At 41.3% G+C, this 60,948-nt stretch overlaps 2 protein-coding genes across 5 annotated transcripts in view; both read right to left on the reverse strand.

The window, feature by feature from the left end:
* The window catches only part of LOC116052925 (thyroid hormone receptor alpha), a 106,818-nt gene extending 105,883 nt beyond the window's left edge, over positions 1-935 (reverse strand). The window contains exon 1 of one of the 2 annotated variants that reach the window (XM_031303767.2): positions 622-933. The gene's annotated coding sequence lies outside the window, so the exon portion shown is untranslated. Of the gene's footprint in view, positions 1-499 lie in introns of both variants that reach the window. The other variant, XM_031303768.2, reaches the window with a different exon arrangement.
* A 4,915-nt stretch (positions 936-5,850) lies between these two features.
* On the reverse strand, positions 5,851-60,617 carry LOC116052933 (vesicle-fusing ATPase). Of its 3 annotated transcripts, XM_031303789.2 has the most exons (22): positions 60,375-60,611; positions 40,299-40,316; positions 30,031-30,116; positions 26,470-26,569; positions 26,340-26,379; positions 24,282-24,448; positions 24,050-24,157; positions 21,726-21,801; positions 20,234-20,389; positions 19,371-19,570; positions 19,112-19,277; positions 17,029-17,103; positions 15,400-15,587; positions 14,350-14,445; positions 13,266-13,422; positions 12,111-12,244; positions 11,788-11,934; positions 10,909-11,043; positions 10,501-10,614; positions 9,874-9,929; positions 9,473-9,530; positions 5,851-6,426 (listed from the first exon to the last, which is right to left on the reverse strand). In XM_031303789.2, exons 1-21 carry the CDS (start codon positions 60,384-60,386, stop codon positions 9,500-9,502), a joined length of 2,262 nt encoding a protein of 753 aa, XP_031159649.1. In that variant the 5' UTR covers positions 60,387-60,611; the 3' UTR covers positions 5,851-6,426; positions 9,473-9,499. The 3 variants fall into 3 exon arrangements, with proteins under 3 accessions (XP_031159649.1, XP_031159650.1, XP_035849907.1); XM_031303790.2 differs by lacking the exon at positions 9,473-9,530 and having other exon boundaries at positions 60,375-60,610; XM_035994014.1 differs by lacking the exons at positions 5,851-6,426; positions 40,299-40,316 and having other exon boundaries at positions 9,500-9,530; positions 60,375-60,617.
* Positions 60,618-60,948: the final 331 nt, after the last annotated feature.

Raw genomic sequence — 60,948 nt, forward strand, 5'->3', positions numbered from 1 at the left:
GAAGCCTATATAGTGCCTATATCTTGGCACAAAATCCTTTCTCGGTTCCTTCACGATTCCTCTTGAATAACATATCTCACGCGAGCAGACTGCACCGTCACATAGGGCAGAGTGAACAGGTTTCTTGTTGCAGTGATCACATAGTCCCAACCTTAAGCGTACACTTTGGAGTCCTGACGTTACCTGACCCAGGTACATCAATATAAAGACGGTAAAAGGAAGCACATGCCATGGCACTTATGCAGGTCAACCTGCAGCGATACTTTCTCAAAAGGCACACAGAAAGCTAACATTACAGGACAGTGACCGGGCTTCTTTAGTTTAACTTTGTAGCTAAAGCAGTAACGTTACTGTTAAGTACAGTACAGTACAGTACACGCAGCCAGCGTAGCGCCCAGGTTGACATGAGGGCAGCATTTACGTTGCACCGCCGCAACCTTAAAGAAGCCGTCCCTGTTTGTTTGTTTTTAGCTGTAGTCTAATAAATTGACACACTCACCAATGCTCGACTTGTGATAGGAACCCGCCTCCACCGTTAACATGAAGCCAGTGAACACGGGACAGTAGGAAAAAGCAGAACAAATACGTAGAAATACAAGCGAGTCCAGCTAGTTAACTTACCCGTCTCAAACGGCGTAACGTTAAGGTTAGCTAGCGTTAATGCTTCTCTGCCGGTGTTAGCCTGCTTTCAGTCCGCTATCAGGTGTGGGGGGACGGGAGCGCCGTGTCTGTCAGGGACTGCCAAAGCCATGGCCACGGTCTGCAAGGGAACTCTACAGCGTTCATTAGCTTTCTGTGGACGGTCTTCCTCCTCCCCCACCCCCCCTCTCCCTGCCTGTACAGTACGGGTGAATGCGGGTCAGGAGAAGCGGAGCTCCCGGCAGAGAGGTGATTTATTACCAGGCTCCACACCGCCCTCTACCGGCCCATGAGGAGTACTGCAGCGGGGGATTGCATAATCCCGAGAGCCTGGAGAATTAAAGGGGAATGTCAGCAAAGCAGAGGAAGAATTTCACTCGTTTCCACAGCAACATTCAAAGGCGAAATATAAGTGGTTGTCAGTGGTGGGAGAAAAAAAAACATTCATATTGACATACAGTTTAGTATGCAACTGTACTTAAAGTGGCCATCTTTAAGATATCAGTCCTGGTTGATATAGAATTTGTATTTCTGTGCTGAGAGTTTGGTTTTGGGGCTTGTTGTTGATACATGAGCGTCACCTTTTCAGTAGTGTGTGCTTAGTTTCATTACAAAGTAGAAACATTTTCTAATTTTCCAGGAAATGTCAGGCAGACACCCAGTTCATAATACTGCAAATATATAAATATTGCAATACTTTCATCAGGGGCTCAATCACCATTGTGTCACCTCCTTCAGTGATAGTGACTTAACAGATATTTATTTAAATGAAAACCTTCAAGATTACAGTGCATGAGTATCAAAGTATCAAAAAGTACTTATTAGTATCATTACTGTTGGATTATATTAAGTATTGTACTATTGTAGTTGGTCAAAGTGAAGCTGATTTTAATTTGAACAATTTCAATTAAATGAAATGTCATGTACGTGTTTTAAGCTGATCCTTTTGTGTGTAAAAACTTCAACAGGTCTACTATAACTAGTTGGCTGTAAACTGAATGTAAGTGAAATGGTACACAATTTGCCTCTGAAAAGTAGTGCAGTAGAGCAACGGAAATGGAAATAGGAAGTGCTTGAATAGATGTGCTACTGGGGACTTCTGTGTAACTGCCTTAGGTAACAATGAGATAAAAAGAAAAGGAACTTTGGTTGACATTTCTTTGTGAGAAACAGGAAAAGCAAGTTACAGAAAGTAACTTGACAGGAATGAAGCAAGCAAAGTAAAGTGGAGGTCAGTGGGTGTAGTCTACGTGATACCCACTAAGAAAGCTCCAGGATTTCCATATACCCACTTAAAAATGTGCAATGACACGTAACAACATACTTTCCATTATATTTTTGATATATTTTGAATTGCCATCTGTGTTTTCCTTCGCATAGGCTAAATAAAGGTATTTCCACCGTAAATTGGTGCATTAAAGTGTATCAGAATGCAGGAAATAAAGTCTTTCCCTGGGGGAGGACACCCAGACACCCCACTTTGATATGTCCATTATGGTCCATATATTTATATAGTACAGTATACCCGCTAAAATACATTAGACGACACCACTGGTGGAGGTCACACACTCTGAGTGTTGTGCAGACCATAACCCTCGGCTGTCTTCAAGTAAGTAAGTAAGGAATGTCATCTCACAGCTTTTTGTAAGTCCTGGATAAATCAGAACTAGCCCTGAGCGTTTTGTTGGAGTGTTAGCTAGGGATCGACCGATACTGGTTTTTCAAGGCCGATACCGATTATTAGTAGTTAATGAAGCCGACAACCGATATTTGGAACCCGATATGCATTTACAGTGAAAATGAAAATCTTGAAGTCAAAATTAAGATTTTGGAATGTTACAAACACCAACACAAAACTTTGTTTTAAATGCTTTAAGAAATCATTTAATAAATTAGAAACGTTCAACATAATCCACAGTAAAAGATAGGCAGAGAGTGTTGTGTGCGGGACATTAAGTCAGACTCAGTGGTGAGGGACAGACACAGAGCTGTAGCCGACCCAAAGTAGACCATTTTTTAAATCATTAACTTTTTCGGTTGTCAGGGAAATAAAACGCTGATACAGATAATCTGCAAACTGCCGAAAAACGGGCCGATAATCGGTCTGTCACTGTGTTAGCCCAGGGCTGAGATGCACATGTGGCAACCATTGGGGGCCCTCTGAGAGGAAGAAACTGAATTGAATTTAAACCCTTGGATCTGGGACCTTGTCAGTTTCTGTGTCAAAGGATGTTTCTGGACATTTTCTTCGTCTTGGCTCCTGACCATAAGCCACAGTTAAGATAATAGGTGTCATGCTTGTTTTTGCATCATAACCACGTTAACAAGGGCCGTGCCCTTTGCTGGTTTCTGCTCCTCCCTGGGCTGTGAGGGCCTGTGTTACTTAATCTTCCCTTCGACCATGCAACTTGATGTCCTCCTGGGTTAACCCTTTTTTTTCTGGAGGTTTTTGACTTTTTTTCTGAGGTTTCTGTTGCTTTTTTTCTGCGCTTTTTTTCACTACCACCGGATTCACCACTATCATCAACTTATTGCCACTAATTTTTACAAATAATTAATTATTATGAATTTTGAAATGATACGTCTTTTTTTTAGTTAAAAAAAGCTGAAATTATTTTAAATAGTACAGGAACCATCCACACACTGCTGCTGGCTAAGGCGGCTGTACAAGGTGCCACCTGCTCATCAGACAAACATTCACACTCCGATGGGATGGGCAAGGGATCGAACCACTGACCTTCTGATTGGCAGACAACCGCTCTACCACCTGAGCCACAGCTGCCCACAGAAACCATTTCATTGTTGTTTTTTTTTAAATGCTATAACATTTAATAAAACACCCCAAATTCTATGAAAGTAGTGATCTGATCCTTAATTTTACTTGAGAAGAGCATTGTATTGAACAACCCATGTTATGTTTGGGCAATTTGCTTGAAAAAAACTCAAATTTCTGATGTAAAAACTTTGAAAACAGGTCAAATTTGACAATTTCACTTAACTTAAGCATTTTAATTTCATTCTACGTGTCTACGTGAAATACTGTACTTGTAACCCCGCTACATTTATCTGAAAACTATAGTTACGTTGCAGAAAAAGATTTTAAATACCTTTAACTGAGCATATAAAATGTCATGCATTGTACAGTCAATTCATATCAGTATATAAAATAGCTAGAATCAGCTCCATGTCGAACAACTCCAACATGTAAAAGCATCAGTAATAATCATCACTGGTACTTTTACTTTTTACATTTTAAGAACATGTCAGTGATAATACTTACATACTTTTACTGAAGTACAGTTTGGAAGGCAGGCCTTTTACTTGTAATGGAGTACTGCGACTTTTACTTCAGTAAAGGATCTTTATTCACCACTAAGACAGAACCGTGGAAATAACTTTTGTATTACTCAGTGTGTGTAATGTCATGTTGAATAACAATACTACAATGTCAAAAAAATACACTGTTACAAGTAGAAGTCCTGCATTCAAAATCTTCAGTAAAACTACATTACATTACTACTAAATGCACTTCAAAATAGCAAAAGTAAAAGAAAGTACTCATTATTATGCAGTGGTCTCACTCCAATGATTATTTAATAATATTTTAAGATTATATCAACTGATTACTGTGTTGCAGCGTTTTTATGTTGCAGCTGTTGAAGCTATATTTTACCACTTTATATACTGCTGGCTAATCTTCAGCAACATACAATTAATTTGCAAATTGAGCGTATTTGTACGCACAGCCTGAATATGCAAAGTCGCCAATAACTATGGCTATCAGATAAATGTAGTGCAGTAAAAAGAACATTTCTCTCTAAAATATAGTATAAAGTAGCATAAAATAAGAATACTCCAAAAAAGTTTGAGTACCTAAACATTGTACTTGAGTAAATTATTAAACTTGAGTCAATATTTTCATCTATCGGTCTGCTGTACATATCTATCGTTATTTTTAGCTGTGTGAATATTGTTTTTCTGAATTGTAAGGCGACCTTTGGTGTCCTGAAAGGCGCCCTCAAATAAAATGTATTATACCAATACCGTGACTTTGATACCGGTTCCTCAACAAAACTTTTTTATAAAATCCATTTAAACAAAAAAAAAATGACATTACACAAATCTTTTTATTATTCAGCTATTTTACACCTATGTGACGCACAAGGTAGTCAAGCCTCTCAGAATACAACACGTGTGTGAGCCACTCTGTGCGTAACAGGGCTTAAGTACTTGAGTCCGGACTCAAGATGCTTTTTTTTTGTCTCGGACTTGTCTTGAATTTGGTATTTAATGATTAGGGAATCTTCGATACTCGATACTATGGAGGTAATCCGGCCGGTGCTTAAAAGGTATCAAAGTCCAGTACCCTGCCCTCCACCATCATCAAGGAATGAATAAGACCAAAGAAGCAGCTGGAAGTTTCTTTTTCCTGTGCATCTGTGCTTTTTATTGCAATAATACATCTGCATGTTGATGTATATTTACACACACACACACACACACACACACACACACACACACACACACACACACACACACACACACACACACACGTTAATGGTCAGAACAAAATAAGAACTTTGGACAATAAGCACTGAACACATGACATGAGAAAAACTCCACAAATTACCCACTGGCTGTCTAAACCTGGATTTAAAAGTGCACACACACACACACACACACACACACACACACACACACACTAAAACACACACACATGCTCACATTCAAAAGCACGTTCTGCCACCACACACTCATACACACACGCTCTCTGACACACTGGGCACATGCAGCGTTAACTTCCCCACACATGCACACGAGCGGACACTATCTTTGAGTTCCCACGAAGACCCGCTGAGATAAGTACTAAAGGTTTCTGAGGCAATGTTAAAAGTGTAGAACATATTTTCTTTTTTTTTTTTTAAAGTTTAACACTGATGATGCCGTCGCTACAATTGCTAGACCGAACTGTACTGTAAGCAACATGGACAGACAGGCCAACAATCTAACATTTACTTTCACTATTACAGTAACCTGGTAAAGTCAACATCTCTGGAGCAATCGGGAGGAAGAATCATACTGATAGAGTACGAAATAGACTTGAGACCGATCATTTAAATTCTTGTCATACTGCATTTTGTCTATATATACTATGTACAGAACATCAACAAGTTACATACTGTATATTTAAAGGGTTTACATTTACACATGGAACAGCCACTACATATTCACTAAAAGCAGGTCATAGATTCAAGTCTTAAATATTCCAATAGCTTGTCAGTCAGTCAGTTTTGGATTCATTCTTTTGATTCCGCTTGTGTTTGTGAGGATACATATGGTACTAACAATAACTATCTTCAGCAGGACGAGGGATATGCAACCAATACAACAAATACTATAGCTGAAAACATACATGGCTTCTTTTTTTTGGGTTGTTTTTACGCACAATGCACAAAACCAAACATTTTTTTACAATCATCTATTGCGATTTCTTTACAGATAACAGATTTTTTTCAACAGTACGACTTCCAGTACTTTCCTGTGATATGTCAATGAAGTAAACAGTGATATTGACTACAGAAACATGCTGAGATAAAGAGGACTTGTGTGTTCCTCTCTTTGACCAGGTGTGAATTTAAGTAGATAGACGGACGCATGGATCACTGGGCGGGTGGACAAAAGGGAGAACTTTTCTTCCTCTTCCTCATTTTGTCCAACGGGCGGCTTGTTGGTGGCCCGATGCTTGCTTCAATCCTCCACCCCCTCTACTCATAGAAGCTGCGATCACTAGAATGAGGAAAAAGCAGAAGACGTTATATCAATTTTGTGTTGCGTTACTCCCCCCCCCCCAAGGGCTCCCTTTTTAAGAGGGGCCGCTCAACAAACTCCAGTGTACTCACACAACACCAGCACAACGCTGGGCGGTGTCTTGAGTAAAATAAAAAACCACGAGCAGGATTTAACTGGCTATAAAACAAGAAGAGAGCCACAATGTAACACCATTACTCACTGATTGAGACTACTGCACTCTTTATTCTGTGTATGGAAGGTTTAATAAATTTTGTTATATTGCCAAAACACCATGGCAAGCCTCAATTCTCCAACATGCCATCCAAAACTAGTCTTAAAAGATTGGATTGTAGCCCCGCAGGCTGTCACTCCAGCCGTCTACTCTGGGATTTCCGCCAGGGGCGACCAGGTTAGGGTTGCAACAGCTATTTGTAAAATCACTACTACTACACGCGTTTGTGTGTAAAGTCCTTGCTAAGTTCTTAGAAACCTCTAGCTATCTTTCATTGTTTATTTAAATCGCATTTTCCTCAACACTTTAAAATGTCATATGAATTGCAGACATGGGAAAGATCCCCATTGATATTAATATGAGTTTAATTACATTAAACGACAGACTGTAGCTGACATGAGCAGCGCTATTTTTAAGGCACTACCCATATTTTTAAGCCCCAAGTCGAATATATCGGAGCTTTCAGAAAAATGGGTTTGAGAGTTTGTAGCATTTATGCAGTTTCAAATGAGTGGGAAATTATATATATATATATATATATATATATATGGCTTTAAATTAACTTTTTTGATCACCAGCCAACATGGCTAGTACATTTTTAAAGGTACCAGCCAATCAGATTTTCCACTAGACACATTTTTTCCAAAGAAAATAAACCAGATTATGAGAAAATATTTAAGCATCTGTGTTTCTTTGAATAGTTTTTATTTGGGTTGATGGCAGATATCCATTAAAGTCTTCTGCAGCCTGCCGATTTAAAACAGACGCAGTGTTATTCACTACATTCATCACTGGCCAAATTGGCTAGTAACCTTACAATGTTACCCGCTAAAGTTAATATTTACCAGCATTTGGCGGGTGTCAATTTAAAGCCCTGTATATATATATATTATTTTTTTCTTTTAGCTATTTAGCATGTTTTGTAACTTTAAGTACAGTTTCTTTGCAACTCTTCCAGTTTAAACCCTTTTTAAGTAGCATTTTGAGTGTCAGGTCAGATATGTCGACTATATTTCATATTAATTCTTGGCAGTTACTGGATGTAAATATTTAGTGAGAACTAATCTCTACAAAAGAACTTGTGTTATTGCGTGTGGTATGTGTGGTGCAAGCCATTTTAATTAAGTCATGCATTATCTAGTGAACACTAATAACTACGCCAAGTTTTGACTTACGAAGAGCTGGTACAACCGACTCCTTAAATCTGTACTTTAAGAAGCAGGATTGAAACTTATATTCAATATCATAAAAGCCAAAGAAATGCTCAAAAATCTTAACACTCTAAAGAATCATTCATGTTCAGAAATGAATACAAATGAGTCCTAAAATTGAAACTGTAAAATAAAGATGAAGGGGGAGTAAAAAATGCAATGCTTGCATGACATTTGGAATGTCATGTTACATAAATCCAATACATTTCTTGTTAAGAAATAAGAATGATAAACTGTAGGGGGCAGACTTATGTAAGATACACTGGGTGTTCACATGTCCATGTAAAAATCCATTTTGCTAATGAAAGAAATGTAAAGATGGAGTGGCAAAGGGGTCGTTTAACTTAACATACTTTTTCTTACAAAATACAAATCGAATGCATAAGAACTGGTACTCCAATAACCTCAAGCATTTTAGTGTACAACCTTTCTCAGTCTGATATATGACCAGTAGCCTATGGTGGCTAACATTAGCTAATGTTAGCAAAATGTAGGTAGATACTGCTGTGTAACTGATATTACGGAGTTAATTTGCTGACTCTGCTCTCTGAGTATTTACCATTATCATGTACATGTCACCTGTGTCCAAAGTTACTGTACATAGTCTCGCCTGACATTCAGAAATGAGAACATTTGGTTACACTTTACTTGACGGTATCTACATAAGAGTGACATGACACTGTCATGAACGTGTCATAAACGTTTATGAACAAGTCATAAACGTTTATGACATAACGCTTCTGTTATTAAGTGTCATTCGGTTTCTGTCATGACAAGTGAGGGTTAGAGTTCATGTGTCATGACAGTGTCATGTCACTCTTATGTAGATACCTTTAAGTAAAGTGTTACCGAACATTTTTACCCTCAGTGCAAAATGTTTTACATGTAAAATGTACTGTACACACTAAGGGGCCTTTCACACCTCCTTCGTTTGGTCCAGATTTTCGGACTTTTCAGTTTGATCCGAACACAAAATTACAGGTGTAAAATTTCAGGAACAGCTCAGTGCTCGGTTTGTAGCCTACATGAGAGTGACGGTGAATGTGCTCAGAGCAGCTGTAGGTTTCAGTTTGTCTCTGAATAAATGAAATCCAAGAAAAGTTCCCGTGTCTTGCTTCTCAACAACGCAACAAAACAAAAAGAGCCGCGGTGGCACGGGGAGAGCAGCAGTCGCCTGGAAAAAAAACTCACAAAAACTCCGACACAGAGAGAGGATACGAGAGGACGGGGAGGCCTGTCTACAAACCAATCAGTTACAAGTTATCGGGAGACGCGGCTCACGTATGTGATGGCGACGGGACATGGTTATGTGATGTACAGTTCTTTAGTGCGCTTTCATAACTGCAGTGTGAAACCAGAACTAAACAGATGAAATGTATACAATGTAAAGAAAACATGAACCTCGGTCGGGACCTTGGTTTGGACTTTCAGGTGTGATAAGACCCTAAAACACCACTTAAAACAGTTACCTGAAGCTGCTTCTGCAATCAAAATCCTAGAGCAGTAAGAAAATAAAGGTTAAAATGCTAATCTAATAGCTAACTGACAAGCTACTCCTAACCTTCAGCCGCTAGTCTCATCGCTTTCCTGTTGATCTTACCAGTGCACAGCAAGAGCGACCGACAGCTTAAATTCGGATTTGATCGCCTTCGTTCAACCTGGTGATTGCAAAATAAAGCCGTTAAGGAGACTGGTTGTTAGCCCTTTTTCTGCACTGTTAGGATTGCTCTGTGTGCAGTGTGGGAAATGCAAGATCTTTAAAATCAATGTATTCTGGTGTGACATTACTGAGCTGTGTTCAAAGTACATTCTGTCAACGATGTTTATGGGAATAACAACAATGAATGTACACATAACAGTCTAAAGAAAACACGGGTAGGGGTAATAGCGGGAGAAACGGAAATGGATGAAGATGAGGATAAAAGAAGAGGGTTTAAGTCGATGGAAGCTGATGACAGGCAATGAAAAGGGTTGTGATTGGCGAAGAGCGGTTGTACTCACGCCCCCTCGTCTCTGAGCAGAGACAGGAACTTGGTCACTCTGTACTCCTGGTCCATCTGGAGACAGTAAAAGAAGGGAGAGAGCAGAGGGAGAGAGATTGAACACTCTGTTGACAGTAGAAACAAACCATCAGCAAAAGTCAATATGGCTCACGTCAGAAATCTCCCAGCCACCACAGCTGGGCCACTTGAGCACAAACAGTAGCTTCACTAATCTTAAAGGAATAGTACCAATAGACTTTTAACAGAACTAGGCTTATTCACTTTCTTGCCAAGACTTAGATGAGAAAACACCACTATACCACTTTCACATTTGTCTGGTAAATATAGTATACCTACCATTAGCAGTCAGTTAGCTTAGCTTAGCACAAAGAGCAAAACAAGGGGAAACAGCTAACCTGGCTCTGTCTTAGGGTTACAAAGTCCGCCTACCAGCGCCTCTAAAGCTCACTATCTATTTTTTAATCTGTAAAAACATTGGTTTTATAGGGGTTTATGTGCCAGAGTATTTCTTGGCAGGGCTGTAAGTTGGTTTTCGATGTAGACTGCTGTCTAACATCTTACACATCACATCACTTATGCATGGTGCTTTGAGAGCTGCTCCACTGCATCGGTGAGTCTCCCGTACCTGCAGCGACATCTCGATGAGCACGAGGAGCTTCTTGATGCCGATCCAGACTCGCTTCCCTTTGAGCTGATGGGCGATGTTGGCCCGCTCTTTATCGGTGAAGCTCCCCAGCAGCTAAAAAGACAACAAAGACATTAGAAAGGTGGCGATTTCCAATACTACCTTTGAAACCTCCAAACGAACAGCTAAATAAAGAAGGACCGCCGGTGAAACATCCTTTTAATAACGTTTAAGACACTTACATTTGTTCAGTACCTTTAGTGAATGTAGTTTTTTTTTTTCTTTTTCTTCTCACATACACTAATGAGAGAATGGGGGATGGGTATTTATAATGCACCACATTCATCTGTGTGTCCTTGTGTGTATGGGTGCGCGTGTGCTTGTGTGTGTGCGTGTGTGTGTGAATACCTCTAAAGCATCGACTAGCTGCTCCCCAGTGGAGATGTTGGGGATGTGGATGGTGGTGCTGAAGGCGTCCAACATCTCCATCTCCTGCAGCACGTCCTTCCTGCTGGTGGTGCCGATGATGAGCAGCTTCCGACCCTGCAGGAAAAAAGAATAAACAATTTGCGTTGCGCTTTGTTAATCACACCGCGTGGCAAATGACATTCCCAAGCTTACACACGTAAAACCTTGTGAGCTTCGACAGCTACAACCAGAGGCACAGTTCAGATTTTAATTTCAGCAGATTTATATGGGTCATGGTTATACAATAACAACAATATGAGGAAAATATCTAATTGCGATTATTTTGAATGATATTGCAATTACGATATGATTCATGATATTGGAGGAAATGATCATTTCTGTATCATTATTCTCATTTTCATTGACAGATATTAAAATTTAAATGAATTAAAATAAATAGAGCGTGATTTTTTTTTTGCGAGGATCTGTACCAAACAAAGATTTTTTTTCTTAAGTCTGTAGGATACAATTTGTAAGATGGGACGTCCTGAGGCACCACAATACTTAATTTAGAATGGTTTGATATATATTTTGCCTTGAACAAATACTGCGCCCCCCTGAGTCAACATAAACTACAGTGAGTTCATTGTAATGAAGTAACATGTCATCCAGTGCAACAGTGTGGCTCACTGATGTGTTTTTAATAGTTTTTGGAGAATAATGGAGCTCTGTGGAACAGAGGAAGAATATACATCATGCTTTGGATACACACACAATACTTGGTTTGGGTCTTTTCGTGTGATTTGTTGGCCAAATGTATAATATATACACATGTAGCCAGAGTAACAATGTGTATACAAGTTGCAGATGAACTCTGACCTTTGGCGGAGCTCTCTTCAGCAGCACCAGCAGAGCCTGAAGTACCAGGTTGGAGAAACGAGGCCCGATGGGGACGTAGTCCAGCAGACGCTCAATGTCGTCCACCACCACACAGCTGAGCTGTGACTTACAAGCATCATCAAAGACCTGAAACAGAGGGAGGGAGGAGGGAGGAGGGAGGAGGGAGGGACAAATGATTGAAGAAATGAACAAAGGAAAGACAATAAAAGCCAGGGACATTAGTTCTATAAGCCTAAGGCTATTAAATGCAAATGTCTCCTTGTTTGCTGACATTCTACAAGGGATAAACACGCTGCACTTACCTTCTTGATTGCCTGGCACTTGGCGATCTCTGAGTATCCAATCATCTTTTCTGGAGAGCAGATCTTAATGAAGGGGAACTGCGAGTCCTCTGCAATCTTAGCTGCCAGGGCCGTCTTTCCACAGTGGGGTGGGCCTGGGTGTGTGTGGGTTGAGAGGAGAGGAGGGGATGCAATTTACTGCACTAGCATGTGTTTGTATTTGTGTAGCTATTCAGTGGGGTGAAAGCTGGGGTGTCGTTTGAGTCATTTAGAGCAAATAATCGTTTTCTCTATTTGAATACATTTTACTGAAAGGAAAACTGCTTTATTTCAACCTGGGGTATTTCCCATAAAGATGTTTTTTGTGACTCTATGGGTCGTGCTAACTTTGCACTCGCCACATCCGCTGTAGAGATTTGGGGAAATGAGTACACTCGCAAAACAACGTACGTATATCAGGGAAAGTTGCCTGACCCTAGCCTGATGCGCCAGATGGGTTTGTTAACACAGAACTATCTGAAAAGCCGTCATCGAAAACTGTTTGGAAATCATCTGGCAGGTGATTAGATAAATAATCTGCCTATCACGTCAACCATTGTTGTTTTGAACCACCAACAGTCGCAGCCATCACACACGCCTAAACCCGAATATTCCCTGTAACTAAACTGTCTAAACCGCGCCCGTAGCTGCCAGTAGCTCCGCACAGGACGCTGATTGGTTGAAAGGCTGGGCGTTTGGACACAAACGCATTACTTGAAGCCTGACAAAATGGATTTTCGTGTAATATGTGATCCCGCGTTTCCGGCGAGATCCCGTGATATCGCGAGAATCCAGCTGCCGTGAAAGGTAAGCATGCCCGTTTCAGACGGCTACTTTCTGTGTTTAATACCAGTCAGACTCAGAGACAAGCATTTGAAATGATTCATGAGGCTCGAGCCTCATACGCTATTGTTCCCTTTCTGAATAGTGTAAATCTTTGCATGATCTTATTGATCCGTAGTATCAGGATACTGGATTTAATCTTATAGAAAGTCAGATAATAGCATTTTTGGCAAAACTGTTAAAAACAGAATTGATTTAATAACATCTTTTATTTGACTAAACACGAATTTAGTGTATGTTTTAGTGTGTGTGATGCCATTTACTGTATATGTGTGCATGTTTGTGGTTTCTTACCCTCCAATAGCACAGCCACCAGTGGTGTGCGATCACTGTTCTTGGTCTGCTGTATCAGCAGCTCTCCATCATCCAGGACGTGAGTGACTGGGTCACCCCATTTGATAATGCCGTTCATGATGTAGTTGGAGTAATCCTCCTGGTTTGTACCAAACGCCTGGATAAAAAAAAAAAACACGTAGGAAGTGTTAGGAACTGTGTTCTGCCTTTTAATATTACATGATTAAACTGCATTCTGCAGTCAGAGACTTAGGGCGTTTTCACACATACCTCATTTGGTCCGGACTTTCGGACTTTTCAGTTTGATCCGAACCAAAATTAGTGTGGAGGTGTGAAACCTCCCCCGGACCACGGTCCGGATCAAAAGACCAAATTTTGGTCCGACCAAAAGAGGTGGTCTCGGTCCGGACCAAACTGAACCATGGTCCGGTTTGTTTATAGTGTGAAAGCATTTTTTGGATGGTTCGGACTTTCGGACCAAATACAAGGAGCTCTGGCAGACTCTCCTTGTGTTACAAGACCAGGGAAGCTCCTTTAAGGAATAGCTCGGTGCTTAGTGTGTAGGCTACATGAGAGAGTAACGGTGAATGCGCTCAGAGCAGACAGCTGTCGGCTATCAGAGCAGATAATATATATATATATATAATACTATAGTTTATTTGTTAAGTGGTAGTAAATGTACAGTGTAGGTTTCCGTTTGTCTCTGAATAAATTCTCCAGAAAGAAAGTTTCCGTGTCTCGCTTCTCAACATCACAACAAAAAAAAAAGAGCCGCGGCAGTAGGGGGGAGCAGCAGTCAGCTGAAAAAACTCCGACACAGAGAGAGGAGACGAGAGGACGAGGAAGCCCGTCTACAAACCAATCAATTATAAGTATCTGGAGACGCAGCTCACGTATGTGATGACGACAGGACGTAGTTTTGTCACATTTAGATCTTTAGTGCGCTTGCATAACTGCAGTGTGAAACCAAAACTTACCGGATCAAATGTTACAATGTAACAAAAACATGAACCTTGGTCCGGACCTTGGTTCGGACTTTCATGTGTGAAAATACCCTTAAACTCTGGAAAGACCTGATACATACAGGTTTTATGTCGTTGTTGAGGGATCCCATGAAGTCACTCCTGGTGACCTGCAGCTTCTCTGCTCTCTCCATGTCCACTTCCACTGTAGATGTGGCCTGAAAAAGAATATACACATGCAATTACATCAAAACAATGTCAGATTTAAGGGCCGCTCTGAGTATGACTCAGAAATAGGGCTGCACCCTTAGGGCTGATTAGTTGACTAATCGTTGTTTTGCTTTTAGTTGACTATGACGTCTTTTTTGAATGCCTTTTCTTGCTAAATTACTTAAAACACTTTGATAATGTCTTCTGTGGCTCAGAAGGGAAGAGCTTCAAAGTCTGAAAAAATAAACCTGATCTCATGTCATTTTATAAAACGTGGGCATTTAGGAGGCAGGAGTCTAACAAAAGCATGGAATACGTGGGAACCAGTATTTTTGGAACTTCTTTTTAACTCAAGGTCCACTTATCAGCTTTCTTTTTATTTATTTGTTTGTCATATTGTCTGTTCAGTTGACGTGTACTCAATGGCTACCAAACCACTTCTACTTCCCTGCGATATGTGGGTGAAAGCCCCAGAGAAAGCAAGTAAGTACTCCTTGACTTGTAGTTATTTTGTCAAATGACTATTCCTAAGGTCAAGAATGGACTTTCCCACCAACAAAAATCTTTGTTTTTTTTTTTGGTGGAATTGATATGTTATCAAATCTTACCATTGTGGTTGCCGTAATGCTTTGAGTGATGTAAAGAGTAAGTTTAATGTTGCCCTAGAGTAAGTCAATCAGTTTACCCGCAGACCGCTATGAGCTGGAAGGCGAGGGTCACTTGAACGTTGGGGGGTAGCTGAGCTAGCATTACCGCTAGCAAGCTAATCTACTTGCATGCTAATCTGCTTGCATGCTAATCTGCTAACCCCTATTGGCTGTGCGAGCTGTTATTACAATATCATCTTAAAGACCACACTGACTGTGGTTTTCAACACGTTATTTTATGTCATAAATCATAAAAAAAAATCAGTGGACACATTGTATTTGGCACACTTTATGTATTTGAAAGTGCAAAGGGACCTTGATGTGTCGGTTCATGGCGGTGGACTGAGCAGCCCTGACCAGCCCCTCCAGCTCGGCACCGCTGTAGTTCTTAGTTTCGGCTGCCAGTTCCTTGATGTCGACATCGGGAGCGAGCAGGTTGAAGCTTCGCATCTTGTTGGTGTGGATGGTCAGGATCTGGACACGGCCCTTCTCATCAGGCAGACCTGGAGGTGAGATGACGAAGCAGCGAGGGACAGAGGAAGATGGGTGGAGAGAAAAGATGGACCGGGGGTATGGAAAGGAAAAAAGTGAGTGGTGAGAGGTCAAGGGGAGAGAAGTTGGGGTTGTGTTGAAAGAATGGAAGGAGTGAGGGAACAACGGAGGGACAAGGACAGTAAAAATCCGTTCAGCTACTGTGGAGATATCAATGTCTAAAGTCCAGAATACAGTCTTTCATGCAAATATGAGGGCATAGGTTTAGTATAACATCAGTATGCTTTTACCTGTAGAATAACTTCAAACCCTTTAAAGGGTCTCCTCCTTGTGTAATATTAAGAGGATATTGAGCTGGGGAACATAGGTTCCTGCGAACATAGCACCCTGGGAACATTGGTCCCTGGGAACATAGGACCCTAGGAACATAGCACCCTGGGAACATAGATCCCTGGGAACATAGCACCCTGGGAACATAGATCCCTGGGAACATAGCACCCTGGGAACATAGCACCCTGGGAACATAGATCCCTGGGAACATAGCACCCTGGGAACATAGATCCCTGGGAACATAGCACCCTGGGAACATAGCAGCCTGGGAACATAGATCCCTGGGAACATAGCACCCTGGGAACATAGAACCCTGGGAACATAGATCCCTGGGAACATAGCACCCTGGGAACATAGCACCCTGGGAACATAGATCCCTGGGAACATAGCACCCTGGGAACATAGTACCCTGGTAACATTGGTCCCTGGGAACATAGCACCCTGGGAACATTGGTTCCTGGGAACATAGCACCCTGGGAACATAGATCCCTGGGAACATAGCACCCTGGGAACATTGGTCCCTGGGAACATAGCACCCTGGGAACATTAGTTCCTGGGAAAATAGTGCCCTGGGAACATAGCACCCTGGGAACATAGGTCCCTGAACATAGGTCCTTGGGAACATAGAACCCTGGGAACATGGATACGCTCCCATGTGAACTTGCACAACATAAAAAAACAAATACAAAATATGACTAAATACATCAAAAAATAATCTTACCAGCTGTGAGAAATACCTAAAAAAATAGAAGGCATTATCTGTATTGGCTGGTGTAGTTTTATGATGAAAGCCTAAGCAACGTAGCTAGCTGAAAAGGTTGGTGCTCAGTGTGTTTAACTACAGTAACAATACTGTCAATTACGCTAGCTAGCCAGACAGTCCTCTCGATGGCACGACTTATGTTACACACACAAACACACCCTGCACATATTGTGCATGGACACACCCATCTCATTACCATATACGCAATAATAAAGCTGGAAATGTGGCGAGGAAAATGGCCAGCATTTTGAAGTCATGGAAATGGACACTGACTCGAAGTATAATTTCAATCAGAGTTGTTTCTAAAGAAAAAGACATGGAGTTGAACAGAGAAAGAGAAAAGGTCCTATAGCACTCACTAATTTCCATCTTGACCTCAAACCTGCCAGGCCTCATCAGGGCATCATCTATCAGGTCAGGCCGGTTGGTCATACCTGGAGAGAAAGAGAAAAAAAGACAGACATTGAAAGAAGGCAGGAAGGAGGGCAGACTTATGGAACTGATGCTGATAAAAAAAAAACTCAGCCAAGGAGGTTATGTTTCATTTCTGTTTGTTGGTTTGTCTGTCAGCAGGATTACGGAGAAACTTCTGGGCCGATTGTCTTGACACTCTTGGCGCTTACCCACTGCTAGCACCAGCTCTGCTCGGTTCGGCTCGACTTGGCTGCGGTGCCCCGTCCTCAGTTTTCCATTGCAGATTTAGTACTGCCTCATGCGTGAGGCGAGCGTGGCTGGTCGTCATAGGAAACTGCAGTGACCTAACGCGACACACACACAAAACACCGCTGGCTAAACTATTACAAAATGGCGGGTTTGTTCAGGACACCCCCGTCTGTCGCTAGCAACGTTGAGGCAGTCATTAGTGACGATTCTCTCCCACCAATCAGCAGTCTGCAGGTTTTCACGTCACCTTTTGGTATCGCCTGAGCTCGCTTGGAACCTCGTCGGAGGTGACACCAGAAAAAGTACCTGTTAGCTAGTATCAGGTGAGTAGAGTCGAGGCGAGTCGAGCAGGTACCATGTAATGGAAAAACACCATTAGTGGAAGTGTAGCATGGGCAATGGATGAACCCATTAAATTCTGGAGCGGATCTGAATCACGGGGCAGATACACTTATTATTTTTCACTTCCGTTAACATTGCGAGATAGGGCACAGCCTTGGCAGAGGTCTGCGCTCTCCGGTGCCCTCGTAAGACTGTATGACATTCATTTAGAGGAATCTGTCACAGTGACGTCTGTGCAGATGCATACAATAACACAAGACTGATGTTATGTGGAGTAAATATACACCATGTATTTACATAAATTGTCTTGATATCATTTCATATGTATACCCTAACTTTTTGATCATACTTAGCTGAAAATCTAAATATTGCACATTTTAGAGACAAAGGGTTTTCGTCACTGCCATTATTTAAAAAAACAAAAAAAAAACAATCTGCAAATAAAAGAAAGGAAACAGTACTGGCAGGAATATGGTCAGACTCTGTAAAGCTGACAGCGGGGCTCAAGAATCACTAGTAAAAACTGATTTGTTCCTAAATTGCACGAACGAGGAATGTCCAGTATATCACTTCATGTCAAACTTTTCACTCTTTATTTCTTTCACAGTATGGCGCTGCTCTAAAGATGCGTAAATGGCATATTTTTATTGTGAATTTTTTGTCTCCTCTAATTTAACTGTAAATAAAAACTGTCCACAAATGGGGCAGAAAAGGCAGCCTTGTGTAACAATATTAGGGGCGTGGATTATGCAAATGATCAAATCTCATGAGTGCACACCGACTCATCAACAAGTTGGTGCAGTTTAGAGTTTGGTGAATCTGACCTGATACGAACAAACCTCCCCAGAAGAAATAGTAAGAGAGGCTTAAGATTAGAATAGAAAAATGTTCTTACATTAGGCCCACTGTTTCTGAACCAAAGCTGTCAGTAGACTGTATTTGTTTTCTGCTATTAAGTTATTTTAATGGTTTTGCAATTTTCATACCTAAATTCAGAAGATAGGTGACAACTTAAACAAAGAAACCAACATAGTGAGGTGCTGGGCCACCAAGAGCCTTCAGGACAGCTACAATGCTCCTTTGGTATTTATTCGCTAATGTCTGTGGAGCTCTACTCATCTGCTTTTATGATGGTTTCAGCATTTCTATCATTATAAAATGTCATTTGACCGTGAAGATGCACGGAAAATAAATATCACTGCAAGGTTTACAATCTGGGACCCAGTTCACAAAAGCAATGTGCGAGCACTGTGTAGAAGGGGTTCTGTAGAGTTCTACAGGGCTCTTGCATGTTCATGCATCGATCCCATGTATGTGGATTGATTTGAGTGGTAAAACGTGGGTGAAACGGGCCCCTGGCCCCCAATCAGTATAATGTCTCACACAGCTGGCGAGGATGATAAATACTGTGAATCAGTTCCCTCTGATGTTACTGACCGATGACCAGGATGTTGTTAAGTTGCTCCACGCCGTCAATCTTAGACAGGAGCTGGTTGACCACGGTGTCGTGCACGCCCGTGCTGCTGGCGCCCGTGCCTCTCTGTTTGCAGATGGCATCCAGCTCATCAAAGATGATGATATGGAGTCCGCTGTTGGCTCCCAGCTGGAGACAGGTCGGGTTAAAAAATGATGAATTAAGTTTTTTATTTTTTTTTTATTTAACCTATAAATAAAGCACATTGAGCGTCTCTCTCACCCTCTTCTGCTCTTCCTCTGCATCAGCGAACAGTTTGCGGATGTTGGCCTCGGACTCCCCTACGTACTTGTTAAGGATCTCGGGGCCGTTGACCACCTTAGGCTCGCGGGCGTTGAGCATCTTGCCGATCTGCCTGGCCATCAGTGTTTTACCACAGCCAGGAGGCCCAAACAGCATGATGCCCTTCACGTGCTTACACCCTGGAACAAGGAGAAAAGGGAGTTATGACAAATGCCAAAGGGAAGAGATAGAGACAAAGGAAAGACAAAAATGGAAGGAACAAAAGAAAGATGGAGGGAAATAAAAAGTGCCAAAAGAAATCACAAAAGAGGGAGGTAGGAAAGAAAGAAAGAAGTCAGAGAAAAAAGCAGTTAGGAGGCAGGGGAGGAGGAGAAAAGGATGTATGAATGTTATAAAATAGTCTATTGCCTGAAGCCAGAGGGAGAAGAAACCACATTAATAAAATGACTCATAAAACCAAGAAATAAATAGTATGTTGCTGTGTGTGTGAGAAAAAAATAGCTGCTTTTGTACTGTGACTAATCCTGTGACTAACCGAGGTGTTCTACCATAATTACATTCACTTGTTGGTTGAAAAAACAATTCATTTACAGAAAAATTAAAAAAAAAGCAAATGAGTACCTGCATAACATATATGTGATAAAAAGGACAGAGAGCTTTCAAATCTCATAAATACAGAGACAAATAGCGACATAGTGACAAATTGTCTCATAATAAGCCAATAAAAGCATGGTGGACATAGAGTCTCAGCACTAAAAAATAAGCCAAACACTAGGGCAGTCTGGCAGGTTAAAACATATGAAAAGTGACCAAACAGAGTAAGGATAGAAAGGGTTTCTCACCCATCTGCTCCACAATGTCTGGAGGGAAGACTCTGGAAGCAAAGGCTCTGCGGAAAATGCTGGAGAATTCTTTGTCCAGACCTCCAATTCCCATCTTCTCAAAGTTCCATTCTGGGTTGATGATTGTCTGTCGTGCCTCCTTGGTCTTTGCCTTTCCTGTTAAAAAAAGACATAAGGGAACTACTTGGCCAGCAATTCACATATATATATATATATATATATATATATATATATATATATATATATATATATATATACATATATATTTTTAAGCAACTGACTCTATGAGGATAGAGTGAGATATTTGTTAAAAATATCTGAAAATAAACCATCCGCAGCTCAAGAATCAATTAAAAACCATAAAATAAAAGACAAGTTTGGTCTATAAGTCTTTCTTGGCCTTATTCTTAGCAGACAGGTGATTTGTGGAAGATGATGCATCTATGCATAATTTGTTCTTACTGCCATCCTGTGGAGGAAATAGATACTGTAAGAGACTGTTGCATGATGGCTCCACAGCCCTCATAACATTCATGCAGCACCCTGAGTTTACCATGAGGCTTGTACAGCATTGAAATGTCTCAGCTTTTTATAAATACAACTTCACGTTACACTTATATGCTAAGAGATACATAAAAAAAAAAGAGTTCTGACATTATTTACCGCCTTGATTTAGTGACATATTTTCACTCTCTTTGCCCCTTAAAATCCTTAAAAATGGTCCTTAAATGTTCATGTTAGAATGCCTTAGAAAATGATGAGTTGCATCAATTCAGCATAAGGATTTCCTTAGGATGCTGTAAGTAAAAAACCTCTGACCTCTCAGTGTTTGCCCTTAGCTACTTATAACTTCAATATTACCTTATGCGTTGCTATGCGTTGCCATTTCCCACTGGAAGTTTTAAGGGAGCTATATCAGTCTCTTAAGAGTGAAAAAAAGTGTGGAACATGAGACAATGGCTGAATGGTGATTGAAGAAAATACCAAGACCCATTTTTCAGGACAGGGAAAACTCCACTGGCCAGCAGACTATCTTAAAAATCTCTTTAAAACTTGAACCGGCCGTTGAAAACAAGTTAAGTAAAGTAAGTCAACGTTACTTTGGATTATGTGCTTTCCATATTCTCAGAGGAGAACAACGTTCTCGTCTTCTGTCCAGTTTGCCTTTCTTTTTCTTTTTGTATTCTCTTTGTTGTCCATTTTTGGAGAAGACTAACACTGACAATAATGCTGTCAAGTAACGTTAAGTAATGATTATGTGAGTGAAGCGTAACCACGGTAACTAAAAGTGCACATGTGCTGTATTATGACAGTGACTACTGTGAATGCCTTAGTCTTCACACTTAGGCAAGGAGACAGCCTAAGAATCTGTATGCAATGCTTCTAACTGAACCCCTGAGCTTAGGGGAAATATTTTGCACAACTGAAGGTAGTTTATGGAACTGGGAACTGATCCTGAGGTCAATTAAGTTTTGGGAAATAAGGAACGCACCAACTAGTGTGAGGGATGAACTCTCTGCCTTCTCAAAGATCACCTGGCTGTTGCCCACCATCAGTCCGATGTCGATCTGTCAGAGAAAACAGAGATTATCAGTAGCATCAAATTATTCATCTATTTATTTCTATTATTACTGATGTCCCTCTGTTCTCCATGGCCCAGAGATCTCTTTTTAATCACTTTGGCTAATAGAAGGCCATCTCTTCCATGGATTTTCTGATGGTCCTGAAATATATCTCCCCCCACCCACCCCCCCATGTCCTGATTAGCTGAGAGGACTCTCCTTTACATGAAGAATATAAATGCACTGTGGGTCCAACGGCTAAAACGTGTACAAGAGCAAAAGCACCACCAGTGAGGAAATGTACTGCAAATGTGAGAATGCAACAAAAACAAAATCAAAATCAAACTAATACATGATTGGTTATTTGCAGCATGTCTGGTTTTGACGCACATTTCCCTGAATGCTTTTGCTTTCAAGTGACTATATGTAACTTTTACCCGTTTCTGAAACTGTAATGTTCCATCTGATGATCATAAATGGCCTGTAACAGCAAACGAGACTAACGGTGAAAAGAACGCTATTTTTATATATAGTTTTTATTAATGCCTCTGCCCAGGTCCGATTTTTCCCGCAAAGTAACAAAATGATTTATGGCAGGTAGACGGCGCTACCGAGCACACAATCTGACGGGTCACAGATTTCGGCTGAACACGGGAAAAGCCTGTTAGTGTTAGTGAGTATGCAGGTAAAAGATAGGAGGAGATGTCTTTATGTAGGCCTAATTGTATTTTTATTTAAGTATATAAGTTATCTGTTGTAGTTATGGCTGATACTGGGGCAGGGCCATCACAGAGAAGAAGGAAATTAAACGAAGAACAACTAAAAGCTAAAAGGGAGAGTAGACGACTGGCGAAATCCGAGTCACACACTCGGTGAGGTTTTTAACAAATGGAGACAATAACGGGATTGTAAATGAGTCAAAACCTACCCCGAATTGGCCCTCAGGTATGTTATATGTCTATTTCATTCATAAAATAACTTTACAAAGAGTGATGTGGTTGTACGTCAGTAGCCGACATTAAATTACGTCACCCTTCCATTTAGCGCCGACGGTTTATTCCTTTTAGTCCGTGTTCGTGTTGGCTTACTATTCTCTTTTCCTTTGTCCCCCTGTAACGTTACTTGTGTAAAGCTTCTGTGCATAAAATGCTTTATATTAATCTAAGTTATCGTTATGTTGGTTGCTACAACAATCTCTTAATGCTTTGGCTCGTGACACAGTGACAGTGATAACGTTACTCGGATTAGCTCACGAGACATCCAAAGTAGGCTAAGTTATTGTCTGCAACACTTGAAATGCAACGATGCATCTGTAACATATTCTCTTATTCTAAATGAATTATCATCTGTCTGAGCAAAAACATTCATCCCAACTATATGACCTCCCCGTAACGCTAACGCGTATAAACACTACCGCTTTTGTCCACAGGGGCCGCTGAAATCAGCAACACTGAATGAACATGTTCTATTACTGAACACGGCTAAATGGGAAAATATGGGAATAATCCTTGTAAAATGAAGGTTAAATAAAATAAATAATAAAAATCTTTACCTTTGTGTTTCAGTATTTTTATTTTTCGATCTGAAGTGCACTTCCCTCAGTGTTTGCAGCTTTTGCTGGTGATGCATTCTGTCCTTAGGGACCACCATATTAAGGTGCATTAATAAATAATATAGTATGATGCATACATTTGCATAAATTTGGGGTGGGGCGCTCCTCTGTATTACAGTGGACCGGCTGTGAGGTGGGTGTATATGAGGATCATTATGACGCTTCAATTAATTATTCACCAGAAGCCATGAAGCAGCAGCAGAATATGGTAAACATATGCCACTCGACAGTGTTTGCCACTGTAATGCTTCTATCCCCTTGATTCCAGATGATATCCAGACCATTTCATTTCCCAAAAGCAATTACATTTCAAGCTGATTCTCTATTAGGTATAAATTAAAGCTGAATTATGAAGGGGTAACTGTATGTTAGTCCAGTTTACAGATAAGAGAGCTGAAATGTGTACTTGGGGCAGATCAACTGTCCCTCTCTGGGATTTTCTGAAAAATAGAAGGCTTATACAATTAAAAAATACATATACAAACCCACTATCTGAACAGGACAGGGTAGATCACCCATTTCTACAAAAGCCTAATTTGAGAAAGGCTTGTGAATGGTGACACGTTTAACTCTTCCCTCCATTGGTTTTGACGATAAATCCCATACCACATTCACCACAAGCTCTGCAATGTGGTCAGGTACCTTCTGTTTCTTTCCAGAAGCTGTTTCTCCTCTGAGGATGCTGGCATCCATGGCCTCGATATCTTTTACCATCAAACCAAACAGCTTGTCACAGAAACTGAACACGAGCTGAGAGACGGAGAAAAGCAAAAGAGGATGATCAAACAACCTGCAGAGCAAAAATGTATGTGGGCCTCCACGTCTGTGTTTTTTGTATGTGTGGGGGATATTTTAAAGGTTTGTGAATATGAACCTGCTGGGTGACAGAGAAGGCCTGGTTGTTGAACTGCTGGATGAACTCGGCGGCCATCTTGTCTGAGTCGTAGGGGGAGGAGTCAGTGCTCTTCTTTTGCAGGAAGTCTATTTCGATTGTCATGGCGCCAATGCACTGCTTGGACTTGTCAAAGTTGTAGTTGGCCACTAAGGGGACAGACAGGGGCAAATCGAAACATATACGGTAAATAAATGCAACATCTTACATAAAGTAGAAAACATTAGATTGTATTAGAGGAGGACGGTGACAGTTTAGAGCGTGTTATAAGGGTGATTTGTAGCCTTTTCAAAAACAAAAAAGAGAGCAAAAGTGCAAGGAATGGATTAAATTGTGAGTGCTCTAACATAACACAATCGTTACCATATCCAGCTACCTAGCTTACTGCCTACAGTCGTTACCTAGCATGCTACTTTAATAGCCATGGGTTAGCATATCACTCATTACAACTAACAGTGTGTAATATTTTCCCCACTGTGCGGAAGGCTGTCCTGGATTCTTTCAAAGTTCTGGGTAACGTTGGCAGCTCTGCCCTGCTCTTAATTGGATGTGGGTCACATCAGTCGGTCTTCATCCAAAAAACTATTTCTCTTGTAATATTAGAAGTAAAAACATACCAAAAAAGCATCTAAGCTAAGCCAGCATTATCCAGTCCTTCCAGAAAAACGCAATTATGTGATCGCATAATTCAATGCATAATCAGCCAAAGTCCGCATAAATTGCCGATTTCCGCGCAAAATATGCAGGGCTTGCATGATTTCATAATCCCCGCATTTTCATTGCAAAAAAGTCACATATATCTTAGCAGAAAGTTGAAAAATGTTGCGTTTACTTCACACAAGAGCAGCCATTTTCCCCTGTTGCCACGGGAACGTTATGAAGTGACGTAATTAGGCAACATGAACATCATCGAAACGCTGCAAACCCCGCGATGAAGCCATAATGAAACCACAGTTTTTGCAAGTTCCCGCAATTTTTGCAAGTTCCCGCAATTTCATCGCATAAAATTGCATAAATATCCCACATATTCCATCGCATTTTTTAAGAAAACGTGCCGCATAATCAAGGATTTTTGCCCACAACAATCACAAAAAAACTCAAGCATTTTTCTGGAAGGACTGATCATGTTAGATGTTTATGTTAGAACAATTAGAAGTGTACATCTGTCCTTATCATACTTAAAATACTAGGACTAACTAGCTCTACACTGCAAGAATAATACTACATCTTTATTCACATGTCTTCTTCTTCATGGACCATTAATTGGTGAAGACGCTAACTTATTGCTCTTTTAGCAAGCAATCATGTATTGTAGCCACAAGTGCATATTTAAGGCCCTTTGAGAGAGTTTTCCTTCAATAGCATTCGCCTGCTATGATTGGCCAGGCGCCCATGCTCTCACGAGGCAATGGAACCTGATTTGTTCAGGTCCTATCCCCTGACCAATCGGCTATCCTAACCTTAACTATTCAAGGTCAATGCATAACCTCAACCAATCGGGCTGTTTCGTAGGGCGGGTCTTGCCAAGAAACCAGATGGGATCTATAATAAAGTGTCAGTGACAGTCACCATTTTAGCCGGAAAACTGGATGGTGGCCAATTAGAAATGAGAAGTCTGCTTTTGTCTACGTTAGTGTGAAATCAAGGACCCAATACCCAAAAATGAGTAACTAAAGAGGTTTGGTCTCTATAGCTAATTTCCCGCTTTATGAAAACTGTGCAGGGGGTGAATTCTTTTTATAACTCACCCCTTTTTAATTATATTCAGGCTTTAAGTTCTGCATAATTTGGGGCTTTCCGCTTCGAGTGACAGGTGGCTGTCGTCACAGGCGGTGAGCTTCATTCAGCCCGCCTCAGCTCTGCAAGCTCAACGTCTTTGGCCATTTTTGGTTTAGTCGTCGCCAGACACTGCCAAGAGCTGACCCCTTTGAGCTTCATTTTGGCACTGCAGAAACCTATAGGTCCAAGACTATGTCCATATTTTACACAGTCTATGGTTGTGTACCATCATTTGCGGCAATCAAATAGAGAATATTTTACCTTCCACCTCCTGGCCAATGGAGAGACCGGCCCATTTCCTCTATAAGAGAAATAAGGAAAGAGAGATAAGGAAAGATGATCCGACAAATAAAAATGAGCAATGTGTGTGCGAGTGCATGTGTGTGTGTACCTGTGGCAGGCTGAAGGCGATGCTTCCAGGGGACACAGTGTGGTGGGTCTTCACTGTAAACACAAACTTGTGATTGGGCGTGGTCTTCACAGTCACATGTCTGAAGAGGTAGGAGACAGTTGGACCCTGGTTATTGTACATGTTATCATTTATTTTTTGGCTAGCATATGACTGTCATTGATGGAATGAGTAAAACCAATTCATCTTTTTTCCCCACTGTCTGATATGTTATTTTCAGTTGTCCTTCATTGTCCTTAACCTCAACTTTTACTTTCATCCATATTTTACTATTGTTTTTGTCTGCCTTTTAGTGTTGATGTTGAATGCACGACATCATTGCAGTGGGTATTTCACACCTTCATTTTAAAGAATTATGTTACCTTGTTGCTAGGCTACTAGAAAATCTTCTTTACAGCAACATTAAACAATTTTACTTTAAACTGCTTCAAAATCACTGATGACAAAATAACTGGCCTTTAAAAATAAAAATCTGCCTGCCTCTATGGGAATTTAACATAGGGGTGTACTTACTTATGCCCCCTGTATTTTAAGGAAGAACATTTATTTATTTACGATACATTATTCATTCACAAAGAAAATTGGTGCCCTTAAAGATTGGATTTTTCCTCATTTTTTTAATATAGGCATTAAGATCAATTTGCAAAAGATGATTTTTTTATTCCTCTTTTTAGTCAACTTTAGCATGGGTGTCCTAATCTTTTCACATGACTGTATATATGTATATCATTTTTTTTTTTGTATTCATGTATTTCTCATGTATTTGTATATGCGACTGGAAGGTGTCTGTTAAATAGGTTTGTGGTGTCTTGTTATCCCATATGGGATGGGCCAAGTGTTTGGCATGACACAGAAATAAAATAAAACTAATTAACTAACTAACTGTAATAGGGAGAATGGTTTATGAGTTTATTCCCAGTATATGCCTTAAATACCTGTTCTCGCACTATGTAACTTAGGCGAGCGGTTCGATCCCCTGGGAGAAGTGCATAACGTTTGTGCCACTACCAGTGATTTGGGTGAACCCAGGGGTTGATGCATAGACTGTATAAGTGAAGCCAAAACAACTGGATCGCCCTTCTGATCAACATGCAAAGATGGTTTCTATCATTTTAGGTAGCATTTTCTCATTACCAGAAAAATTTAATTTCCAATAATCACAACCTAAAAGAAATATTGAGCTATTCCTAACTTTAAAAAAGCATGCACAGCATCATATTGGTGGCACCAACTTTGCTGCTTGGTGGCACTGGATGATAAAGACAAGGCTGCAGTTGCCATGGCAGTAGAAATGTAGAAGAAACTCAGATAACATGTTTATTTTTAGATCTGTCAAGTCGCTCCCCCTTTGAAACAAGTATAATGTGTGCTTTTATTCTTTTGGATAATCAATAGTTTACCTAATTTTAAATGAAAACAGGTCATTTTGGTGGGAAACTAATGTGTGCAAATTCATGCCATGAATAATATCTGTCAGCATGTAACACCACGATCGACTATACTTTTTAAATGTGTGTTTATTTTTGATTATTTTATACTTATGTAACAATACTTATGTAAGTATGTAAATTCGCTGGTGCAATGAGCATGTGTCGTCAATCCTCAAAACCCTCTGTGGATTGTCAGGAGCTCAATCCCATCATTCATTTTTTATTAGCGACATGCTTCAACACAACGAGATTAAGGCGGCAAAAACACAATGACATCGTATTTCACAGTTGCACAAACACTGCAGATACTAAAAAGAAAATAAGGGTGTGTGTGCGCTGCACTGTTTGCACCTACATTTACTGGGCCAACTGTGATGATGCCAATGCAGAAATGGCAGTGAAATTCCTGCTTGAATCACTGAGATAAACAATTATTATTAGAGTTGCACAAAGGTATTTCACATGCTAGGAACCCCAAATGGCTAATAATTTTCAATAAACCAAACTTTTAATTATGGCTGAATGTGATAAGTGGTAAGCACCATTCAAAATTGCCGACTGACTAAGTTGGGGAACCATAACCACAGTATTGTTTTTTTGCCTTTTAAAGTTTATGTTTGAACTATTAAAAGTCCCATGGCATGAACATTTCACTTTATGAGGTTTTTTAACATTAATATGAGTTCCCCCAGCCTGCCTACGGTCCCCCAGTGGCTAGAAATGGTGATAGGTGTAAACCGAGCCCTGGGTATCCTGCTCTGCCTTTGAGAAAATGAAAGCTCAGATGGGCCAATCTGGAATCTTCCCTTTATGATGTCATAAGGGGAAAGGTTACCTCCCTTTTCTCTGCTTTGCCCGCCCAGAGAATTTGGCCCGCCCATGAGAAAGAGACATCATGGTTTTCAAACGAGCAAAGCATGGCAGTTGGTCAAGGCCACACCCCCACTCTCCACCTTGCCCCCCCCCCCTCCTCAATAGCTACAGACACAGAAATGGCACATACTAAGTAAAGCTCATTGTGGGACTGGCTCTAGTGGCTGTAATTCTGCACCAAGGATGTATTTCAGGAAAGAGACTTCAGATACAGTATTAGGGAACCACTAAGGTCTATATAAAAGAGACTTCAGATACAGTATTAGGGAACCACTAAGGCCTATATAAAAGAGACTTCAGATACAGTATTAGGGGACCACTAAGGCCTATATAAAAGAGACTTCAGATACAGTATTAGGGGACCACTAAGGTCTATATAAAAGAGACTTCAGATACAGTATTAGGGGACCACTAAGGTCTATATAAAAGAGACTTCAGATACAGTATTAGGGGACCACTAAGGTCTATATAAAAGAGACTTCAGATACAGTATTAGGGGACCACTAAGGCCTATATAAAAGAGACTTCAGATACAGTATTAGGGGACCACGAAGGTCTATATAAAAGCATCCAAAGAGCACCATGTCATGGGACCTTTAAATAGTCTGCATTTTTCTGAAATAGAGATGTATTGTACCTGTATTTACATTTTGTAATTGCCCTTCTACATAGGGTTTGTTATTGTTGCTGGCGGAGTCAGCCATTCCTATGCTGAAATCAAATTACCTAGGCACTCACAAGGGTTCCACAGGAAATGATGCATGCATGTGCTTCAGCATTAACGTTTACGAATTTTATCTCACTGATAGAAGATGAAAAAACGCTCATATGGGTCGTTTTTTAAGGGAAATAACAAACAATGTGCTTTATTTAGTTTCACAGACATGTTAGCGTTAATGTTTTCGCGATTTATGTGTGGTAGCGTGACATAGATACCAAAAACCTTACCAAAACCATAAACATGAAACTTGGTGAGTCAGGTTGAAAAGATGGTGTTTTTTTGTTGTTGTTTTTTACATCAAATTCTTGCAGCTTTAATCATCATTATTACAATACAAGCAAAACAATCATGATAATCACACACTGCTAGTCCTGGAGCCTCATTCTGGATGAATGATGGGAGATAAGGTGGGAGGATGGATGGGTGTTTGGATAGATGAGAAAATGATTGGAGAGATGCCCGGATGTGTGTCCCCGAATTGACAAACGCGTTGATAAATAGGTGATAATAAGTACTCACTGTCCTGACTGCAGATCCTTCTCGCTCACCACGGCACAATTAGTCAGCGACAGCTCATCTGTCGGGCATCGCGCCGCTTGCATGGTCTGCGAAGAGAAAGAGGAGGAGGGGTGGAGAACAAAAAGAACAAAATGTATAAAATATATTGACAAAAACCCACTTTTACAAAAACTTTTGTAGAAAATGGCATACATATTCGTAGTCCTAATGTGTTTTATCTGAAGTGAAATGTTAATTGAACATTTGAGATCCTATGGGCTGAGAGTTGTATTCTGCCTGGCAAGAAATACAATCTTTCTCTATGTTGTTTTAACTTATTTGTCTTTTCGCACACTATTTAACGTTATTCTGCATTAACAAAACACTTATTTGCAGCCTGATGTGATAAATGATGTAGACGGAAAGTTGCAGCCAGCTCAGAAGCAAAATTGCATTTATTAAAATTCCAACACAGTGTAAATATGACTATATTTCAGCTCAAGTCCTTGCAATTATAATATCTATCATTTTTTTTTCTTTTTAACTGTACAGCAGAAAGTATTTCAAGCGTACCTGCCCTACGTTGCCTCTGATTGGCTAGAACTGGATTCATTGGTAGGTGGAACTAAGATGATTGGTTAAACCCAGCGCATCAAAAACAAATCCTATTTGGTCTTTTTTTCCTAAAATAGTCAAATGCCGGAAATCCGGCACCAGGCCGGAGTACTTTTCTTTCTTTTTTTTTAAGATTATTTTTTGGGACTTTTACCCTTTATTTGTCTGCCTTCCAGGTAAGACGGGTTTAAATATAAGGACACAAGGACATGTTTAACATGAGTTGAGAAGCCTTTGCGGTCCAACCAGCTCTGAGCACAGAGGAAAGGTACTGAAATCAGCCGCAAGGTTCAGCAGATAGAGACATTCCAATGCACCTATCTGCAGACTGAGCACATGAAGTGGTAACCATGGCAACTGCGATAAGCAGTTTGACAGAGACTCTGACAATAAATCTGGCTTCATTGCTGGCTGATACATCACAGGCTTAAACAGCACGGTCCCTCAGAGGCAGCAAAGGTTGCTCACCACAAATTGTTTAAATGCATTTATTCTTTACAGCAAATCCATCAGACCTGCACTCAGGGGAGGACTGGGACAAAAATTCAGCCCTGGCACTGTAGTCACACCAGCCCACATTACCATGCAGCCCCACCCACGGACACTTGCATTCACTAATTACATTTGTGTACAGATGGTGAAATAATATAAGCAGTACCTTATTTAACAGATTTTTCTCTCTGTTGACGCTGTACATATTGTCTGTCTGGTTCTCCATCTTTTCATCCGTTTTAACTCTCTAACTCTGCAATTTTAATATGTTTTTATGGCTGTCTGTGATTATACTTCAGGGTTTTTCCTTGCTCAGAATTGGCCTTTGGGGGAACACATAAAACAGGGGGGTGTGGTCTCCCCCACGAAATGTTGAGGGTAAAAGACTTCAAGCAGACAATTCCTGCATTCTGATACATTTTTGGGCACCGATTTATGGTAAAAATGTATGGCAAGGAAATTACAAAATTCTGGTGGCAGGTAACAATTTAAAATACAAAATATACCACCACAGTTCATGCATATATGTGACCACGGATTAATTGCAGAGTTTAACCTACATAGTGTAAAACGTGACACTAACAAACTGTCAATTTAATTCTGATGCCGTCAGACGGCTGCGCAGACAGACAGCAGTCGGAGCTCTGGCGAAGCTCTGCGCCCGTCAGCAGCGGCTTCTCGCTGCTGTAGCCGGTCCCCCAGTGCAGCATGAACACCCGGTACAGCCTGAACCCTGCAAACGGAGATCCCGTTTGAAGGTGACATGCTTGATTTTGACTGAATGTCCCAATTTGAGAAACTTCTGATTGGGTCGGTCGGTTTCCTCCTTACTGTTTCCTCCTTACTGTTTCCTATCTGATCTGTGCATTTAACGTCAACTGTTCCTTAAAAGCTGAAATGATATATCAGTTTGCCAACACACACTGGTGAAGCTTCCTCTCTTGAAGAGCAACATAACACCCGTGTTTTTGCTTGAACATGCCCACTTGAAAAAAATTCAAAATATGAATTTGAACCAAGCAGCAACTTCTGGGCCTGAAAAGGCAATGCATTTAATCCTTTATCTAATTTCCAGCAGGGGGTGACTCCACAGGTTGCAAAAAGAAGTCTGTTTCTATAGAAGTCTAAGGGAAAACAGTCTATAACGACGATGTTAAATTTCCGTGATTACTCCGGTGCCGCCGGAAATTCAGCTGGATGTCCCTCATTTTCCAGTCCCTCCAGAAAAACGCGGTTATGCGATTGCATAATTCAATGCATAATCAGCCAAAGTCCGCATATTTATGCGGGGCCGCATTTTTTCAAATACGCCGCACTTTCGACGCATAAATTGCCGATTTCCGCGCAAAATATGCGGGGCTTGCATAATTTCATAGTCCCCGCATTTTCGTTGCAAAAAAGTCACATATATCTTAGCAGAAAGTTGAAAAATGTTGCGTTTACTTCACACAAGAGCAGCCATTTTCCCCTGTTGCCATGGGAACGTTATGAAGTGACATAATTACGCGACGTGAACATCATCGAAAAGCTGCAAACCCCGCAATGAAGCCATGATGAAACAGCAATTTCATCGCATAAATATCCCGCATATTCCATCGCATTTTTTAAGAAAACGTGCCGCATAATCAAGGATCTTTGCCCGCAACAATCAGCTTTCTTTGTGTTGATATTCTAAACTCTATTCGATTTATTAAGACTATGGTTAACTGCTCCTCAGATCTCTGCAGGGTAAATCCAGACAGCTAGCTAGACTATCTGTCCAATCTGAGTTTTCTGTTGCACAACTAAAACAACTTTTTAAAACGAGCATGTTCCACCAAAACAAGTTCCTTCCCGAGGCTATTTTGCAGAGGCACCGTTGCTCTGTCCGGCGCTTAGCGTCGCCCAAGATGATTGTGATTGGTTTAAAGAAATGCCAATAAACCAGAGCACATTTTTCTTCTATCCAGGAATGCTGTGCGGACTAGCCAGACCCTTCTCCGCAGCGCTGTGGAGGAAGGTCTGGCAATGCGAGACTAATGGGGAAATTAAAATAGCACAGACATGCTTTTTGGCGGCTGAATTTGTCAGGCCTCCTCATTAGGAGAGTAGCCACGGGTAGAAAAGAAAAACTGTTTCATGGGCAAAATTCCAGATACAGATCACAGGCAAAATCTAATAACCACCCACTCTTTTGCATAATCATCCCCCTCCACAATTCTGCCAAATCCATTCATAATCTCTAAGAATTCTTTGCCAGAAGTACAAACAGACAAATAATAACCTTACATTTGACAACAACACTGGTAACAAGGTGTTCAGGGTGTTTTCTATTCATTTTAAAGCCACCAGAATGTATTTTTTTGCCATACTGTATGTTATATTGCAAAAATTATAAGTGGCAAACTAGATGTGAGATACTGTATGAACCACCTGTTAATACATGCTCATCAATTATCAATCACACGTAAAAGGAGACAAAAATCGAACTGAACTACCCATTGTGAGGTATTACGTTTAGTTTAAGGGAGACAGAAAGAGATACAGGGGGATGGATATATAATAATTTGTACTCTGTTAAAACGAGAAGACAGTAGATATAGAGAGGAACTGAGAGGACATTGACAGAGACAAAATGCTCAAAAACAAAGACTGCAAAACACTGCAGTGCTGGCATCGTGCCCACATCACCTGCTCCCCTGTAGTCCGGCCAGACAGAGGTGAAACAGAGCAAGACCAGCGTGTCAGAGGCCTTAAAGGGGCCTTTAACTTAAATGTCAAGTATTTCACTTTCTTGTTGTTTGTCCAGTTTCTTGTTGCGACAAGATTTCATCATTCAGCATTCGTCACTGGATATATATATATCCAGACCAATTATTCATTGTTCCTATATCAAACATCTTATATAGCTGGGCTGAAATACAACACAGACCGTGCAATCCAACTAGGGCTGCACAATATATCGTTTTTTTTATTGTGATTGCAATATCAATTGGCGCAATAACCAGATCGCTAAAGGTTACATAATATCACAAGACACTCCAAGAGTTTTTGGGGTTTGTGATTTCCTTTCATTTGTTGTATTTATTTATCGCAAGTAATATCGTTATCGCGATATTCAACAGTGCTATCGCATCTCGCATATTTTCCTCATATCGTACAGCCCTAAATCCAATACAACACAAAAACCGCCATAAAAAAATATATTATACCTCTTGTACAATTTGTTTTGACTGAGTTTTTAAATGTGAATTCCATGTCTTCTTAAATAATGCATAATATAACTACTTATAAATAATCATTTTGATCAAAAGTTGTCTTTAAAGGTTAAAGATGAACTTTAAAATGAATATGACAAGTCAAAATACACCTGTACATTCACACTTGGCCTAAATAGCCTACTGTATCATGAACAAGAACTAACGTGGCAAAGCTGCAGTGAATGATTTAGATTTTTCTTTTCTTTTTTGGCAACTTGGGCGCAGCAGAACAAGCTGTAAACACAACAATGACAAATCGTCACCTTTTTTTGTTGTGGCAAGTGTTAGTTGTCTCCGGACTACAGTATGCAAATTAAATGTTGAGGTAACCCTAGCACACTTACATTGATGTTGTTAATGTCAGTGTGGATTCGTAAATAAAAACATAGTTGTCTATTTAAATACATTCAGCAGATATGATAATATAATTCTGATGATTGTAAGTCAAATGTTCACTCTCCTTTAAGCTGTTTTACTCTCCCTCAACTCCTAAGGGAAATATCTAGCTCTTTAGCTGCTTAGTGCTTCACTATGTCCCAGGGGTACATGTATTCGTACTGGACCGTTTCAGTACAGGGCTTTCGGTACGGTGCGCATGTGCACCGAATGCAATCTTTTGTGTGCGGAACATAGGTAAATTTTCGTGTTTCCACACGAACATATTAAGTGGCAGAAGTCTCCGCGTTCAGCGCAAATCCCGCCCTGCAGCTGATTCTAAAGTTTTCATTGGTCATGTCAATATGTCAATCACTGTACAGATTGCCTACACCAAACACTGATCTCTAAACCTACCCGCCGTCACTGTAACCTAAACCAATGAAATCGACTGCAGGGCGGGATTTCCGCTGAAGTGGTTTGGGGAAAAAAATTAAAATCACACACCGCGTGCTGTACAACAACATACACGGCACGCTTTAGCCCAGCCTCTCGCTAGCTAGCGTCATGGCCAATGCAGACAAGCCCATAGACAGTACGGACAAGCCGGAGCTTGAAGAGCCACCCATATCATTAAGGTCTCCTGTTTGGGAACACTTCGGTTTCTCAGTGAAATACGTCAACGGACAAAGACTAGTCGATAAGACGAAAGCAGTGTGCCGACGTTGCTCAGTAATGATCGGGTATGTTTCTGGCAACACTTCAAACTTGTTAACGCACTTGAAAAGGCATCACGCGAGTGTGAACATCACTACTACAAGGAAAAAAAACGACCGTAATTCAAACGCAGCTCCCGTTGGCATTTAAACAGACCTTTGCTGGTAATTCCGATCAAGTCAACGCAATAACGAAAGCAAAAGGTGTTTTCATAGCAGCTGATCTACGACCATACTCGGTTGTTGACAAGCTGGGATTGATAATGCTGCACTGTAATCCATAGTTATTTATTTATATTTTTCATTATATTTTATTATGTGATATTGGTTTGAGACTGAGAGTATTTTATTTAGTGGAGAACTTTGCAGCAGTATTTTATTTCTTATTCTTTTTTTATTTTATATATATATTATTTATTATATTTTATTAAAAAGTGTTTAAAAAAGTGTAAACAAACTGTTAAAAAAAGTTTATAGTAATAAACAACCTGCAGTTTAATGTTTGCATTTCTTTCCCTTACTGTACCGAAAATGAACCGAACCGTGATTTTTGCGTACCGTTACACCCCTACTATGTCCCCCAGCTAGTTGCTATTGTTTGTTTGCTGCTTCTTGGTGCTGGCAGATAGTGTAAAGTGGGTTTATCTGAGCTTTTTTGATGAAAACAGCTGCCCGATGTAGCTAGAAACACGGTGATGAGAGTGGTGAGAGTGAACCATAACAGTTAAGTTGCGGGCAATAAAACCAAAACAATGAGCTGAAAGACACAACTTCTCTGCGGATTCGCCACTACGAGCAACCACTAGCGGCGGCAGGATTTTGATTGTAGGTGGGCCTCCAGAAAACTGGATGGGCCAGTTAAAATAAGCCCCAAAAAAAAAAAAAACGTGTTCCCCTTCATCTCCGTTTCAGCGCTTTTCTGCGGCACTGAGGACAGCGACTCAGTAGCCTACCTGTGTGGCTCTTGTGTCGCTGTCCTCAACTCAGTGCTGAAGCGGACAAAGACGTACACCTTGGCAGTAAGCCTAACTTCATTTATCCCTTTTGAATGTTCAATACACAAAAAGACTGAAACGGAATTATATCTTTGGAGGGTCTGTTTCTCTTTCTATTTATTTACCCAGCACGGGGGACAGGGAACTGTCCAAAATTATTTAACTTTTTCTTATAAATTCAGAATGACAGAAGAACTGTATTGACATGAAATAACAGCCTAACTGTTACCTACCTACTTGCCTTGCTGGTGTGAGGGGGTGGCTACGGGAGGACTTGATAGGGAAAGGGCGGCCGAGCAGGATGGTAACTCGTCACTTGTAACTGCGTTACTTAAAATGGCAGGAGTTTCTTGCTGAATTTAAATGAAAACAAGTTGCTTTGCTTTGCGTTTCATATTAGCTAATAGCTACCGTCTGTGTCTGTCTCATTAATCTTATCTTAATCTTTAGGACCTATTAGTTCCTTGCAAATATTAGGACAAATATATTCAATTCATACATTTCTTTAATTGTTCATCACAAAAGCTCTAGTTCAAATATTACATTAACCTTAATTTGCACATATCTATTATTAATAATACTAATATTTAATAATATGTATATATTATAGACAATCATCCCATCTTTTTTTTAAAAGGGCGTCATAAACTGGGTAATGAAAAACAATTCTGTGGAATACGATTAAATGATTAAATAAATGTGATAAATACATTTATTATTATTATTTTATTATTATTATTGTTATTATTTAATCATAAATATGATTAAAAAACATGTCGTAATAGAGATGGAAAATATTGCTTTCAGCAGGTACAGCAAAGTGGCAAGTGAAAAAAAGAATCAATATGGAAGAAAAAAAAAAGGCAGTAAGAGCAAAAGTAAAATGGAATACTTGGAATATAAATAGAAGAAAGCCATGGTTATCTGCAAACTGCATCCCATCTAGGTTACCCAACAGTAGAAAGCATCTGGGTAACCTAGAAAACACTTAATAGAAAGTGTCAACACACATAACAGTGTTTATTTAAAACTCAAAGCAATGACATTTAATGTCTCTTCGGCATTCATGACCTAGTTAGAATCACACACTGTTTGTTGAGATATACAGTACTTTTTTTGACAGAAAGTCCTTCAAATGTTTCCCTTCAAATGTAAAAGAGTACAGTTTTGTCTTTACTCCATTACACCAACAGTGCAACCATATTTAAGCATCACAAGATTACTTTGATGGAAAAGGTGATGGTTCTAACACAAGTTCTGGAATTATAAGGAGTGTGTTTTTTATGATTTCTAAGCAATCTTTGGACGTTAATTTGTGATGGGCATCAGAGATAGTAATATCCTCTAAAAGTGTAAGTAAAATGTAATCTATAAATATGTGTATCATGTCTGTGTGTTCAGATTTGACTGAGTTATGATTCAGAGTGTACATTATTTAAAAGGGTTTCAAAGCAGGCTCTCCTAATTGCCTCCATGAACTCCCAGCAAACATTGGTTGTGTGCCGGTTCCAAATAGTCCTTGTCCGATGCCAACAATTGCAATTTGGTTATGAGGTGGATTGCCAAATGTTGACATTTCTACGTCCAATGATGGTCCAGGCAGAGCCTCTTGTCACATTAATTCTATGTGTCTTTGTTTTTTTTTAATACCACATTTATGATCATTTTGATGTTCAACACATGTCCAAACCCAGAAAATATTGAGATCTTGAATAGCCATTTTTTTTTTTTTTTTTTAATCAAGATGTCCCATTATGGTTAAAAAATTGCTCCAAAAGGAAAGTTGTGCCATTGTCTTGCCAGGATGTTACCTTGCTGAAAGCTAAAGTCCTTTTCTGGACGTTCTAGCAATAGTCTAAATATGTCGTTCTCACCACTATTGAGCTATTTTGAGAAGAAAACTTTATTATTCTTTTTTTTGGCTTAAGTTTATAAAGACGGTTTGCATTTACAGCTTTATACATCCTAAAAACTGAAAATCCCGGATGTCAACAGCACAAATTTCATATTGGAACTGTATTTGAACCATAACGTGGTGTCTTGATTGGATGTTCAAGCTACGGTCAACCACAATAACTAGTAGGGTTGGGCATCATTTTTTTTTCTTCTGATGCTGATGCTAAAACGATACTTTAAACTTCAACTTCAGCATCGAGAACCGATTCCTACTTGGAATCGTTTCAAATATTACGATTCCAGTAGAATCGTTTCTTTATTGGAATCGTTTGGAATCGTTTAGAGGATTTGGTTTCAAATCCGATCATCGCTTCCCAATTTAATATGCGCAAATTTTGGTTTCCGTAGCGGCCAGGCGCTTGTTGTGTTGCAGCCTTGGAGCACAGTAAGCGGCGCACTAGTGTGGCTTTATTTTACATTGAAAAAGCCCGGTAACACGGCAAACCACCATTTAATCAAAATAAAACTTTCCTTTTATTTGTGATATGTATTTTGTTGTCGAGAATCGAAAGGAAGAATTGTAATTGTAATCAGAATTGTTAAAATCCAAACGATGCCCAACCCTAGTACCGTAAAGAACAGCTTGTTTATTGCTAAGGCCATATGGTGAAATATAAATAATTTATTTATAATGTAATAATAACTTATTTCACCAGTCAATGGCTGTTAAACAACTAATGAACCACTAGATGGCAAAGGGGTACTTTACAACAACAGTTTGAGTTTCTTGAGGTGCAGTTGAATGCACTATGAGTTTACGAGCTGCAATTGAATACACCATTAAGTGCCGTCCCCAAGTGTTGTATCTCCTACATCTCTGACTATGGCAGTGGCCATGGTCTCGAAAAGTGTAGCTAGGCTACACTGTCTTTAGCTGCAGACTGTTGTACGTCCCGGTGTTGATGTCCTTTCAAGTAAAATACAGCCACACTTTAGACCGTTTAGCTTTAAGCATTTTAGCTGTGTTTAAGCCAGCTAATAGCTAACGTAACGCTAACGTTAGCTGGTAAGTGATATGTAATGTTAACTAGTATCATGTGCAGTGATGCTTCTGTTGCCTGTAACGTCCATTTCAGAGCACCAGAGTGCCAGAATGAGGCAGCGAAATCTGCATTGCCATTTGATCCAGTAGAGACCAGTCGTATAGAAAACGATGCCAAGGGTTTTCGGTACCCAACCATAATAACTAGACGTTAATATGGAGATTTTGTTTTTTCACCTTGAAAACTTGTCATCACTGGAATCCAATGTAACTGTCGTGGTTGCGCGCTGACAACAGCATCTGTTTTCCATGAAGGAGCAAACTTTTACAGACATCTTTTAAGCAAACAGGCAGTAATGGTAGGCGTTACTTACTTCTTGTCAACCGCTTTGTTCGTTCCATGGCATTATTGCCAATTCTCCTAAATATAGACCTTCATTTCAAATGTAATATCAAAATGTATATTATCTTAGATGTTAGCAAAACACGGCTAATGTGCTATAATACCAATCTACCTAACTGGGTATTTCTCAGACATATGGCACCTGAATCAAAATGGCGAGCTCCTAATGGAGCAAATCCATTTAGTTCTGGGCTTCAGAGACTAAGCGTTCTGTGTGAGTTGCGGTGCGACGGGGGGAGTTGATTAATGGATGCTAATGAGTTAGCTATTCCATTCAGTCAGCACATGACACCAGCTCAACATTGCAACTCACTGTGTTGCAATAATGCCAGTCATTCTGGGGTTGTTGCTATGTGTATGGTTGCCTGCAGCGGGGGGCCTGAAAGCAGTGACGTACGTCCTACAACCATCTCCAGAAATAGAGCCAAAAACAGTTAGCACGCAAATATAATCCACAAGACGAGGAAGATGGCAGCTCGTTTAAAAAAAAATTAACAGGTTTGTATCCATACATACCTTGAAAAATATTACGACCTTGTAGCCGCCAGCGTAGGCAAGCAGAGAGGAAGGACAGAAGACAGTATTTGAGACAGAGGGGGACTTAGAGCAGCAAGCTGGGGCTACGGTGCAACGCTGGGGTGGCTAAAGACGGGTGCATTCAATGTTTTATTCACATGTATGGATTCACTCATGCAAGCCAAACTTACATAATGAGATCACCTGAGATGGTGTCAAGTGCATGCAGACCAGATTTGGGGTTTGTTCGGATTGAATCCAAAACCATTTTTCAACCAGAACATTTCTTTTCTTTTCTGTCTTTTCTTTTCCAATTGCCAAATTTACACATTGTTCAGTTACAAATTACACCCTAAATCTGGTAGTGGTTGGATGATGTAAGCCATATGCAGAGTGCCATGCCAAGCATACAGTATTATGTTTATCATAAGGCTGTATCTCTTCCCCACATTAGAGACAAAGTGCCAACTGTCTTATTGTGGTAAGAGACATGGATACAAGAGAAAGGAATCAGCTGATTTTGTTCTTAGATGGATGAATGTTAATTGCTAATGGATGAGAGGGGGGATGTAATCACTGGGAGCATACTGGGAATGGGAACCTTTTTTGTTAGGGACTGTTCGTTATTTATTTCAGGGGCCACCGGAGGAGTTTTGGGATCTTTAATCAAAAAAGACCTGACCCTCCCTTCACCAGCAATACATTTTAGATGAACCTCCAAAATGATATGGAAAAAAGGGATGACCCTCCCCAACAATGTATTGATGCATTCTGTACTAGTTTGCGCTTGGCAAAGATATACAGATAGCCATTGTTTTTTTTACAGTCATGACTTACATGACTAAACCTCTGCATTCTCATCTTACACATCACACTCTACTGTTATGGTGTGGTGGCGATTTCAGTAGATTTACTCACTAATATAGTTGTGGAAACACAATAAGCATGGAAACTAAATGCACACTTCCTGCATTACTGCATTACTTCAAATACTAAGTTACTCATCTAGTAAACTAGTATTCACATGAAATAAAACAATAAAACATTGAGACCATTCAACAAAGGACACGGCGAAATTTCAAATTCAACACTGGTTGCTATGGACTCTTCACTGGGCTGCTCAGTCATTGTATATTTTAGTATAGGTAAGCTTGCCGAAGCTGAACATTATCCAAAACTCCATTTCTCAGACTAGTGTCAATTTGGGGGCTTGCATGCTACCACTCCTTCCTTCTCAAATGCCTTGAAAAGGCTGTCGTTTGCACAATTTCACAAATAATCACTGGGACCGAAAGGATATTTGAGTCGGGTATGGCTGCAGCCTGGAGACCTCCCGTCTCATGCATTCCCTCCCAGCTGGTGCAGGCTGCAAACTTCGACTTTTCAAAATAAAAGCTAGCATCTGGTATGTTTTCGTACGTGTTTTGGATGTTTTTGAACTAAACGGTATGACAATTAATTAAAATTGCTAATGAATACAATTATTTTTTCAGCAGATGTCTTAGTTACAACACGATGGAGCTAGCAAAGCAGTTTTGTGTTTATATATGTGAGCAGGATTTATTCAGTTTGGGAAATCCCACGGTCTCTAAAGCTGAAATAGTCTGGCTGACTAAACAAGGAGGGACCTATCTGGTAGCAATAGGGGCCAAGACTGAGAGAGCTACATGGATAAATATGCACCAAACAAGACACTTTGAAATTGTACTGTTCTCATGAATACAAAAGTTGGGTGACCGTCCCCCCTAGACTACAAAAAAATGGATGACTCTCCCATCAACAAAGAATCAAAAGACATGACCCTCCCCTATTTTCCTCCGGTGGTCCATTCCATAAATACCGAACGATCCCTTATACAGTATGCCCTAATAGTAATTTGCTTTGACATTTCATTAATTTAATAAATCAGTCAATCATGGATGAATACATTTAAAAATCTATAATTTGGGATTGAATTTGAATTGAATTGATTGAATGGTATGGGGAGGGCAGTGATTCACACCAGTTCTAGTCCTTATAACTTATTACTTTGTGTTTTGTCTACCATTGTATTGTATGGACTGTTAGGACTGGATCAGTTAGCATTAGCCGGCATGCTCAAACAGACAATACATCAAAGGTAGTAGAACAGGTTCAGAAGAAAATACATTTAAACAAGTTTTTAACAAGTAATCATGTTAACATCAGTCGCCCTGCATGAATTCCCTGTTTGACTTCCTGCTCCAGTTTCTGAGCAGAGTTGTGTCTACCCTTCCCTCAAGGAAGCTCTGAGCGACCTCTGACAGCTCTTTAAACTCATGAGGTGCAGCGCCTTCAAGGAAAGCATCCTTGTAGGAGCAGAAAAGAACGGAAACCACATTTCAGTATTATTTTAGTACATAGTAACTCTTTGCATCCTTGCATTGTTAATACATAGGAGTAATTGGCTTGAAATTATATCACACAGCTTATATATTTCATGAAATAGTTTATAAAAGCATAGTATGACTCATACTCTATGTTAAAGAAATAGTTTGACATTTTGGGAAAAACACGTATTTGCTTTCTACAAGAGAGTTGAGATAGTTGTCTCATGTTTATACAGTAAACATGTAGCTAGAGCGGGTAACTGGGCAGCTTAGTTTAGCATAAGGACAGAAACAGGTAGCCTGGCTCTGTCCAAAGGGTAAAAGTAAAAGTAAATCTGCCTGCCAGCACCTCAAGCTCAGTAATTATATATCTGGACCAGTAGCTTCCTGGAGTCTCCAATGGTTGCCTGGCAACTGGTTCTTGCCAAGCACAAGAAATAGTCTGGCACCTTTGGACGGAGCCAGACTATACATTTCCCATAGGCCCCCAGGAAGTGGGCTGGGCTTTAAAGCAAATAAAAAAAACAAAGCAGCCAAAGTGAAATTGCAACTCCCCGCTCGTAACCCGATGCCCTCTGGCCCAAAATTACTTTTTCTCATAAACTTACATGGAGAAAGAGACGTCTGTAAATCAGTGGATTCAGTTTTTTAAAGTGTTACAACCCCCACAAAATGACTCGCTTCACTATCAGAATTTGATCCATTCGGTCCCATAACAACAACTGGAAAGTCTTGGAAAGAGCTGCACCATTAAATCAGTTAATCCTTAACTTTCAACTTCAAACTTTCTTTACTAGCTATTACTTTATTATCCCGAAGGAAATTTGATCAGGCATCAAATCACATCAAGTACCACGACAAACATAACATATTCACAACAGCAGCAAATACAGAAACATTCACACAAATGAAAACAAGGAACAACTGCCATACTGAACCAGAAGCTAAAAAAAACAAGCTAAAAACATTAGAAACAGCACAGTGAATTCATTTTCAAGTTAGCAAAGTGCTAAACCTAAGTAGCAGGCTCGGCTGGCGGAGGTCTCTAGTGCGCCTGCTCTATGGGCCTCACAGTGCAGAAGCCTCGCTGTTCACCTGGGTAAGTTATGGTACATGATGGCTTTGTGGGTACGCGATCTGTGCTGCTTGCACGATCCGGCATGTGCACGCGCAAGATGTTCGCGCGTGCAGGCAGCACAGATCGCGTACCGACAGGTCTGATACCATATAGCAATGAATCGCAAAGGGGAGTGTGGAGGAAACTGAAGGTTTGCAGTGGTTTGCAGTAACAACTCCTTTATTATTTTGGATTAGCAACCACGTAAACACCTCGTAATGCATAGCGTAAGCTACATTTAAAAACATCACAACATCCCAACACTACACGTCACAAAAATAACAACGTCGCCAAGACGTAACACACGGACGTCGATATGCGGTTTTGGATCAGTGACAATAAGTACTTAATTTAAATATCTTTATAAAACAGACCCACCGTGAACTGCATAATGAATAACATAAAAAGTAGCCTACAAAAATATGCCGCCAGTTGTGCCGCCTGGCCGTTAAGTGTATCAACACGTGCGTGATACATATAGTGTAGGGAAACCGTCACGTTTTCTACTACGTATTTATGCGCATGCGCATATCGGATGGTGCAGGCAGCACAGATCGCGTATCGACAGGCTTCATGTGCCACCGAGGCTCCGCCTCAAACGCTTTGTCCAGTTCTTAAAACACATCCATGGTTTCTCCCAGTTTACAGTCTTTAACTAACCAACTGCTGGCTCCTGCTACATAACAACCATACAGACATGTAGATTGTGAATAAAATGCTAAAATATATCCAAGGATTGTGACTTCTTTTCATCAATGCATCCGTTTTCCTTGCTTCCTTCCATCTTCCCTCCTTTCTTCCAGTATTAAAATATTTACAATAGGTTCTTTCCACTTGAGAGTGTGCTCTGACTGCAGCTGGTTAGTAGAGATAATAAATGGCTTCAACAGGTTCTTTGTTTGATCTAGTTAGAGAAAACACAGCTTCGGCCACTGTCTGTTGTCCAAGGAGTTACTTTGAGTTGCTGCTGGCTCAGGTGTTTCTTTTATTTATTTCAAAGCTGCTCTTTTGTAGCAATTGCTCTATCTTTACTTTAAGTCAAAGTAATGTGCACTTTAGAGAAGCTACTTTTTTTTCTGCAATCTTGTTAATGTCTCCAATTTGCTTTCTGTGAAATTATTTTGGTCGCCCCTATCTTATCAGTGATTGCGTTCATTTCAGCAAACATCATTATCACCAGCAAAAATAAATGTTAAACCAGCCAGTCTCACCGTTCTCATCAACGCCATTTCGAAAACTTTCGAGTATTTAGCAGCTTAAGAGACACTCGCCTGACATATAACTAGACCAGATCGCAAATGCCTCTTTACTAAGCTAGGTTTATGCTCAACGTATTTCCCCCCCAGGGTGAGGGATGCATGAGCCAAAAATGACGTCATCACGTATTTGCTTAAAGCGCAAAGGCTCTGCAGGTGTCAGTCATTGTCTCAAACACGCCCCATATTAGAAAAATATGGGGTGGAAATCAGTTTGATTGTGAGGGGGACTGCCATCTGCCAGAGCAAAAACATGATTTGTCTGGTTCCCAGGCTAGGTGGAGACCAAAGCAGAGCTAAAAGAAGCGTGAATATTGGGTGTACAGAAATGGTATCAGGTGGTAATCTATGGTATTAGGTGCAACTGATTACCATAATCTATATGGTAATCAGGGGGACAGAAACACAACTACATACGAGCACTACTGTGTGAACTGTAGCAAGTGGATTACACTAAAACTCCACAAGCCAAAGCAAATTTAGCTATTAAATCGATTTTTTTCATTTACCATTTTCCCAAAATAAAATATACCAGTACAACTCAGTTTCCACTTATTAGGTACACCTAAAGCTATTGCAGTCCAATACAACGGTCCTGCAATAAATCCAACCTTCATCAGTTTTTTGTCAACAGAGAGGTGTTGATTCAACAGCTGTTAAATTATGCTGCATCACACTGAGATGTGTTATTAATATTATGTCCAACCCTTTTATATCAATGAGGGAGGAGTAAATATTACAACCAGCACCACAAACAACATACTTCGAAATGATCATACAGTTGAATCAACACCTCTCTAAAACATTATACCCTTTCATGATGCCATGATTTTTGGCTGTTTAGTTAGACTGCATTAGATGGTCATATAAATTCAACAAAAAATCTATTATTGTTATTTGCTAAACAATCTTTTGAGTGTGTTCTTATACAAGATGAAAAGCTAACCCTTGATCACTGTACATGTAAGGGTTAATGCCCGACCATTGTCAGGTATTAATGGACGGACGACGGCGAGGCGTGAACCGGCCGACGCGCAGGGCATTAACCAAGCCCCCAGGAAGAGCGCCATGTCTAAAAGCCACCATGGGCTTAGCGGATAGGGGTGGTACTGCACCCCATGGCCCAGAAAGACTTTTCATATAGACTTTGCATGGCGAAAGACACTTCTATATTTCAGCAGATAATTTGTTTTCGGGGTACATCAACTTACCAACCTGGCATGATGAACGAACGCGCATAATGGACGCGAGCAGACCCACGGGACTGCGCCCGCCCGCTCACATGACTGTTCTCCCGAGCTCATGTAGCTAGCTGTAATAGCTAGTTGCTAACATTAGGGGTAGCTAGCATGGCTGTATTAAGATCTATAGCTAGCTACATAGCTAGCTATATGCATACATAACGTTACTACAGACAGTGATCACATCGCCTTGGTTCTCTCTTATGATACATCCGAGGGCTTTATGCTGTAAAGCTTGTAACGTGGATGAAGGATGAAGCCATGGATTAGCTTTGTTCACGAAACTGCAGGCTAACTGCTAGCGCTAGCTAGTTAGTAGCTAGCTAGCTAGCTAGTAGCACGACATAATTATTAAATCTCCTTGGTTGTCAAGCTAAATACATCTATCGTTTATTTAGCTAAGCATTTAAACGATCGGGAACAACGAAAACACAGTGTTTAACGTTAGTGAATATTTTAGACAATGAAAACGGCGAGTTCATGAGTTCGCCACTTGTAAGAGACACGAGAGAGAAGCTCATGAACGAGCATGTTGCTACCGGTTGCTAAGACGACACAATATAATTATTATATTATTATTATAGTCCGCTCAGCTCGTAGTATATATCTATGGTAGAACCCTTCAGCTCAGCTACGAGCCAGAAAGCTAACGCTATGCTAGCGAGATCCAAAGTCAATAACATTGTGTACATTTGGCAATCAGTAAAAATAATGTGACAGTATGTTGAACAACAAGACAAGCTAGCTATCCAGCCATGTCATTGTCCCCAAAACAATATAACGACTTTTATGAACAATTTGATCCGCGATGTGTAACGTTAACTGTCGGCCGCAACGGCGCAGCCTGAAGTAGCGAGCGACCTGAACAGTGAACGGGATGTGAGATAACGTTAGTCGCTGTGAAACAAAGTCAGTTCAGAGGGGAAGTATAACTTACTTCTTCAGCTTGTGTGTTAGCGCCATCCCGTGGTGTTCAGAGGACGAGTTGAAAATAACAGAACACATTTCCTCTTTGTTTAATGTAGCGCATTCATTTAGCTAGAACAGTAAACAGTCAATTTCACCGAAACTCCTTTAGTAGGTGTCCTACATCACTTTTTTATGGAGACCCTGCAGCCAATCAGAATCGAGTATTCACCAGACCATGGTATAATATATGGATAAATGGGTACACACATAGAAAGGGGCACCCATAGACTTATATTTCAATATCACTTACGCTAAAGCCTCTCAGCCTCTAGTTTGGCTTTGTAATTTCTAAAAGAATTTCAGAAAAATCAATGTCAAACAAATGTGTTGCATTTAACTTCACTGCAATTCAATTTCAAACCATTGTAGTCTGACTTTTCCGTCCAAGTGAATGAAATAAGAGCCAAGCCCAGCTATTAATTGTATCAGTGCTGTGTGCTTTCTCAACTTTTAGTTATGCATGGCATTAATGCAATGCATTAATGCCTCCCTACGCCTGCGGGTTGTGGGGGGGAAAACTCTGACTGTTGTTTGTGCGTATGCACCAAACAAGAGCTCAGAGTATTCGGCCTTCTTGGAGACCTTGAATGGAGTCCTGTATGGGGCTCCAGTGGGGGACTCCATAGTTCTGCTGGGGGACTTCAACGCGCACGTGGGAAATGATGGAGACACATGGAGAGGCGTGATTGGGAGGAACGGCCTCCCTGATCTAAACCAGAGTGGTTGTTTGTTGTTGGACTTCTGTGCTAGTCATGGATTGTCTATAACGAACACCATGTTCGAACATAGGGATGCTCATAAGTGTACTTGGTACCAGAGCACCCTAGGCCAAAGGTCAATGATCGATTTTATAATCGTTTCATCTGATCTGAGGCCGTATGTTTTGGACACTCGGGTGAAGAGAGGGGCAGAGCTGTCAACTGATCACCATCTGGTGGTGAGTTGGGTCAGAGGGTGTGGGAAGACTCTGGACAGACCTGGTAAGCCCAAACGGGTAGTGCGGGTAAATTGGGAACGTCTGGAGGAGGCCCCTGTCCGACAGACTTTCAACTCACACCTCCGGCGGAGCTTTTCGTGCATCCCTGTGGAGGCTGGGGGCATTGAACCCGAGTGGACAATGTTCAAAGTTTCCATTGCTGAAGCTGCGGCGGGGAGCTGTGGTCTTAGGGTCTTAGGTGCCTCAAGGGGCGGTAAACCACGAACACCGTGGTGGACACCGGTGGTCAGGGAAGCCGTCCGACTGAAGAAGGAGTCTTTCCGGGATATGTTATCCCAGAGGACTCCGGAGGCAGTTGCAAGGTACCGAAGGGCCCGAAGGGCTGCAGCCTCTGCCGTGAAAGAGGCAAAGCAGCGGGTGTGGGAAAAGTTCGGAGAAGACATGGAGAAGGACTTTCGGTCGGCACCAAGGTGCTTCTGGAAAACTGTTCGCCACCTCAGGAGGGGGAAGCGGGGAACCATCCAAGCTGTGTACAGTAAGGATGGGACGCTGTTGACCTCAACTGAGGAGGTAATAGGGCGGTGGAAGGAGCACTTTGAGGAACTCCTAAATCCGACTAATACGCCCTCTATGGTAGAGGCAGCGCTGGAGGATGATGGGGGATTGTCGTCAATTTCCCTGGTGGAAGTTGCTGAGGTAGTTAAACAACTCCACAGTGGCAAAGCCCCAGGGATTGATGAGATCCGTCCAGAAATGCTTAAAGCTCTGGGTGTGGAGGGGTTGTCTTGGTTGACACGCCTCTTCAACATTGCGTGGAAGTCGGGGACGGTGCCTAAGGAGTGGCAGACCGGGGTGGTGGTTCCACTTTTCAAAAAGGGGGACCAGAGGGTGTGTGCCAATTACAGGGGTATCACACTTCTCAGCCTCCCCGGTAAAGTCTACTCCAAGGTGCTGGAAAGGAGGGTTCGGTCGATAGTCGAACCTCAGGTTGAAGAGGAACAATGCGGATTCCGTCCTGGTCGTGGAACAACGGGCCAGATCTTTACTCTCGCAAGGATCCTGGAGGGAGCCTGGGAGTATGCCCAACCGGTCTACATGTGCTTTGTGGATCTGGAGAAGGCGTATGACCGGGTCCCCCGGGAGATACTGTGGGAGGTGCTGCGGGAGCATGGGGTGAGGGGGTCCCTTCTCAGGGCCATCCAATCTCTGTACGACCAAAGCGAGAGCTGTGTCCGGGTTCTCGGCAGTAAGTCGGACTCGTTTCAGGTGAGAGTTGGCCTCCGCCAGGGCTGCGCTTTGTCACCAATCCTGTTTGTAGTATTTATGGACAGGATATCGAGGCGTAGTCGGGGTGGAGAGGGGTTGCAGTTTGGTGAGCTGGGGATCTCATCGCTGCTTTTTGCGGATGATGTGGTCCTGATGGCATCGTCGGCCTGTGACCTTCAGCACTCACTGGATCGGTTCGCAGCCGAGTGTGAAGCGGCTGGGATGAGGATCAGCACCTCTAAATCTGAGGCCATGGTTCTCAGCAGGAAACCGATGGAGTGCCTTCTCCAGGTAGGGAATGAGTCTTTACCCCAAGTGAAGGAGTTCAAGTACCTTGGGGTATTGTTCGCGAGTGAGGGGACAATGGAGCGGGAGATTGGTCGGAGAATCGGCGCAGCGGGTGCGGTATTACACTCAATTTATCGCACCGTTGTGACGAAAAGAGAGCTGAGCCAGAAGGCAAAGCTCTCAATCTACCGGTCAGTTTTCGTTCCTACCCTCACCTATGGTCATGAAGGCTGGGTCATGACCGAAAGAACGAGATCCAGGGTACAAGCGGCCGAAATGGGTTTCCTCAGGAGGGTGGCTGGCGTCTCCCTTAGAGATAGGGTGAGAAGCTCAGTCATCCGTGAGGAGCTCGGAGTAGAGCCGCTGCTCCTTCGCGTCGAAAGGAGCCAGTTGAGGTGGTTCGGGCATCTGGTAAGGATGCCCCCTGGGCGCCTCCCTAGGGAGGTGTTCCAGGCACGTCCAGCTGGGAGGAGGCCTCGGGGAAGACCCAGGACTAGGTGGAGGGATTATATCTCCAACCTGGCCTGGGAACGCCTCGGGATCCCCCAGTCGGAGCTGGTTAATGTGGCTCGGGAAAGGGAAGTTTGGGGTCCCCTGCTGGAGCTGCTACCCCCGCGACCCGTTACCGGATAAGCGGAAGAAGATGGATGGATGGATGGATTAATGCAATAAACTACACATCAAGCACAAACAGGCCTTTAAAAGCCTATACAACTGTTGATATGATATTCACCAGTGCATGTTTGATACAGGTCATAAAAAGCCAAATTTCAACAGCCAAAATCAACTTTGAAGCCCTTGACTAGTTCCTGCTTGGCTCAGACACACATTCAATATCCGCACATTATGGATTTACTACGCTGCCTATAAGAGCCAACTCACTTTCCCATTTAAATAAATCACACTAAGTAATTTCTTGGCAGTCTTCTGTTGAAGACGGTATTAAATCAAGAAGGTTTCAGGACACACAGTGCTGTGATGGTGCTTCCCTGCCAGATTAAATTTGTTATAACTAAGTGTGTTATTTATTGGCTCTTCGTCATCAAGTTAATTTGATTTAAACATAATCAAATAGTTTTATGCCATTATATGCATTGCAAAGCATAAAAAAGGACACATGACAGGACAGCAAAATTGCTACGTAGAAAAGTGGGCATTGTTATTTCTTTTTCTTTTTTTTAAGATCATTTTTTGGCCTTTATTGGATAGGACAGCCAAAATCTGGAAAGTGGGAGAGAGAGGGAAATGACGTGCAGCAAAAAGCCACAGGTTGGAATTGAACCCACAGCCTCTGCAGTAAGCACTGAGCCTTTGTACATGGGGCGCACGCTCAACCAGGTGAGCTACCAGGGAAGCCCCAGGGCAGTGTTATTTCTAATACATGGACCATTATGCAGCCATATTTCAGTCAGAAGAGATATAATTTAAGAGTGAAATAAATGTATAGACATGGTGTATGATGAGGTTTAGAAATGTGAAGAGTGTTTGGCGATTAGACCCCATCGGATGCCATGAAAAGCACAGGACTATCCCCTGATGGAGTCTAGACACTGGTGGTGGTGAAGGAATAAAGGCAAAAACGCCTGAGGATCTGGATGGATGCGATGTGGAGCAGGACTTCTGTTGATGGAAGGAACCCTGGGCACTGGATGTGATGAGAACTGGAGGGTGAATGGGCTGGAGGAGGGTTGCATCCATTTCACACTAAAATGGCAACTGGCAGCAGCAGAGAGGTTTAAAGGTTTGACAGCAATGATATGATTGGCTCACAGTAATTGTGGCAAAATCTGGTTGGTTTAACTAAAAGAGTGAACGCCCACAGTCAGCTGACGAGGTTGTTAGAGATGAGTGAGAAGCATAAAAGTCAACGAAACTTAGGAGCATGGTCTTTTCTTTTCGGGATAACAAGCTGTCGGACTAATAAGCTTTTGGTCCAATGGGACATTTTTAGGACTATTGGGGTTTCGGGAATAATGGGCTGTCCTGGAAACAGGAGGAAAGTTATAGACTGTCCGGTTCTGTCCGAAGATCTACATGTTACTCATTAATATGTTATATCTCATTTGTTTATCTCTAAGTTGCAGTTTTTCTGTAAGTATGGATTAAACGGTTACTTTTTAAAGTTTAGCTTTACGTTTAAGTACAAATTAAACAAAGGAGATATAATGCGTTAATTAGTAAGCTGCATCCCCTCAGCCTAACTGTGCAACATCTGACAGAGCAAACACACCAACAGCCACTCTGAAGGTTGCTTCTGCCTGCAGTGAATGCACGCACAGGCTCACACAGACACTGCCAGAAACACAGTGTGTAGTGAGCGTGCATCCGTGGATTTGCTGGTGTGTTGTGTTGGTTGCCCCGCAGCACATTAACTCTCTAAATATAGCTACAGCTCAGAGCTCGAAAAGGAAGGCCCAGTGTCGAGACAGCCGGGGATTAATCATTACTCTCCCTCTCACACACACACACACACACACACACACACACACACACATACAAACATTCCTACACACTCACCCGCATACTAAACATGCAGGTGCAAGATATGCACAACATACAGAATGTATGTACAGAATGTATGTGGTTTTCATTGAGGTGGATCATGCACACACACACACACACTCACAAAAAGAGCCTGCTACTGTTTGCAACGCATTCTCATTCTCGGCTCTTATGTTATCCTACGACAACGTACGCACACCCATTCGTATATCTTATTAAATTATGGACGCTTGGTAGCTCAGAGGTTCCGGAACTTCCGTCGGCGCCGGAACAATCCAAGTCAACCTTCGTCGATCCGGACTGTGACCCACTCATCCACCCCGACCTCCTCCCTACGCGGTCCACAGCGTTCTTATACAGCGGCAGTCAATGTGGTGCATACAGCATAAATTACATGGAATACATACGAATTACAGTGCTTTCCTTTTCGTAGCTAATATGTAGGACTGGTTCATGAGAACAGCCTGTACTGTTGCATATTTTTTAGTGTTCATTTAGCAAGCTGGTACATTTGAGGACTTAAGAGATATTTTTAGCAGTGCTGTATGTTTATGATCTATACACCTATTTGTCTACATGTTTTGCTGTGTGAAAGGCAAAAAGGAAAACAGAAAAAAAGAGGGTTAGGGTTAGCACTACAAAGGGAGAGTACGACTGACAGAAAGATTGAGATGCAGAGAAAATGTCGGTGCTGCTGCTGCTGCTGTAGGTAAACTAGGTTGCAGGTCCAGGGTGGTGGGAGTCAATTGATTGGGATTGTAAAAAAAAAAAAAAAAAAGTGGAAAGCTTTTCTTTATAGAGAGGAATGAGTTTGTCAGTGCAGAAGGGACCGACTGAGGCAGTTAACAGCCGCCCACCTCAACGATGTAGTCCGCTTCCTCCGAAATTGGGTGTGGGAAGAAAAACACACACACAGGAGCAGAGAGACAAATAACCATCTCTTGACGAAGAGCTGCTGAGCAAAAGATGACTGAACTACAGGGAGATTATGAGGGAGACCAAGTGCTCACTTCGTTAAAGAGAGGAGCAACGAGAGAGAGAGACGCACAACGGAAGAGCTGCCATTTTTTGCAGCCCCCCTCACTTGTTCTATTACACCAATAGGCGTCTTCCTTTCTTTTCTTTTTTCCTTCTCTGACTGAAGGATCAAACGCACCCAGGCTCTGTGTGTTGATTTTGAAACAATCGGATCGATCAGGTTTGTCCTCGAAGCCCAACCAGCACCTACGCAGCACTGTTGGAAAACTAAATAAATGATGACGGCCACGAAGAAAATTTCAATTTATACTAGAAACCATCTGTCAGTAGAGATGTAACGATACACTCAACTCATGAGCATTTTGAGTTCACGATACGGTTTTCTCAGGATCTTTTTAAACGGTGAGCTGCAGACAAATGACTGAAAAATATTCCTTTATTTATATAAACTGTGTAAAACAAGAGATGTGTCCTCTTATCGAAAGTGCCGCTGAAATTGGATTTCATCTTAAATAAAAAATAAATAAAAGAAATGAATAATTAGATTTGTAAAACAATACCCACACCAAAATAACTGAATAAATAGAAAAAAAATCTCTCCAAATAAATAAACTAAGAATATGTGACGTCTGAATTCAAACAAGTGAAATCAAAAATAGATTACGCCCAAGGCCGTTTTATCGCAACCAGATGTGATCTTTACACATTGATATTGATTTTTAACTGGTTCACACAATGCATCGTTACATCCCTATCTGTCAGAAGTGCAGAAACTGAAACAACTAGTATAATTCATCATCTAAAAGCAAAATCAGTTCATTGTAAGAGCTGTTTTTGATCCGAAGCACAATGACAAGCAAGAAGCTGAGTGTACACTGTATCTCTGCATCTTCCCACGCCGGTGGACAGTCAGTGACAAGCTGGAAACAGCCCAGCCTGAGATCAGCATCAGAACAAACAGGCAAACTCCCAAGTTTGTTATTTTGGCATCAGTGACTTCGTTTACATGCACATAATATTCTGGTTTTTGCCCTTAATCCGAAAAAGACGAGATTCCGACTAAGCTGTTTACATGGCTGATGAAAGTGAGTATTCCGCTAATTCCCGTTTACATGTAGCTGTGCAAAATACGATTTTTTCAAAGTTTACCAGCTGTGGCGGACTAGTTGGACCATGCGAACACAGCGTCCCTCTTTCATTCCTTCAACCAGCTTCTTGAAACGGAATTTGGTGTTTTGGTGCATAGACAAATACATAAATCGGTAGCGATGTGTGCGCATATCCAAAAACCTGTTGATTTCCAAGTCTTTGATAATGTTTAAAAGTAGCTGTGTTTCTCCTTCTTATCGGGTCTGCAGCCTTGCAAACTGTTGGCTGGTTGGTTTGTGTACAGCAACCATAGCAACGCACAGAGCTGACCATAAGCCGTAAACAGGCGAGAGGCCGTAAACTGCGGTAAAAACCCTAATTGAGACGCATATTCCGAATGCGCTGTATACATGTCCAAAGAATGCTTCTAAAACCCGAATAATACCGGAATATCCCACGTCTTCATCGGAAAATGCTATATTCGGAAAAAGGCCTTATTCAGAATATCCAACCAGAATATGCTGCTTACATGACCTGTATCAAATTCTGAATATTGTCATATTCGGAATAATGGTGGAATATTGGTGTGCATGTAAACATACTCAGTGATGGATCCTCTTTTTGCCTCCCCGCTCTACAGGGAAATCAGCACATAGTCAGATACAGGAAGTCAGTGCCAGAGGCTTGTCAACACGCAGCTACCCACATCTTCTTCTTTTCTCACTGAGAGCCTTCCCGGCAGTATAATCACAAAAAGCCGTGAAATATTCATGAATATATTTGACAACCAGGCAGCCTGTTGAAAGGCCATCACCTGCTTTGGAAAGGAGAATTGGGAGAGCTAATTTAATGAACAGCTTTTCTCCCAACACCGTTGGTCAAATATTGCATATCAAACAGTGAGATGATAGAGATTTGTCAAACCTCAACCAACATCATATTAACCCTTAAATCCTTCATTTTTCCATATCCCATCTGTTGAAACTGATGCTGAGGACAACATGGTGTCAGTCTGTGGAGCTGTTTGTTTTGCCCTGACTCCCTCTGACAGGCTGCAGTATGCCCAGAAACACTACATGGTCTGCTGGGCAAGAGTGGGTGAAGGGTAAGGGTGTGTGTGTGTGTGTGTGTGTGTGTGTGTGTGTGTGTGTGTGTGTGTGTGTGTGTGTGTGTGTGTGTGTCTCAGCAGCCTGGGGACGGGAACATCACGTCAGTGGACACTTTGACTCATGCTGGTTGACCAAGAAGAGGAATGTACCGTCGCATCGCCTCTCTCCGTGTACACAGGAATCCAGTCCAGAGTTTAACATGGTTGACATGAAAAAAAACAACAACATCCTTGATGATGTGTTTTACAGCCATTGCACCATTTGCCTTATTTTTCCTTTCAGCTGGAAACACAGTTTTCAGTTCACTCACAGAACTAATGTTAGTTTAATTAGCCAACTACAGTACAACAGTCAATTCCTCAGGCACCTTTCTGCTAATCAAAGTCATTTAGCTGGTTAATGTGATTCTGCTTTATAGTTGTCGTGTAATAGTGATGTTTTATTGGGATTAGGGCCGCAACTAACATTCACTACATACACTCAAATGTCTTGTTTTGTCTTGTTTTGTCCACACCTCAAAGACATTCAGTTTACTGTCACAGTGTGAAGAAACTAGAAAATATTCACATTTAACAAGCTGCAATCAGAGAAATCTTATTGACGCAACTGATTACTCGCTTAACAAAATAGTTGCCGATTAATAGTCGACAACTAATCGATTCATTTCTGCAGCTCTAATAGGATAGGTAGGAATTTTCTCTCACGGCACTAAAATCAACTATATATGATATTGATATGACAGCAGAAGTTTCAAAACATCAATTGAAATTTAAATGATAGAGCTTGTACGGCATGTGTTGGCGTCACCTAGATATCCTGTGTATGTGTCTCAGCTAGGCATGGGCCGGTGTGAGATTCTGACAGTATGATAACCTTCAGCAAAAATATCACAGTTTCACGGTATTACGGTATTGCAATTGCAGCTTTAAAATGTTTTATTTTGAAATGTATAGGTGGAAAAAAGCCCAATGTATTTTATTGTTAAACACACTGCACACTGGCAGGGAGAAGGATTTCTGAACAGCTACCGACCAGCTAGTCTCAGGGCTGTCAGGTATTTTAGTTAATAGTTTTAAAAAGGTATGTGGCACATGTACCACCTCAGATGGGAAATACAGTACTGTACTATTTAATGTCTCAACGTATACATCGTGTACTCCTTGAGATGATCTTTTACAACTATGCAGCAGCCCAGAAGGCTCTCTTTTAATACGAGAGTGGCAGCATTGAGTTTTTTTGTACTAACTAACGGCTGCACCGTATGAGGGAAATATGCGATAAAGTTGTTGAATATCGCGATAACGATATCACTTCCAATAAATAAGATATAAAAGTCTACTCAGTTCTGCATTTCTGCTGCTTTCAGTATTCTGCTAAAATACAACAAATTGGGCGGCTGGGGTAGCTCAGTTGGTAGAGCGCTCGCCCATATATAGAGGTTTACTCCTTGACGCAGCGGCCGCAGGTTTGACTCCGACCTCCGGCCCTTTGCTGCATGTCGTTCCCCCTCTTTCTCCCTTCAGCTGTCCTGTCACAATGAAGGCCTAAAATGCCCCCCAAAAAATACAAATTTTGTTGAATTTAAAACAAATGAAGGGACATCATTTACAACATTTTTTATTGAACACATGAAACATTGAATTGGATATAAAAGGCAGCACCAAAAAGAATGACAGTTGATATTGCCACGACGATAACAAACAATATATTGTGCAGCCCTACTAATTCATTATCATAAGAAGTAACTCATGAATCCGTTCCACATGAACGCGGTCCTTTTTTTTATTTTTAAAGATTATTTTTTGGGGGCTTTTCCACCTTTAATGGACAGGACAGCTAGGTGAGAAAGGGGAGAGAGAGAGAGAGGGGGAAGACATGCAGGAAATCGTCACAGGTCAGACTCGAATCCTGGACCTCTGCGTCGAGGCATAAACCTCCTCTATGTGCGCCTGCTCTACCAACTGAGCCAAACCGGCCCTTTAATGCAGTATTGACCGGGCTCCCTCGGGTGTTGTGCCTCCTCCACAAATCAGCCAGTGGTGAGACTGTTAAACAAAATGCTGCCGTTGTAACCTTGTTGTAAACTTGTACCGTGTTAGCTACTGCTAACTCCACCATGCCATCAGAGAAAACAAGCCAAACGAAGTTGTCACTCATCTGGTGATAGCACTGTGCTTTCCTACGCTGTGAAAAGAGTGTGTGGATGAAGCATTAAGTTGTTAAAGCTGACTCATTTAGCCGCTGGCTCTGTGCTACTCTACTGCTTGTTTGGCTGTTACTGCAAAACCTCACCTCCGCCACTCGTGAAGTTTATACATTAAGTTACACTGTGGCATGGCAACGGTACGCATCAAAACGCCCAATGCTCTGACCATTCTGCTGCGTTGATTTGAATTGGGAATGTCTTTCTATCCATTTTATTTCTATGAGTACAACACTGGTGTCCCTTCTGCATGAGTCTATTTCTAGTTTACAGTGAAGGGGTGAAACCAATGAATGAAAACGTTTATGTGGATGTCCAAACAGTGTTGATGATAAATGTAGTCAATTGAAGCAATACATTCCTCAGTGCGTGCTAAATTGACTGGGAAAGCTTAGTTCACTTGCTCGCGGGCGCTGTGCCGGCAACGCCTACATGTACCAGGATGCATTGCGCACAAGCTACTTGCAGCCCAGCCAAAACATAGTGTAGCCCAAGTTGTAAAAACAACATAAAAACAGGAGGCTTCGTAGTCCAAAGCACCAGTGTGAACCAAGACCCTAAGAGCTCTTTATTATTTCCCACGTTGTCAACGACAGCACATTACAGCTTCACTACTTTCATTTGACATTTCACAATAAAAGCCAACTTAAATTCACTCAACAAAACAGCTTACAATAGTGCCAGGTGACAAAACTACCTACTCATTACCTACCCTCTCGGCCATATTTTGGGATGCCATTTTTGCTGATGGAAATGTAGCTAGTTCCGTAGCATCTGGCTACCTGGGCTAAATCCAAGCTGAACAGCCTGTAGTTCTTCCTTGCCTCCAACTACGTCACTGAATGCAGGAAGAACAAATTTTGCAGCTACAAACTGCAGCTTTCTCTGTCAATATCTCACGCACCGAGGAATAAATTGCTTTCATCGACTACATTTATCATCAACTCTGATTGGACATTAGAGCTGGGCAATATATCGATATTATATCGATATCGTGATATGCGACTAGATACCGTCTTATATTTTGAATATCGTAATATCGTAATATGACATAAGTGTTGTCTTTTCCTGGTTTTAAAGGCTGCATTACAGTATAGTGATGTCATTTTCTGAACTTACCAGACTGTTGTAACTGTTCTATTATTTGCCTTTACCCACTTAGTCATTATATCCACATTACTGATGATTATTTATCAAAAATCTCATTGTGTAAATATTTTGTGAAAGCACCAATAGTCACTACTACAATATCGTTGCGGTATCGATATCGAGGTATTTGGTCAAAAATATCGTGATATTTGATTTTCTCCACATCGCCCAGCCCTATTGGACATCCACATAAAAAGTGGCAAAATAGTCTTTTAGGATCTGCATGATCCCCCTGCTGGAATATACTGAATCTACCAGCACAAAGGTACACCCTCGTGGATAAATGTACATGATTTATGTTCACTCTCTTTGTAGTAAAGCATGAGCACAATGAGACAATATTGCTGTGTAATGCCAATGCTACAGCTACTAGCAACTTGCATCATGACTTGCTCCGAGATACACAAGAGATGGACCAAAATGCCAAGTCCTGGGTTTAAAGCCACATCACAACATTTTAAGAATAAAATGATTCTTTCTGGAACACAGGTTCCCGAAGAATAAGACACATCTGTTATTTGCACAGTTTATATAAATAAAGGAATACGTTTCAGTCATTTGTCTGCAGCTCATTCTGTGAAAACAAATCGCATCTTTAACTTAAAATCCTGAATCGCATGGAATCATGAGTTGAGTATCACATGATTACATCCCACAGCAACCTGCGTCCACCAGGAATATAAATGCCATGATGCAGCAAATGCAATCGTAGGCTTGCCCTACCCTTAGTCATTCCATTTTAGCTGTATTTCTAATCAGTGGGTGCTACTTTTTTTAAGCTGCAGCTCTACCCTGCCTGTTCAATAGAACCACTCCTGCGTCCCTCGACAGTATAGAGACTGTGATGAGAGTGATGATAGACAACAGGGCAGGTTGACACTGGTAACCTGACATCATCCTCCCTGTGCGTCGACAGGTTGGTTCTGCTCAACAATTGAAATACATAAGCACACAATCCAGCAGTCAGCTACGCACTGCTCTGCTGCTCCACACCGCAAACAGCAGCTTACCAGCGCAGACACATATAGCAGTTTGGAGGCTCAAGCTAAGCAGCAACGCTTAACCTCACTCTTTTGACCAATACCATCAAATTCGTGCTCGACATGCTAGTTGCACACGATGTGCCGAGCTGCTGTGAGCACTCACACAAAACGGCCACTCTGTTATTTAACATGCGTAGCTTGTGAAAGATTTTCAGTGGCCGTTTTTTTTTTTTTTTTTTTTACGCAGCCGCCTCGGCTCAAGGGCAAGCAAAGCCCAGGATTAATACAGAAGAATTCCCAGAGAAGGCAGCGGTTAGCAGCATGAGGGGGGGTCTGACACTGGAGCTAATAATGCAATTTTGGCGGAAATGATTCCCCCCGGCACACGTCAGGGTTATGGGGCTGCGACATCATGTGAAATAAACACCAAATTCTGCTCTGGCGGTGACATTCAAACGCTAAAAAGGTTCCACGTCTACTTAACAATTTGACGTGAAACAACGCTTGCACGACATTTTAAGCTATGTTTCCCCTTATTTTCCACACAGAAACACGAGGATATTACAAAATGTGTTAATGTCTTAATAAAACATACACTACATATATATATATATACACACGGTATATAGCTTATATCTTACCCGGGCCGCCATCTTCACGGTTGCGGTAGATCAAAGGATGCAGCTCGGTCAATGATTCATAGGACAGCGGGGACAGTGAACGGAAAAGGCTCGGCAGCAGATGGGTGTATAAGCTGCAGCGCTCCTCGCGCTGATTGGCTGAATCAAGCGGAAGCTTAGCTCGCGTGCGGTTAAGGAGGATCACTCGTCTCTCCCTGATGTCCTGCCGTGCAAAAACACTGCGGAGACGGTCGACCTGTGGCTCACTGTAACAGCAGTGAGCCTAAAATGTCGACAGTTAATGATGCACATTGGCACGTGACGTGGACACGCATTTGACTGGCAACTCTCGTTTTTTTATTGACCATGAATGTGTAGAGCCCGCTGAGACTGTACATGTGATTATGTTAATACATTTGAACTGACTTGAATGTTATAACTCAACCATGTATTTATTTATTTATTTGTAACGTATCTACTAGACAACTTGTCATCTCATGCTATTTTCGCCCTATGAGTTTATAAAACATCTTTTATTTTGGTAAATATCACGTCTTTCTCTGCTTCAGCACCACAGACAGCGCCCCAGCTGCAC

This window comes from Sander lucioperca, chromosome 17 (assembly GCF_008315115.2).
Source record: "Sander lucioperca isolate FBNREF2018 chromosome 17, SLUC_FBN_1.2, whole genome shotgun sequence".
NCBI classification, from domain to species: Eukaryota; Metazoa; Chordata; class Actinopteri; order Perciformes; family Percidae; genus Sander; species Sander lucioperca.

What these genes read in the sequence shown, in the direction of transcription:
- LOC116052933 (XM_031303789.2), bottom strand. An exon ending in TTCATCCCTCACACTAGTTG is followed by an intron (nt 20,390 to 21,725) that starts GTGCGTTCCTTA and finishes TTTTTTTAACAG; the next exon opens with GAAAGGCAAAGACCAAGGAG. An exon ending in CAGAGGAAGAGCAGAAGAGG is followed by an intron (nt 19,278 to 19,370) that starts GTGAGAGAGACG and finishes ACCTGTCTCCAG; the next exon opens with CTGGGAGCCAACAGCGGACT.